This window comes from Panthera leo, chromosome A1 (assembly GCF_018350215.1).
Source record: "Panthera leo isolate Ple1 chromosome A1, P.leo_Ple1_pat1.1, whole genome shotgun sequence".
NCBI classification, from domain to species: Eukaryota; Metazoa; Chordata; class Mammalia; order Carnivora; family Felidae; genus Panthera; species Panthera leo.
Genome location: NC_056679.1, coordinates 83,934,734 through 83,995,681, shown reverse-complemented (window position 1 = coordinate 83,995,681; position 60,948 = coordinate 83,934,734). Strand labels below are relative to the sequence as shown.

At 34.9% G+C, this 60,948-nt stretch overlaps 2 protein-coding genes across 2 annotated transcripts; both read left to right on the top strand.

Annotated features, from left to right (window-relative positions):
- Positions 1–19,036: 19,036 nt before the first annotated feature.
- LOC122199710 (olfactory receptor 2T27) lies at positions 19,037–20,008 on the top strand. The gene has a single exon (XM_042904997.1). The coding sequence runs from the start codon at positions 19,055–19,057 to the stop codon at positions 20,006–20,008; it is 954 nt and encodes a 317-aa protein (XP_042760931.1). The 5' UTR covers positions 19,037–19,054.
- A 10,587-nt stretch (positions 20,009–30,595) lies between these two features.
- Positions 30,596–31,570, top strand: LOC122229547 (olfactory receptor 2T2). Its single transcript, XM_042954777.1, has one exon. The coding sequence runs from the start codon at positions 30,596–30,598 to the stop codon at positions 31,568–31,570; it is 975 nt and encodes a 324-aa protein (XP_042810711.1).
- Positions 31,571–60,948: the final 29,378 nt, after the last annotated feature.

Sequence of the window (60,948 nt, the reverse complement as noted above, 5' to 3'; positions counted from 1 at the left end):
TTAAGAAAGGTGCTGAATTTTGTCAAATGCTTTTTCTGCATCGATTGACAGGATCATATGGTTCTTATCTTTCCTTTCATCAATATGATGGATCACATTGATTGATTTGCAAATGTTGAGCCAGACCTGCAGCCCAGGAATGAATTCCACTTGATTATGGTGAATAATTCTTTATATATGCTGTTAAATTCGATTTGCTAGTATATTGTTGAGAATTTTTATATCCATATTCATCAGGGATATTGGCCTGTAGTTCTTTTTTTTTTTTGCTGGGTCTCTGTCTGGTTTAGGAATCAAAGTAATGCTGGTTTCATAGAATGAGTCTGGAAGTTTTCCTTCTCTTTCTATTTTTTGGAACAGCTTGAATAGGATAGGTATTATCTCTGCCTTAAATGTCTGCTAGAATTCCCCAGGGAAGCCATCTGGTCCTGGACTCTTATTTGTTGGGAGATTTTTGATAACTGATTCAATTTCTTCACTGGTTATGGGTCTGTTCAAGTTATGTATTTCTTCCTGTGTGAGTTTTGGAAATGGGTGGTTGCTTAGGAATTTGTCCGTTCCTCCAGGTTGTCCAGTTTGTTGGCACATAATCGTTCATAGTATTCCCTGATAATTACTTGTGTTTCTGAGGGATTGGTTGTAATAATTCCATTTGCATTCATGATTTTATCTATTTGGGTGATCTCCCTTTTCTTTTTGAGAAGCCTGGCTAGAGGTTTACCAATTTTGTTTATTTTTTTCAAAAAACCTACTCTTGGTTTCATTGATCTGCTCTACAGTTTTTGTTTTTCTTTTTCTTTTCAGATTCTATATTGTGTATTTCTGCTCTGATCTTTATTATTTCTCTTCTTCTGCTGGTTTTGGGGTGTCTTTGCTGTTCTGATTCTATTTTCTTTAGGTGTGCTGTTAGATTTTGTGTTTGGGATTTTTCTTGTTTCTTGAGATAGGCCTTGACTGCAATGTATTTTCCTCTCATGACTGCCTTTGCTGCATCTCAAAGCGTTTGGATTGTGGTATTTTCATTTTCATTTGTTTCCATATATTTTTAAATTTCTCTCTAATTGCCTGGTGGACCCATTCATTCTTTAGTAGGGTGTTCTTTAACCTCCATGTTTTTGGAGGTTTTCCAGACTTTTTCCTGTGGTTGATTTCAAGTTTCCTAGCATTGTTGTCTGGAAGTGTGCATAGTATGACTTCAAGTCTTTTATACTTATTAAGGGCTGTTTTGTGACCCAGTATGTGATCTATCTTGGAGAATGTTTCATGTGCATTCATGAAGAAAGTATATTCTGTTGCTTTGGGATACAGAATTCTAAATATATCTGTCAAATCCATCTGATCCAATGTTTCATTCAGGGCCCGTTTCTTTACTGACCATGTGTCTAAATGATCTATCCATTGTTGTAAGTGAGGTATTAGAGTCTCCTGCAATTACCACATTCTTATCAATAAGATTGCTTATGTTTGTGATTAATTGTTTCATATATTTGGGGGGCTCCAGCGTTTCATGCATAGACATTTGTAATTGTTAGCTCTTCCTGATGGATAGACCCTGTAATTATTATATAATGCCCTTCTTCATCTCTTGTTACAGCCTTTAATTTAAAGTCTAGTGTGTCTGATAGAAGTATGGCTACTCCAGGTGTCTTTTGACTTCCAGTAGCATGGTAGATAGTTCTCCATCCCCTCACTTTCAATCTGAAGGTGTCCTCAGGTCTAAAATGTGTCTCTTGTAGACAGCGGTTAGATGCGTCTTGTTTTTTGTTTTTTGTTTTTTTTTGTTTTTTTTTTCCATTCTGATACCCCATGTGTTTTGGTTGGAGCATTTAGTCCAGTTACATTCAGTGTTATTATAGAAAGATATGGATTTAGAGTCATTGTGATGTCTGTAAGTTTCATGCTTGCAGTGATGTCTCTGGTACTTTGTGGTCCTTGCAACATTTCACTCACAGAGTTCCCCTTAGGATCTCTTGTAGGACTGGTTTAGTAGTGATGAATTCCTTCAGTTTTTGTTTGTTTGGGAAGACCTTTATCTCTCCTTCTATTCTGAATGACAAGACCTTCTGGATAAAGGATTCTCGGCTGCATATTTTTTTCTGTTCCTGACATTGAAGATTTCCTTCCATTCCTTTCTGGCTTGCCAACTTTCAGTAGAAAGGTCTGCCACTAGTCTTACTGGTCACCCTTTATAAGTTAGAGTGTTTATCCCTAGCTGATTTCAGAATTTTCTCTTTATCCTTTTATTTTGCCAGTTTCACTATGATATATTGTGCAGAAGATTGATTCAAGTTATGTCTGAAGGGAGTTCTCTGTGCCTCTTGGATTTCAATGTCTTTTTCCTTCCCCAGATCAGGGAAGTTCTCAGCTATGATTTGTTCAAGTACACCTCCCACACCTTTCTCTCTTTCTTCCTCTTGTGGAATTCCTATTATATAGATATTGTTCCATTTCATTGCATCACTTAGTTCTCTTATTCTCCCCTCATAACCCTGAATTTTTTTATCTCTCTTTTTCTCAGCTTCCTCTTTTTCCATAATTTTATCTTCTAATTCACCTATTCTCTCCTCTGCCTCTTCATTCCATGCTATGGTCACCTCCATTTTATTTTGCATCTCATTTATAGCATTTTTAGCTCCTCATGACTATTTCTTAGTCCCTTGATCTCTGTTGCAATAGATTCTCTGCTGTCCTCTATGCTTTTTTTCAAGCCCAGCAAATAATTTTATGACTATTATTCTACATTCTTCTTCTGTTATATTGCTTAAATCGTTTTTGATCAATTTGTTAGCTGTCGGCACTTCCTGGGGTTTCTTTTGAGGAGAATTATTCTGTTTTGTAATTTTGTGTAGTCCCTGCAGTAACTTCAAACTGCAGGGCTCTGCCCTTTTGCAGTCCTGAGTAACTTGTGTTGGTGGGCAGGGCCACAGTCAGACCTGATGTCTGCCACCAGCCCACCACTGGGGCCACAGTCAGATTGGTGTGTACCTTATCTTCCCTTCTCCCAGGGGCAGAACTCAATGTGGAGTGGTGTGGCTCTTGTCTGGGCTACTTGCACACTCCCAGGGGTGTGGTGCTGCTTTGATGGGATCTGGCCAAGGGCGTATTAACCGGTGTCAATCCTCAAGGTGCACAGGGGTGGGAGGAGCAGGCTTAGTTAGCTTTGCCATCTGTGATGCCCTGGGTAGGGGCCCTGCAGCAGCAGTAAGGAGTCATGGCTGTTGGAGGGATGGATCCACAGAAGCACAGAGTTGGGTGTTTGTGCAGTACAGGCAAGTTTGGTGATGGGAACGGTTCCCTTTGGAATTTCTGCTGGGGGATGGGAGAGGGAAATGCTTTTGCCGGTGCCTTCCCCCCCCACCCCACCCCCTCGATCTGAACTCTCCTTCTGGGGCTCAACAACTTTCCCTCCTGGTGTCCTCTCGCCCTCCCTGCTCTCCGAGAGCAGAGCTGTTGACTTTTAACATTCCAGATGTTAAGTCCAGCTGGCTGTCAGAACTCACAGAGTTCAGCCCCTCTGCTTTTGCAAACAAAACTTCGGGGTATCTGCCTTGCCCCCTACACCACCCTGGCTCCCTTCCACCAGTCCATGTAATGCACACTGCCTCTCCACCCTTCCTACTCTCTTACGTGGGCTTCTTGTCTATGCTTGTCTCCGAAGAATCAGGTCTGCTAGTCTCCTGGTGGTTCTGGGTTATTTAGGCAGATGTGGGTGGAATCTAAGTGATCTGCAGGACGAGGTGAGTCCAGCGTCCTCCTATGCCACCATCTTCCTAGGTCTCCTTTTTTTGGTTTTGTTTTCTGTTTTTGGAGAGAGAGACAGCATGTGTTTTGCAGGGTCAGAGAGGGAGGAAGAGAGAGAGAGAGAGAGAGAGAGAGAGAGAGAATCCCAAGCAGGCTCCATGATGCCAGTTGTGGAGCCCAAAGTGGGACTCAAACTCATGAACTATGAGATCATGACCTGAACCAAAAACAGTTCACTTAGTGAACTGAACCAACCAGGCACTCTGAGGCTGAATAACTTTTCATTGATTTATCATTTACAGATCCTCTATGTGATGTGTCTATTCAAGTCTTTAACTTATTTTTTAAAATATTTTAAATTTATTGTATTTTTTAAATGTTATTTATTTACTTTGAGAAAGAGACAAGAATGAGCAAGCAGGGAAGGAGCACAGAGAGAGAGAAAAAGAGAATTCTAAGCAGTCTCTAGGTTGACAAAACAGAGCCCCATGCTGAGCTTGATCTCACAAACTGTGAGATCATAACCTAAGCCAAGATTGAGAGTTGGATAGTTAACTTTTTCTGTCTTGTTTAAGTAATTCTTTCTATCCTAAATTCATGAATGACTCCTTTAAGTTTTTATATAAATTCCAGTTAGTTAAAATACAGAGTAATATTAGTTTCACAAGTACAATATTTCCATACTATACCTGGTACTCATCACAACAGGTTCACTCCTGAGATCTGAGTTAAGATGTTTACATGTAATGCAATGAACATATTTATAAGCAATGTAATAATGCAATGAACATATTTATATCAACCTTAAAGTCTAGAGTTTTAAAAGTCAGCAGGTAAGGTTTGATAGAGCCCAGCGGGCACTTTGATGCTCCTAGACAGAAGACAGGCAAACAAACTTGAGGCAGACAATGTGGAAGCAGCAATCTTAAAAAACACCTGGAACAAACTATAGGTGACTATTCATTCTTCTTGGTATGCTTCCCTGAGAGGCAGTGTGCATGGTAGTGCCTCTCCTGGAACAAGGGGGCTGGTTGGCACCATTTCCCTCCTCTATCTGTCAGCATATACAGAGCCACCTGTAAGAAGCAGTACAGTGGGTACTCTGGATGCCTAACTTGCTTATACTAAGCTTCAGACCTTCACACTCACTCTTGCCATAGTCCGTGGGAGACAGGCCCATCATCTACAAAATCAGCTAAACTCCTGCCCATGCTACATCTTGTGACCAGTTTTTCAGGTCCTCAGTAGTGGTGGAGGTTGTGACAGATGGATTTCACAAGCATACCAAAGCACGCCTATTTAAAACTTGCCACATTCAGGCTAGAGACCAAACACTGCCCACTACATGCAAAGAGAGCCTCTGCAGACAACTGACTTGAAGGATAGTGTAGGCATAACACAACAGCAGAGCACATGCAACACACACTGGAGGTACTGCCCTAAGCACCAGTCCCTGGGAACTACATGACATCTTCTTCATAAAGACATTACTTTTAGGACAGGATACAATACTGGCTTTTCTATCAGACCCAAGAAGGCAGATATTTAACAAAATGAGAAAACAGAAGAATTTATCCCAAATGAAAGAACAAGATAAGGGCACACCCAGAGATCTAAGCAAAACAGATATAATTAACATTCCTGATGGAAAATTTAGAGCAATGATTAAAGGGCATGCACTGGACTTGAGAAAAGAGAGGAAGACACCAGGATCACCATTACCACAGAGATAAAAGTGTTAACAGAGATTTCCTTAATCTGGAAAATGAAGCAGACATCCAGATCCTGGAGTCACAGAGAACTCCCTTCAAAATCAACAAAGGCAAGCCAACACCAAGGCCCATTGTAATTAAATTTGCAAAATATAGTGATAAAAAAAAATCTTAAAATCAGCAAGAGAAAAAGAAATCTTTAAAGTATGAAGAAAAATCCATTAAGCTAGCTGGAGATTTCTCAACAGTATCTTGACAAGCCAGAAAGGGAGTGGCCTGATACATTCAAAGTACTAAATGGAAAAAAAAAAAGTTGCAGCCAAGAATACTCTATTCAGCAAAGCTATCATTCAGAGTAGAAGGAGAGATAAAGAGCATCCTAGAGAAACAAAAACTAAAGGGCTTTGTGACCACTAAACCAGCCCTGCAAGAGGTATATAAGGAGATTCTTTCAGTGGTAAGCGACCAAAGGTGGGAAATCATTAGAGAAAATATTCAGAAATAACAGCAAAACAACTAATGACTAATAATAAATACATGTCTTTCAATAATTACTGTCAATGTAAATGAACTAAATGCTCAATCAAAAGACATAATGTGTCAGAATGGATTTAAAAAAAGACCATCTTTATGCTGCATACAAGAGACTCGATAAAAAAAAACAATGTTTACTTATTTTTGAAGTGGGGGGGAGGGGCAGAGAGAGAGCCACACACACATGGAACTCGAGGCAGGCTCCAGACTCTGAGCTGTCAACACAGGGACTAACGTGGGGCTCAAACTGACAAACCATGAGATCATGACCTGAGCCAAAGTCAGATGCTTAATTGACTAAGCCACCCAGGTGCCCCAGAAGAGACACATTTTAGACTTAAAGACTCCTGATGATTGAAAATGAAGGGATGGAGAGATATTTATCGTGAAAATGAATGTCAAACGAAGACTGGAGTAGCAATATTTATATCAGAAAAACTAGACTTTAAAACAAAGACTTGAAAAACTGATAAAGAAGTCCACTATATCATAATAAAAGAGAAAATAAAACAAGGATATCTTACAATAATAAATATTTATGGACCCAACATGAAATCACCAAATATATAAAACAATTAATAACAAACACAAAATAACTGATTTATAATATTCCAATAATTTTAGGGGACTTCAACACCATACTTATATCAATGGACAGATTATCTAAACAAAGAAATGAACAAGGAAGCAAAGGCTTTGAAAAACATAACTGACCAGATGGACTTAATGGATATATTAATAACATTCTACAGTAAAACAGCAGAATACAGATTATTTCAAGTGCACATGGGCATTGTCATGAATACATCACGTTAAGTCAGAAATCAGATCTCAACAAATATAAAAATACTGAAATCATACCATGCACCTTTTCTGACCACAACACTATGAAACTAAAAGTTAACCATAAGAAAAAATATTTGGAAAAACCATGAATACATGGAGATTAACCAACATGCTAATATATAACAAAAAGGTCAATGAAGAAATCAAAGAAGAAGTAAGAAATACATGGAAACAAATGAAAATGAAAACACAATGGTCCAAAACCTTTGAGATCAGCAAAAGTGGTCCTAAGAGGAGAGTATATAATAATAAAGCCTTACCTCAAGAAGTAAGAAAAAATCTCAAATTAAATTATCCAACTTCATGGGTGAAGGTTCTAGAAAAAGAACACCAAATAAAACCTAAATCCAACAGTAGGAAGGAAATAATAAAGATTAGAGCATAAGTAAATCATACAGAAACAAAAAAAAAAAAAGAAAGAAAGAAAGAGAAAATGCAACACATCAATGAAACCAAGAGTTTGTTCTTTGAAAAATTTCACAAAATTAATAAACCTCTGTCTAGACTTATTAAAATGAGAAGAGAAATTACCCAAGTGGAAAACAATCACAAATGAGAGAAGAGAAATAACAACCAACACCACAGAGACACACAAAAAAGATTATGAGAACACTATGAAAAACTATGTGTCAACAAATTGGACAACCTGGAAGAAATGGACAAATTTCTATAAATACACAAACTATCAAAACTGAAGCAGGTTGAAATGGAAAAGTTGAACAAATCAATAGCCAGCAAAGGAATTTAGTCAATAATAAACAATCTTCCAACAAACAAAAGTCCAGGACCAGATGGCTTCACAGTGGAATTCTACCAGATAATTAAAAAAGAGATAATACCTAATTTACTAAAGTTATTTAAAAAAATAGAAATGTAAAGAAAACTTCCAAATTCATTCTATGAGGCCCTAATACCAAAACCACATGAAAATGCCACTAAAAAAGAACACTACAGGCCAATAATCCTGATTAATATGGATGCAAAAATTCTCAATAACACACTAGCAAACTGAATCTAAAAATACATTAAAAGGATCATTCATCACCATCAAGTGAAATTTATTCCTGGGTTTCAAGGGTCATTCAATATTTACAAATCACCCAACATTCTATACCACATTAATAAAAGAAAGCATAAGAACAATACGATTCTTTCAATAGATGTAGAAAAAGCATTTAACAAAGTACAGCATCTGCTCATGATAAAAACCCTCAACAAAGTAGACTTAGTTATCTTGTCTTGAAAAACATAGATAAGATGGACTAAATCAAATTAAAAAATTATATTTGTCAAAGGACACTATCAAGAGGAAAAAACCATAATTCACAAAATAGAACAAAATATAAGCATATCTTGGGGCGCCTGGGTGGCTCAGTCGGTTAAGCATCCGACTTCGGCTCAGGTCATGATCTCACGGTTCATGAGTTCGAGCCCTGCATCAGGCTCTGTGCTGACAGCTCAGAGCCTGGAGCCTGTTTCAGATTCTGTGTCTCCCTCTCTCTCTGACCCTCCACCCTTCATGCTGTCTCTCCCTGTCCCAAAAATAAATAAATGTTAAAAAGTATATATATATATAAGCATATCATATATCTGCTAAGGAATTAATATCTAGACTATATAAAGAACTACTAAAATTCAACAAACAACTACAAAATAAATAAATATTATAACCCAATTAAAAAAATGAGACTGATACATTTCTCCGAAGAATATGTAGAAATGGCCAGTAAGCATATGAAAAGATGCTCAACATTACTAGTCTTCAGTAAAATGCACATCAATACCACAACTAGATACTTGTTTGCACTCAGTAGGATGGGGAAAAAAAGAAAAGAATAAATGTTGCCAAAAATGTACAATAATTGAAACCCTTGTGGGTTGCTGGTGGTAATGTAAAATACTGCAGCCACTGTTGACAAGAGTTTGGAAGTTCTTCAAAAAGTTAAACAGAATTGGGGCGCCTGGGTGGCTCAGTCGGTTAAGCGTCCGACTTCAGCCAGGTCACGATCTCGCGGTCTGTGAGTTTGAGCCCCGCGTCAGGCTCTGGGCTGATGGCTGGGAGCCTGGAGCCTGTTTCCCATTCTGTGTCTCCCTCTCTCTCTGCCCCTCCCCCGTTCATGCTCTGTCTCTCTCTGTCCCAAAAATAAATAAAAAACGTTGAAAAAAAAAATTAAAAAAAAAAAAAAAGTTAAACAGAATTAATCTATGATCCAGTAATTCCATTTCTAGGTATATATTCAAAGAAAATGGAAGCAGGGACTCAGATACTTTTAACCAATGTTCATGATGACATTATTAACAATAACAAAAGGTGGAAATAGCCCAAGAGTCCATCAACACACAAAGAGATTTTTTTTAATGTGATTATTTACAAATAATGTGATACTATTCAGCCTTGAAAATGAATACATTTCTGATATAGGCCACAACATGGATGAACATTGAAAACATTATGATAAGTGAAATAAGCATAAAAGATATGTCATGATTGCATTCTAACGAGATGCATAAAATAGGCAAATTCACAGAGACAGAAAATAGATTAGAAATTAGCAGAGTCTTGGAGCAAGCGAATAATAAGTTACTATTTAATGGATATAGAAGTTGTATTTGGGATGATGAAAAGTTCTTCAGGTTGATGGCAACGATAATTACACAACACTGGGAATGTATTAAATATCTCTAAGTTGTACACTTAAAAATTGTTAAAATGATAAATTTTATATTATTTATATTTATCACTATAAAATACTTTAAATTACTTATTTAATAAGAAAATTTAAATACAAATTAATGGATTATTAATTAAAAGTAATTATTGTGAGTTATTAAGTATCCATATAAAATATCCTTCAACTGGGGAAATAATAATAAAATATATTTACAACTTGTCATAAGTGGAAAATACATATTTTAGAAAAAATAAGAAATTATAATTTTATAATTACTTACAGAAGTGACTCATCATATAGTGATATAAATTCATTGGGTGATCATATAAATATAATATACTGCTATGACTTTGTGTGTGTGTGTGTATATATATATATATATATATATACACACACATATATACACATGAATATAACAGCAATATATTTTTTGAAAAAAGTATTTCTACATACCTCTCTGATTTGTTATATACGTAGACAAGATAAAACTCATAATATTGTCAATTTAAGTTTTTAAGTATTTAAAACATGTAACTGCACAAGAGGAGTTGAAATGCCTCAAAATTTTACAGTGTGCATATAGAATATATTTTGCATACCACTGAAATTTCTAAAGAACAATCCTCTTTCTTCTTCTATCACTGATGCAGCAACAGTTTTGTTCTTGGTCAACCAGTTTTAAGCAGGTAAACCAGATGGGGCCCCATCTTTACCAGATATCCCTTCCTGTCCTTTACTATAAAGGAAATACCAAGGCAGATTTTGTTTGTGTGGGCATAGACTGAATGGAAACATAATAAGGACTTGGTAACTGGTGAATGGATCTATTTCTTTTCTTCCTCTTGAAGAAAAGTGCTAAAATGCATTCTGACCTGACTTCTCCAGGGTCTTTGGAGTGAATTTCCATTCAGCCAACGTGGGGGCTGCTATTGTAACAAATTAACTTGGCAGAGACTGTCTTTTTTTTTTTCTTTCCTGTTTTAACCTCCACTCCTCCCTCTTTGGCTTCCTGATCACATTCTTTAAAAAACAAAAACAAAAACAAAAACAAAAACAAAAACAACTTGCATTTTTAGTATTTATTTTCTAAAATCAATTTTTTTTCTGGGAAGCTCAGGCTAAGGCATGTAATTTGTGGAAATAATTTAATAGCAATTATCAAAATTGTACCTCAATCCATAAGAAGTAAGAAAAACTGAAAGAAACATTTTAAAGTATCAAAATAATAATTTAAAAAAACCTCAGCCAGCCATAATAGAAGAATTGAATTATTTTTCTCTTCTTTCTATTGAAAATAACATTGTCTTATAAAGTGAAGTCACAGAATATGAAGCTGAAAATTGTTGGGAAAAATGATTAAAGTGGTGTGTCAAGCAGTTAAATGATACCAAGTTTATGTTAGTGTTTTTCTGGAGTTCTTTGGGTATTTGTTAGATTTTAAAATGTGTAATTTGGAATTATTTGTTTTCTCACTTGAAGAAAATATTTGTATATAGTTATGTAACAAAGATCATTAAACTTTCTTAAGGAGACTCTCCAAATTACATACATTTTAGGGAGAGAAAAGTTAAAATTCAACCTTCATTTATGCACATAACATGGAGAGGTAAATGTGAGTTGCATGATAAAGAAACAAGAGGGAGATAGCAACACAGCAAAGTCCTATGATCTAGGAATTTTTCCCCCAAGAGAGTGAGCACTTGTCAGAATATAGGAAAATAGAGGGAGAATGATCTCATTGTTATTTAGTTAACTCAAAAATTTCTTTATTTGTTATTGTTTCTCCACACATTTTAAATGTTTTTCAATGCGGAAAATTTTGTTATAACTTCTTACAGCTCATTACAACTTATAAGAAACACAGAACCATTACATACCCCTTAGTGACAGTGTGAGCCTAAGATTTATACTATAATAATTCCTTAGGAAGGTTTTTCTTAAACCCTTGAAAGGAGAAAAACATAAGGTTAAGAAATGTTAAACAGGAAAGAAACTTTGAAAATAATTCCATGAAAAAGTGAAATATTCATAATAATAATTAATTTTAGTATATTGTCTCACAGCCTGATTTACATGGGGACAGCTTATTATTGTAATTCTTTGTAAATTGAAAGGTTAGATTTTCATGAATTAAAAAAAGGTGAAAGGGCTTATCACATCTATATTAACTGTATAATTATAGGCTAGGGACAAAGTGCCACAGGGACTTATATTCTGATGTCAATTATTCTTCCAAATGAGAGTATTGGTCTACACTGGTGATTCAAGCTCTTATTTAAGTTGCATGATCTCTTTGTTTTTAGCAGCCTACATAATGCACCTGGTGCCAACTTTCCTTACACCATCTTCATTGAGCATTTAAGGACCCAGGCTGATCCATCTCTAGGTCCTCAATCTATTTACCCATTCTTTCCTATTTTAAAGCATCTCACACTGGTTAGAGACCAACATTTATCTTTATGCCAACAAAATGTAATTCCATGTTCAAGTCACAGAAATATTTAATATTGCCTTCAATTCCTTGTCTCTTCTGTCCTCTTTGCTTTGCTTTCCTTCACAATACAAGCTCTCAGTTTGAAAGATCTGATTCATGCCTCTTAGTTTTTCACACTTGACAGAAACAATAACAATGACAACAACAACAAAAAGAAGCTGAGAAATTCCATTTGTTACTTTAGTTCTGTGAGATTTTTCTCTGGATAGTAGGTATTTGACCTTCAGTTTAGACTATCTGATTTAATGGAGCCTACTGTCAGGTAAGTAACTTTGAGGACTTTCTTATCAATCAATCCTGGGATGTTTGAAATATTTGATTCTAGACTTAGTTACTGGAAAGCTAGTTCAAACAAGGGATATATTAAGGAATACTGAAGTTGATAAGTCAGAATTCTAATTATAGGTATCATGGATCAGTGTTAGTCATGCAAATTTTATAACCTTTGATTTAATTTCTTCTCTTAGCTGATATGATAGATTCAATTTCCTATTATGTATTTCAGAATGTAGGTGGTTTTTCTGCCCAGAAAAAAATCTCCACAGACTTATTTCAATGTAAATATTCAAAAAGTTTTCGCTGTTGGAAAAGTATATCTATTTATATAATTTTGAAGTGTTTATAGAGACAAAAATTGATCTAATTTGTTTATAGTATTCTCTCTTCATGTAATTCATGAATTTCTTTAAAGCCAGGAAGATCCTACCTATCCTGCTCTAAGAAACTGCTTCAACACACTTATTTATTTTATACTTAGAAATTAGAAGGCAGATAATATAAGTGGTTTATCAGATATCCAGAAGCTCGTAAATGATGAAGATACAATGTAAAAACCGGTTTCTGATTCCAAATACTGTTTAATATTAAAAGAATTAAATCCTAAATGCTAAGGAAAATAGGTTTCAATGGTGGAAATAGGGAAAGTCTTCAGTGTAATTGTTCTTGAGATTTAGCTGAGACAATTATCACGCCTTTGGTCTGTTTTTAGAATGAAGGCTGGAACTTTGTTTTTGTCATTTTTTTTTACCCTTTTAAATAAAGATTCTCCAAATTATTCTACTTAATTTTTTAAGTTTTGTATTTAAATTCCAGTTAATTAATTCCAGTTAATTAACATACAGTGTAATATTAGTTTCAGGTGTACAGTTTAGTTATTCCACACATATACAATACCGGGTGCTCATCACAACAAGTGCACTCCTTATCCCTATTACTTATTTAGAAAAAGTTTTTATTCCAAATTTAAATTGAAGCTTTATAATAAAATCTTATGGGAATAAACATAATGGACTAGATTATATATATAGGATTAAATGACTTAAATGTAGGGTCATCTTTTCTCCCCGTTTGCCCAGATTCTTTGCTATTTATTCCAGTTATACTCGTGTCCTGTATGGCTTATCCTTTTAGCACCCTCAAACATCTGAATTAGGTGGTCAGTGAGCATTGTGCCAATCTTCGACACAGAGAAGTGTTTGACAGCAGAGTAACAAAATAAAAAAGACAAGGAAAAAAATCTGGCTACTTACTATTGGATCTGTTATTCTTGTGTAGAATAGATATGGAATGCAAAGCACTGGGTAAGATTCAAAAATTTAATTATCACTGCTATTACAGTTTTTCTTGGGACTTATCTAAGACCTACCTGTTTTTCAGTATCCATTTTTCATATTAACATTTCCACATGCAACATGAGTGACATTTAACTTCACCTATGATGATGTGTCTTTGTCTGTATCAACAGAAAGAAATAGCGGACCTTGGTGAAGTTATCCCTGTTCTTCATTCACCTTTGAATTTGTTTATTTGAGTAAGTATAAACCAAACTCCTAAAGTTTTCAACAAAAAATGCAAAATATATTTCATATTTATTAGAATATTATACATTTAAAATTATAACTGGATTAAAATAGAATTACATGTTAATCACTGACCTGTGATTATGAAATTATGAGGTATAATTTCCAAACAAAACTCAGAGTTCAAAGGGATAAAATAAATGTCTTAACCACAAAATATTTTAAACACTTAGCCTAAAATAAAATAAAATTATAATAAGAGTAATACATTAGGGAAAATTATGGCAATAAATATTATACATAAAACAAAGTCCTTATCCTTATATTATAATGAAAAAAATGCTAATTTGTGGAAAATCACCAAAATAGAAAATAGAAAAGGGCAAGGATATGACAATGAAATCCAAAAATTAGTTCTAGAAATATATATATAGCTCAGATTTCCTAGCATTCGAACACTAGCATTTTAGAACACTAAAAGAGTGTTCTCTTATCATCACTAGTCACTAACTTTGTATATCAAAGTGGTGATGGACTTCAAAAGTCATCTTATAAGCCATCTCCCATGGTCTATCCCATAAAATTATCCCACAGGAGTATACATTGTAAGCAAACTTAGAAGCAATATAAATGTCAACCAATTGAGGAATAAGTAAATGCATGTTACATCATTCAACTATAATGAGATTCTGTATAAAGACTGCACATTTACATAGAAAAGGCATACTTAATAGCATTTAACATTATTACATATATAACAAAATTGAATGTATACTAAGTATAAAAATATGCATAGGCATATAAATAGTTATTATTTGGGGACATGGAGTGTTCCATTTGACTTCTTTTCATTTTCTTATTTTCCCAATACTCGTTAATGTTGTTTTACTGCTTTATAATTTTTTTTTTTTTTAATTCAGGTCACGAGTCAGCACTGACAGAATGAGAGGGAGATGCTTTTAAGATCTGGAGAGTTATAGATTTGCTAAAATCTTTTCCCTTTGTGCAGAATGCTGGAGAGTTCTCTAGGGCCTCATTAGTGAGTTTCAGCACCAGGAATATTCATGGTCAGGGCTGGGGACACCTGTGCCCTGAAGGGGAGATTTTGGGGCCCATTGGTCTCTCATGGCCTCTAATGTTCCCCTTGGACCAATACTAGTCACTATGTTTGGTCGATATTAGCCATCTACTAACCTCTGAATTTATAGTGAAATAATGAGCAGAGCCCTCTAAGGAGCTTGTTCTTATTGAACTTCTGATGAGCAGGGCTGAGTGAGCATCTCTCTCTCTCTCTCTCTCTCTCTCTCTCTCTCTCTCTCTCTCTCTTCATCTTGTGGATTGCCTCTAAGTGTTTGCTTTTAATTTCCCCAGTGTTTTAACACAGTGGAGGAAAAAGAAAGAAACAGAACAAGGACCCACATTAGGAAACAGCTGGTGAAAGTCTTGATGTAAAGCTAACAATATTTCAAGAATGAGAAAGCAAAAAATCTGTAAGGACATAATGTGGATCTCATTAATAAATATCTGGCTGAGAATTTACTTTTCATAGTTACAGATCTATCTGTTGTGACTTAGTTCTGGTGAAATATACAGAGGGGCCCAATATGAAGTTCTCATGAACCAGCCACTTGACTTCGGGTTCCATTGTCCTCTTCTCACTATGTCCTTCTCTTTTCATGCTTTCAATTATACACCAGGCCAGGAGAAAACAAAACCCTAGAGGTTTTAATCAAAATCATTCTTAAAATGCACCTATAGTCATATATATTGCTTCACTTCTAGTGTCCTTGAAGGCAGGGGCCATGTCTTATACATTATTTTAGGTCTTTTCAGAAATTAAAACTTTGGCTCACACAGTGTGACTCAGGAAATATTTTTGGAATGAATAAATTGATCTCTAATAAGCTTATTGAAAAACATCAAAGAGCAATTATTCTGCTACTGGTTAACTAGAGTCCTGTGTTCCTGATAATGTCTCTTAACCTCAAGTCTAATTATTTTTCATCAGTAAAATATATAAAGCAGTGGTGTAGTATTTCTCAGAGTTGTTGAATAGAGTAAATTAAACGATATATACGAATCACTAAGCAGTAAACACTCTGTTGTTAATGTGCTCTTATTACTATTTATAGGTGAATGCACATAGAGGTAACATCATATTTTTTTTTCTAATTTACTGTTACACTTAATTTTTTGCTCAGTTCTTTATAATTTGGGATGTATTCAATTCTGGGTGACTCAATTGGATGGAGATATTTGGAGTCACCCTGCTCTGGGAAAAGGGAAGTTCTCTATGGTGGAAATCTGATAGAAGCCACAGATATATATATATAGATATAGATATAGATATAGATATAGATATAGATATATAGATATATAGATATATAGATATATAGATATAGATATAAATATATATATATATATATATATATATATATATATATATATATACATTTTATGTGAATTCAAGTTAGTTAACATACTGTGTAATATTAGTTTCAGGTGTAGAATACAGTGATTCAACACTTCCATACAACACCCTGTGCTCATCACAAGTGCACTCCTTAATCCCCATCACCTATTATACCCTACTGCACACACCTCCCCTCTAGTAACCATATTTTTTTTCTATAATTAAGAGTCTGTTTATTTGTCCCTCTTTCTCTCTCTCTCTGAATGTCTCTTTCTCTTTTTTTCCTCTGCTCATTTGTTTTGTTTCTTAAATTCCACATGTGAATGAAAATATATGGTATTTATCTTTCTCTGATTGACTTATTTCACTTAGCATAATAGTCTCTAGCACAGAGGTAATTTTAAATTTTCTCCTTTTTAATGTTTTATTTATTTTAGAGAGGAGTGCATGAGCAGGGGAAGGGCAGAGAGAGACAGGGACAGAAGATATGAAGTATGATCCACACTGACAGCCACAAGACCATGGTGGGTTCAAACCCATGGACCCTGAGATCATGACCTGAACCGAAGTCCACTGCTCACCCAACTGAGTCACCAGGCATTCTGGTAATTTTAAACCTTCTATTAGCCACATAAAAAATGTAAAAAGAAATGGGTGAAATAAATTTAGTCTAAGTTAGAGGCACTTGAGTGGCTCAGTCGGTTTAACGTCATGGTTATGACCTCATGGTTTGTGGGTATGAGCCCCGTGTCAGGCTCTGTGCTGACAGCCCAGAACCTGGAGCCTGTGTCAAATTCTGTGCTTCCCTCTCTCTCTGCCTCTCCCACCCCTTGTTGTCTGTCTCTCAAAAATAAATAAATTTTTAAAAATTAAAAAAATTATTCTACATTGTTTAAGTAAATACATCTAAAATATTGTCTTTTCTGCACATAATCAATATAAAAATGTTAATGAGATATTTGCATATCTTTTTTTTTCCTAGATAAGTCTAAAATTCTTTTTTTTTAAATTTTTTTTAACATTTATTTTTGAGACAGAGAGAGACAGAGCATGAACGGGGAAGGGGCAGGGAGAGAGGGAGACACAGAATCGGAAGCAGGCTCCAGGCTCTGAGCCATCAGCCCAGAGCCAGACGCGGGGCTCGAACTCACGGACCGTGAGATCGTGACCTGAGCTGAAGTCGGACGCTTAACCGACTGAGCCACCCAGGCGCCTCATAAGTCTAAAATTCTTAATGTAATTTGTGCTTTCAGCACATCTCCATTCAGAACACCCATGTTTCAGGTCCTCAATAGCCTCATGCGGCTTATGACTACTACATTGGACAGGGAAATTCTATATGTTGCTGATAGAAACTGTCCCAACAACCTACCTGTTCATAAGTGTGATGAACTATTGTTTAACTGAAATATATATATAAAATTAAACTTCAGGTTTAAGCAGAAAAGTCCTTTTTTTGGGAGACAATGATCTCTAGTATTATTTAAAATATTTAGAGTTTTCTTATTACTTTTTCTATTAAAAAAGTCACCCTGTGGTTATTGCTCTCATCTCACTAATCATGTTAAAGAGTTATAGAATATTAATCAGTAGCTTTATACTAAAAGAAGTAAAATGATCACCACTTGACCTTAAACAATTTCCCCTTGATTTTCTTCTTTCTAATAATTCTTAGATTGTTTCTCAGAACTCAGAAGTCTTGTTTTTTTTTATTCATCATACAATCATTATTTGTAAATATCTAAGACCTAATTAATATCAGCTAACACACTAAATTTATAATGTACAGATGTGTCAAGACTAGTATAAATTAGTGTTTATAAGTATAATGCTAAGGGAAATAAGTCAGTCAGAGAATGACATATCATATGATTTCACTCATATGTGGAATTTAAGAAAGCAAATGATTCAAAAGGAAAAAAAAAAAAAAGGTAGAGGGAGGGTCAAATAAAGTAACAGACTCTTAATTATGGAGAAGAATCTTGATGATCACCAGAGTGGAAGTTGGTGGAGTAATGACTGAAATAAGTGATGTGGATTCAGGAGTGCACTTGTGATGATCAACAAGTGATATATAGAATTGTTGAATTATTATATTGTACACCTGAAAGTAATATAACACTGTATGCTCACTATATTGAAATTATAATAAAAAATAGTGCAAATTAGGTAAAAGGTCAACATGGTTATCCTTTCATAAGTAAAATATATTCTCTTGATGAATGGCTTTCAGAGTGAATTTTGATTGTAAGAGCTAGAGCCTGATGTAGAGACAGAAATATAAAGTGGGGATTTTGTCCCTTCTTTACCCAACACTCCTATCTCTATTTAATCGGACAAGTTCAAATATTTCTCTTTTATGTGTATCTTTCTCTATGTAAAATTATGTTTGAGCAAAAATAAACACAAAGTAAATGAGTAAATAAATAAATAAATAAATACATATTTTTAAGTAAAAGGACATAAAATTGTCTCACCATGACGTCTAACTTTAAAAGTAATAGTCAGCAAATCAAGTATATCATACTTGAGTGAGTGATTATATGGTGCTGCATATATAAATCTTCTGAGGTTGTTCTTCCAGGAAGTTGGAATTTTTGAGCTTTATGCATAGGGTGGATCATCCTTAGGGCCCAAAGTTAAAAATACATTTCTCAAAGCAACACATCAGAATCAATCCCAGGAATTATTAGAAAAGGGAGAGAATTACACACTGAGATTGATTGATTTGTCTTGATTTTGTCCATGACTGCATTATAATATTTTAAACAAACTAAATATTTATCTTTTGTGCCCAACTTTACCTATCGTATTCATGTCTTTTTAGTGTAACCTACAGAGCTATGGAGTGGGGCAATTATTCCATGTATGCCGACTTTCTTCTCCTGGGCTTGTTCAGCGACAATGATTTTCCCTGGCTTCTCTTTGCCCTCATCCTCTTCGTTTTTGTCATCTCCATAGCCAGCAACACCATCATGATCATTCTGATCCACATAGACTCCCGCCTCCACACCCCCATGTACTACTTGCTCAGTCAACTCTCCCTCATGGACATCTTGTACATTTCTACCATTGTGCCAAAAATGCTGGTTGACCAGATCTTGGGCCAGAGGGCCATATCCTTTGCAGGATGCACTGCCCAGCACTTCCTTTACCTGACATTGGCAGGGGCTGAGTTTTTTCTCCTAGGACTCATGTCTTATGACCGCTATGTAGCCATCTGCAACCCTTTACGCTATCCTGTCCTCATGAGCCGAAAGGTCTGCATGTTGATTGTACTGGCAGCCTGGCTGGGAGGGTCCATAGATGGCTTCCTGCTTACCCCAGTCACCATGCAGTTCCCGTTCTGTGCCTCTCGAGAGATCAACCACTTCTTCTGTGAGGTCCCTGCCCTTCTGAAGCTCTCCTGTACTGACACATCAACTTACGAGACAGCCATGTATGTCTGCTGCATCATGATGCTCCTCATCCCTTTCTCTGTCATCTCAGCCTCTTATACAAGGATTCTCATCACTGTTTATAGAATGAGTGAAGCAGAGGGGAGACGAAAGGCAGTGGCCACTTGCTCCTCACACATGGTGGTTGTCAGCCTTTTCTATGGGGCTGCCATGTACACCTATGTGCTGCCTCACTCTTACCATACCCCTGAGAAGGACAAGGCTGTGTCTGCCTTCTACACTATCCTCACTCCCTTGCTCAACCCACTCATCTATAGCCTCAGGAACAAGGATGTTACAGGGTCTCTACAGAAAGCTCTGGGCAAGTGTTTGTCCTCAGGAAGTGTATCCACGTTCTAAAGAAATTGCATTTGCTTCTAGATATTTGAAAAAATATATGTACAAAACTTTATCATTATCTTAGGATTTACATATTCTCTGCCTGCAAACTTAACAAAGACATTCACATGCCATCAAGCAATGGTGGGTTATTCTTAGGATTTAAAAAGTTGACTCGGATTTTGAGAATTTGGCCATTTTTTGAAAAGTATAGGTTTCTGAACATGGATGGTTTTGGATGTGTGGCAATAAAGTAGGAGTCACCTGTTTGCTTTCCATAAAGTATGCATGCCACTGGAAACCATGCAGTTGTCCATTTCTTGCAATGGTCAGTCATGGCAAAAGAAATGCTCATCTTCAGCTATTCCTCTGACTTCTTACCACAGTCTCTTAGAAACTTTACACATTGACTACTTCAAAGAAATCAACTTGCCAAATATTTTGATTGTATTTCAAATGTTATTTCAATCTCTACAAGTGATTTTTTTTTTGTATTCTATCTTTAATTCAATCAAGCCAATATTGGCATCATTATTTGTTTAAAAAAAATGGTTTGACTCCATGTAACTAATTTTCTCAACTAAATCTCATCAAAATGGTCTGTAGACACAACAGTACACGTCAATTTTTATAAGAGTCCAGAAACTTTTTTTTTTTGCCTTAAAGTTTTACTAAAAATGGGCACCAGGGTGTCTCAGTCAGTCAAATGTCGAACTCTTGGTTTCAGCTCAGATCATGATCTCATGGGTTCATGAGATTAAGCCCCGTGTCAGGCTCTGTACTGACAGTGCAGAGGCTGTTTGAGATTCTCTCTCTCCCTCTGCCCCTCTCTGCTCATGCTCTAAATAAATGAATAAATAAATAAATAAATACTTAAAAAAATATAAAGGTTTTACTAAAATCATTCCAGAACAATGAATTCAATGTTTAGAAAGTTTGGTGTTGATGCATTGTTAAACATGGATGGCTCCTACGTTTTCTATCCGTCCTTATCCCAAATTCTTAATGATATCATTTAAAAGGAACAACCAGGGCACTTTGAAATGCATCTTTTTCACTGTACTTAACTTGTCTGATGGCCTAACATATTTTATTTTTAACAATTATTATGCAAAAGAACAGGATTCTTTTGAGAGTTAAAGGTTGATTTCTTCTTTTGGAAATGAATATACTTATTATTCAATTATTGATATTCACTTTTTGTATTTTTTATAATATTTTAATATAGCTTAATATATTTAATTATTTTAATAATCGTATGTTAACCAGTATTCTTCTGAGGTAGAGAAAGTTATTTTTATCTCTTCTCTTTTTCATGCTTGACAAAACTTATTCTATTTTAAGTCCTCTGTCTTTCCAACTTCCTGCTTTCATATCTTAGGGTTTACTTATCTTATATTTCATTATTCATGGATAAAATATTTTGCAATACAAAGAAAAACATGTGGTTATATAAAATCTCATTTTAAAATTCTCCTACTATTGGAGTGGTTTAAATGTGTATAGACAAATCAACAGGCAGTTGATATATGCTTCCAAAAATCCAATGCTTTTACATTCTGAAAAAGAAAAGGAGAAATATATCATTATAGAGCTTTCAAAGACACCTTATTGTTCTATCTTGCATTCCCACATAAAACAAATGGTGATGATATTGTTTCTTATCCCTAAATGTAGACATCTGTCCTATTTTTTCCTCAATAACATTCAAGTTAGAACCAGAAGTTGGAGTTACCTTTTAGGTTTCACCACTCTATTTTGATGTCGCAGGATTCTTCAACCCAGTCTTTCATTCTCTTTGAACTTATGTTTTCTAACACCTCTGCCATGGAGACAGTGACTTTGACCAGGATTAGTCAGTTTTGGACATTCCCTGGTTTGGTAATAGTGGATATGCCTTAAAGGTGGATTCTTGTATGAAAGAAATAGATTAGAAAATTACATTCTCATTATATAAAAAAATCTTGCCATTGTAACACTTGTAAAATTCTAATTATAAATAAGTTTACTATGTAAAATTGAAGAAAGTAATTTCTTGAACTCCTGTTCCTAAATTATTAAATTAGGATAGTCTAACCTACTTCTTACCTCAGAAAGATAATTTTAAGAGGATATGAGATTACCGGTGCAAAGCAACTTTAGCTTTGAAAGGTGCTGTATACCATGCGGTATTATTAAAATTAACTCATCACTATAAGGCACAGGCAGTGAAATCTGCTTCCCTCGTTCACTTCTATTCTAGTCTTTTCTGTTGACATTGCATTTAAAGTAATTCTTTCTTGCAGAAATGACATTACAGAGGTCACCAATGCCTTCTAACTCTAACATAAGGCCTCTAATAAAACAAACAGAAAATGTTTAAGGCTGTTAGTCTACCTGGCCATTATACATCCTTCTGATAGAATGTCTCTATGGTATCATGAGGGGCTGGGTGGTATAATGACCCTTAACATCGACTTTCACCTAACTTCAGAAATTAAAGAACATAAGCAAAAACTCCTCAACATGAAGATGTTTTTTTGTTGGAAGGAAACTGCTCAACCACCTATATAGTGCTTGACTCCTTACTTTCTCAACCCAGTGAATCAAAAAGGGTCTCATGCTTCTAGGCATATTTGTCATGTATGTTTGCTTTTATTTTTCTGTTTAGTTTTAACATATAATCGGCACTTAAATAATATAAATTGAAAGAATGAAATAAACGTCAAATTTTCTATAATATAGTTCTTTTCAATATCAGCCCATTCTCTCCTTTCTAGAGTAGTGTTAGCAAACTCATGGCATTTTTGACATTAGTGGGCTCTGCCTTTCCCCAATTTAAGCGTTTTTCCCCTCCCTCTTTCTTATACCTCTTCTTTTTCTCTTTCCTGATTTATATCCCTCTGTCTTCCATTCCTAACAATCTTTACCTCCTAACATTTTTTCACTTTTATTTTTCTCACCGCGCTCTTGCACTTTGTCCATTTCTACTTTTTCTGCTATTTTGACTATACTCCAGCACTCACTGCTATCTGAGGTGATGCTGCACTTCCCTAGTGGTGGATGAAGTTTGAATTAGCCTAGATTAGCAGCATATCCAAAGAAAAGGAAAATCCATGTGTTTTTTTTTAAATGGTCTTCTGAAGTGTATTGGGAATTATATGAGGGAGAAAGGAGATGTGGCTACTGTAGCGGAATTTGTAATGGAAACTTATTTAACACAGATGTGTTTGTCTTGGTTATATGCACTTAGTTGTAGCCAGAAAGTTTATATGAAAGAAAACGTAGGCAAATCTATACCCACTTTTATAGTATGCTAAGTAGTCTTCTTTGGTTCTGATGTATAAATATAAATAATCTTTACTCTAAAATAAGTGAAAACCCGCCAACATTACAGATTCTATTGTTCCAGAGTAAGGCGGATAACTGAAGAAAAAAAAATTCCTACTCTGGGAAGAAAGCTGATTCTCAACTTGTGACTGTACATTCTCTCTGTCTTGGGTGTCACATTCTTCATGAGTGCTCTGGTCAGGTTCTTTCATCACTTTATGACTGCTACTTTGGTGTTTACATCAACACATTTTGCCTTAGAGTGTAGACTTTGATTTTAGTGATTCCTAGTGTTTGTTTATAGATATCCCAGAGTTTCTTCAATAATTTTGGGAGAAATGCTCTGAACATGATTGTCTTCACCTAGCTATTATTTGTAGGAATTAAATACATTATGTTCACTTTGGTAATAGTTATAGGATTACTAGAGATGAAGTAAACATAATAAGACAAGAATTAAAACAGAAAATAAGGAAATATTGAAATACTGTATCATGGAACATTGGAACTTGAAGCAATCTTGGTTATGACTGTGCCAAAATAGGGAAAAAAATAAAAAATAAAATAAAATAATAAAATAAAATAAAACTTATGAGAATGGAATTCCATGCCAAACAGGAAATGTCAGAACTTTAGCTGCAGCCCTGATATCCTCATCCCAAGTCCAGGAATTTTTAGCATTTCTTCTGAGCCCTTTAATTTAATCATCCCTCAAAGGGTAAAAGGTTGAATTATATAAATTCTGAGTCATTGTTAAGACCCAATATTTTACCAGCTGTGAAATTTTCCTTATTCCAGTTATCTGAGTGTCTTCATGCTTGATTCTTTCTTGTCTGAATCCCCATTTAGAAAACTTTGATATGTGTGTCTTTCTGGGACAAATCTTTGGAAATTTAGAAAGAACATTCTAAAAACATATAGATGTAGATATTATCATAATAAATAACAGAGTCTTAATCAAATATAGTTCACTATAAATGCCAAGTAGCACTTTGTAATGGTGTGGGTGGACAAAATTATTTGAACTCAAACAAAACACTGGGAATGTAAACATCCAGACTTTGAGAATTGCTGTTTTGAATATAGGGACATGCTTATTTACACCTGTATGCAAGGCATATTACTGGAAAGGCCTGAAAGAGTGGAAGAATAGGAGGAGGAGGGCTAAAAAAAAACAAAGATTAAGGAAGAACATGAAAAGCAAGACTGTGAAGGCACAACATATCTATCATATGTAAATATTTTGAACTCTTGTATTTTTAAACGATACCTAAATTCAACACTAAATGAAAAGTGATGTTCACAGGCTGTGCTACTTTCCTTAGCATGTTAGATAATAATAATAGAAGTTTGAATTAATTGTTATATCAGAACTTCTCAATCATTTTCATGACATGGATATCAAAATAAATTGTAGTCATATGGCAAACTGGGGTAAGCTGAGGTGGCTGTTGACAAAAGATCAACTCCCTGCTGGCTGTAGTCAGTTCAGGAAGTGTAGACCAATCCAGGACTGAGAAGGTCAATATCTGGTTGTAACCCATTTGTGGCCCTTCACATCATAATGAAGGGTAGATTCTATTAAAATCCACTGCACATCTAATTGAGGATACTTTATATTTATTAGAGACATAGAAAATATTCTTCAATAATAGTTTTTAAATAGTATTCTAAGTGGCTGAAAGTGTGTATGTGTTTTCATCTGTAATTTAGAGGCTATGAAATTTAAGGTCTAAAATCTAATAAATTTGTAAGGATTAGAAATCATGTGAGTAATGTGCCCATCACCAGATGTAGTCCTGAAATGCATTCTAACATGATATTTATTTTTATTGTTGTTGTTGTTATTATTATTATTACTATTATTATTTTAGTAGCAGTAGTTAAGTTGCTCATCTCCCCAGACAGGACCACTTTTTTAAAATTTACCTCTTTAGAGAAATACAATTAATTTCATTTTTAGTAGTAACTTTTAGAAAATGTATGACTTCTGTTTTATTTTATCTCCTATTTATTTGTCTTTGCTTCCCCTTTCCCCCTCCCTCTTTGCTTCTTTTAATACTTTCTTCTCTTCTATTTTCTCTTTATCATGTGTCCTTCATTTCATACTGAATTTGAATTCCAACTAATCATTAGACAATTATTAAAAACACTTAAACTCTGTGTCAAATGCATATATTTATTTATTTGTTTCTTTATTTAATTATTTTTTTCAGAAGAGAGAGAGAGCATGCAAGCAGGGAAGTGGCAGGAGGAGAGAGAGAGAAAGAGAGAGAGAAAGAATCTTAAGCAGGCTCCATGCTCAGTGCAGAGCCTGACACAGAGCCCCGTCTTACTACCATGAGGTACCTGAGCCAAAATCAAGAGTTGGATGCTTAACCAACTGAATCACCTAGGTGACCCTGCATAATTTTAATATCATTTTATTCAAACAAAATAGGCCAATCCCATGGGAGAAGGAAATTTCCAGTTTTGCATAACTTCTTTTAGAATTATTGTTTTAATTTTAAATTTAAGTGACCCTTACTGTCACCCCTAGACCACATTTCTTTTGAACTACTTTAGAATGATGCCAGGATTAGATAAGTAGTTCTATGATGAAATTTCCAGGAATAATTACAATCTTTTACTTGGGAAAATAATGCACACTCCACTAAAAGGGATGGGCTTTGATTGAGTTTCCTATAGTGCACAAGGTAAATCTTGTAAATTTAGACTAATTGCTAACCTGGGAATTCCTTCTGCAAGATGCTGAAACCCATTATTAATGAAAAATATTTTGGGCCAATGCCACCTCCATATTCAAGTAGTTAAGAAGTCCTCTCTTCCACTGTTGCCTTACCTAAGGCTTGGACTCAGCTGCTTTGAGGTAGGATCTTAGATTTTCATGGAAGCTAGATAATACATTCCCCAGTGAGTGGGATGTTTTCTTCAGGCACCACTCTGGAACTTTAGAAAGTCTCTTCAAGATTAAGAAGGATGAATTTATACATTCACTTTTTGGCAACTAGATTATTGGAAAAGGGATACTTTAGCTTAAAATATGGGAGATTGAGGAGAATCTGGTATAGTTTGGAAGGGCATGAATGGGTTCACTGAAGAAGAAACAGGCTTTTAAGAGCTGATTGATTGAAAGAGAGTGCCTAGTATTCATTATGAGTAGTTTTCAAACATTAGTGGGTAGGTGCCAAATATAAGTTACTAAGGGAGAAGCATGGATTTTCCTCTGAATATTTTTGAGGCAAGGATTACCTCCTTCATACGCAGTTGGGTATTGTTGAAGGTTTTTTTGTATGCTTGGGAAGGAATTGAGATATGTTAAATGTCAGCCCTGAACAAACACAGGAGAGACAGAGACCAAGCTTAGTAAAAACAAACAAACAACAAAAACCTTCATTATACTTACTGTTCTGTTCTTAGAGAAAGAAATCATGTCACAACACAGAGGGCCAAATTACTGGGATGGTCAGAGGCAAAAGGCAGGAATGAGGACACAGTTTTTATTGGGGTTTCTGCTGGAAATATAAGGCCAGACAGGGGAAACTGTTTAGGATTGGCTAGTTTAGGTAATGTTGTCTGACTTTAGTGGTCTCTAGTTGCCTGGTACCTAATTCTGAAATATTTAAGGCAGAGAAATATTTTCTGTAAGGGTGCACATACCAGATAGAGGAGGTCTGAGCCTAGATTGGTTAGTTTTCATATCAAAGGCATGCTTGTAGCTAAGCCCTTTGCTATCTTTTAAAGATTTGGCTAGTCCTGGAAGGGCCAGCCCTTCCATAGTTAGATTTTTTAAGATACCAGAACATGGTAATATACAGAAAACTTAAAATATCTACATACAGATTATCAGAAAGGATTGGTCCAAGACCTCAACTTCTTGGACAGCACTTTATAAAATATTGCCTTATCTTACTTGGAAGTCTCTCCTTACAAGAAGCCATGAGGGTCACAAACTGCCTGGACTTCTGTGGCTTCTCCCCAAACAACTCCCCATTGTCTTGAAATGTGCCATATCTACCAGCCAGTACCTTGCACAGAACTTCTCCTACATCTCTTTACTTCTCTTCATATGGAGACCACAAGGAGGATCAACACCTCTTACAAAACTTACTCTTCCTTTTTTTTTTTTTTTTTCACTGCAGAGATCCAAAGCTTCTGTCCACAGTGCTCTCCACACCTTGGCTGATCTTCCACCACTCCCATGTCCTAACTAACAAGGCTGGGTAATACTGAACCCAGTCTGTGGGTCAGAGTATTTTCTGAATTGAACAGCAGAAAGGCCTGAGTCTCATGCAGATAAAATGTTTGTTTGTTTATTTGTTTGTTTCTTTGTTTGTTTGTTTTCTCCTTTCTCTTAAAAAAAAAAAACAAAAAACTAGGGGCGCCTGGGTGGCTCAGTCAGTTAAGTGGCCGACTTCAGCTCAGGTCACGATCTCACGGTCCGTGAGTTCGAGCCCCGCGTCTGGCTCTGGGCTGATGGCTCAGAGCCTGGAGCCTGCTTCCGATTCTGTGTCTCCCTCTCTCTCTGCTCCTCCCCCGTTCATGCTCTGTCTCTCTCTGTCTCAAAAATAAATAAAAAACGTTAAAAAAACAACAACAAAAAAAACCACTCTTGTTTGGAAAGGAAACGGAAAAAAACCTAGACCTTTGAATAGCAGAAAATGATAGTAGAGGAAAGGTTACTTTGTGGTGAATGGAATCTGGGATCTTGTAGTGTGAATTAGTCAAATAACACATTACTTTCAGCAATAGTGTGAACACTGATGTTAAATTTATATATTAGGAGCTGATGTAAACATTAGTTTACATCATATCAGTTAACATATATTAATCATAAAATATCATTGTATTCATAATGTATATATTGTCATGGCTTAATTACCATTCCAAATATCCTACAATAGTGATTATGTATTTTGACCATGTGTCACATTATTTTTTTTATATATTCGATTCATTGACAAAGTAAAATATGCTTCTTTGTGTTAAGCCTTTAATGTGCTACTCCTTTAGCATGCTCTGTTCCCAATATACATTCTTTCTTCTTTCTCTCTCTCTTTCTGACACACACACACAAACACAAACACACACAGACACACACACACACACACACACACAGGCTAGATCCATTTTTTTTTAACACAATGAGTCTATGGTTATTTTTGGAATAAAGGATTTGGTTTAAAATTATATCTTTCCTTCAACTTTCATAACCTATTATTATAGGATAAACACTAAAAAAGGATCCAGAAGTTAGAAAAATTTCATTCCTTAATCAAAGATATTTGAGGCAATAAGAGTGATTTACTCCTGTGAACACTATGTAGAGTCCAGTATGAGTGTTTGTATAAGATAAAATTATGTAGTCTGTATTTTGATTAAAAAGTAATTGGTTATCAGGCAGTTTTCAGATTGGTAATTTTCTTTGCTATTTAAGTTTTTCATTGTATTTTTAAAGGGATTGTTATTATTGGGAGTTGATTTGGTACTATTAGTAAATGAAATATAAAATCCACAATGTATCTAAGTGGAAAAAATATGGCTGGTCAAGATAAAATTACTGCCTGCCTGGATGAATATTTTAATATTCAACCAGTTATTGTGAAGAGCTATAAACACAATTTCACTTGTAAATCTTAAATTCTGCCTTTTTGTATATGAGTCAGATCTGGATCTCTCTCATAAAAAATTCTTTCATATATTAAAGAAGACAGAAGTAGCTGATGCTCATCAAATTTGTTGAGAGTTACAGTTGATATTCAGATATGGTTTGTTAATTATCCAGACATTTGTTTTTGTCCTGCTTAGCTAATAAGGTGTGATAAACTTAAGTTAACACAAAACTGATTTTACTTCCCCCTCCAGATTTTACTTATTTCTTTAGAGTATTACTCATAATGTAAATTCATCTTTGATGAATATTTAGAAAGGAAAATAAATCTGTCTGTTGCTGTGATTAGTTTTGGTTCCACATAAAGATATAATTATTCCTTTTTAATGCTTCAGAGACTACATATTTCTCTCCAAAAAATATGGGTATATTTATGGTGGCCAATACATTTTATAGAAATAAACTTCTTTAGTAATTCTGTCACTGAAATAGGAGAAGAGGAACACTACAATAGGATGATGATGATGATAATAAACAACTCATTCCTCAATATCCATGAACATATCTAAAAGATGCACACTTTTATTCTTCAAGAATAAAAGGTATGACAATTGATTCTATTTAGTTCATGGGAGTTGTAATAATACTATTGTATATTTTTCCGTCTAAATTCAGAAATCATTTTCCCATCTGGAGTTATCTTTACTTATAAACATGAAGGACCAGTATTACACAGTACAAAAATAAATGTTAAAGAATAAAACAACAACAACAACAAAGTAATGGATTATTAGGAGTCCGTTAATAGAATCAGAATGCCACCCTATCAGAAAAATTATGTTAATGTTTTGTTTGACCAATAATTTAAGAAAAGTTTAGGTCACCATAGAGTAATATGAGCCAGTGTTAAGTCCTAAAATTTCAACCTACTCCATTATGGCGACCAAAGACTGCCACGAAGATGAACCCAAACCCCTTATTGTGGAATAGAGTTCATGGCTATCCTTATTAGAGATTTATCACTCCAAATTATCCCATGAGAACAAAGAGACCTGACTTCTTAAAGTTACCTATGCCTAAAACATTAACTTTTTGGCAGCACATCTGCCTATAGCTCACTTGACCCTGATCCAGCAGCCCCAAATGCTAAATTTATCTAGATTTATTGGGCCCATGCTTATTTTCTGTCGATTTATTACATCACAAATGTATGTCTATGTACAATCTTAACAGTGTAATCATCTAAATGGCAGAGAACAACTCAAATTCAATCAACTCATGGATATTGGTTGCGAGGCACTATACCAACCTCAGGAAATATTTAGCCTAAAGTAATATGATTATAAAGACTATAAAGAAGATCAAAATAAAATAAAAATAAATCAACTTTTAAAAGTGGTTCTGTATGAACTATTATATTTACATCTCACATCCAGCCTAAAGAGATATAGACTTATGATAAACTTTCATAGATAATGAAAGTATTAACTTATAGATTAATATATCTGTTCAATGTCACAAAGACCATTAATATTAAGACTAGAATTCAAAATGATTTGAAGTCTATATTCTTTCCTCTATCCCATACTGCTTCTGATATATTACACATGGTGTGCTCTGTGTAAATATTGATTATTAATTAACCCACCAAAATTTTGCCTTTGAAGACCTAAGAACCACCATGTGAGATGATCATGGAAGCCACTCTCCAGAACTCCACTGATTTCATCCTCTTGGGCCTCATCACCCACCCTGAATTCCCTGGGCTTATCTTTGCAGTAGTCTTCTCCATTTTTCTGGTGTCTGTAACAGCCAATGTGGTCATGATTCTGCTCATCCATGTGGACTCTCGCCTGAATACACCCATGTACTTTTTACTCAGCCAGCTCTCCATTATGGACACAGTTTACATCTGTATCACTGTTCCCAAGATGCTGCAAGACCTTCTGTCCAAGGAAAAGATCATCTCTTTCTTTGGATGCACACTTCAGATCTTTCTCTACCTGACACTAATTGGAGGTGAATTTTTCCTGCTAGGTCTCATGGCTTATGACCGGTATGTGGCTGTGTGCAAACCCCTTCGGTACCCTCTCCTCATGAATCGCAGGATTTGCTTGTTCATGGTGGTGGGTTCCTGGGTTGGTGGCTCCTTAGATGGGTTCATGCTGACCCCCTTCACTATGAGTTTCCCCTACTGTGGCTCCCGAGAAATCAATCACTTTTTCTGTGAGATCCCAGCTGTACTGAAACTGTCATGTGTTGACACGTCTCTCTATGAGACTCTGATGTACGCCTGCTGCGTGCTAATGCTGCTCATTCCTATATCTGTAATCTCTGTTTCCTACACACGCATCCTGCTCACTGTCCATCACATGAATTCTGCTGAGGGCCGGCGCAAAGCCTTAGCTACCTGTTCTTCCCATATAATGGTAGTAAGCATTTTCTATGGGGCAGCCTTCTACACCAATGTGTTGCCACATTCCTACCACACACCAGAGAAAGACAAAATTGTATCTGCTTTCTACACCATCCTCACTCCAATGCTCAATCCACTCATCTACAGCTTGAGGAATAAAGATGTGGCTACAGCTCTAAGAAAAGTGCTGAGTAGATGCCCCTCCTCCCAGAAAACCAGAGTGGTGGATATGTCCAGGAAATACTAGACACGGCCAGGTACAAATATCATTGGTGCTATGGCCACTGGCACACCTTCATATAAGAAACTATGTTTTTGATTATGAAAAAAAATTCACTACCATTTTAATAATCCTGAGTTATCAACAGGCAAAATCGTCTCTTTGCAAGCATCATTTAGAAACAATAGCTGTAGCCCACAAGCATCAGAATTAGCCCATTGGCTAGTCTGGATTCACTGAAAAACATTTTCCAGAGAGCATTTTCTTCAAGTAACACTATAAACAATACAAAATAGGCCAAATGCCCCTTTGAAGAGTACTGGATAAATATTTTTAGGTTACACATGTTCATGTGTCTGTGTCTATATTATTGACCAACTTTTGAATAGAAGTTGCAAGGACCAGTCACCATGTCCTCGAGGATTTAATATCAAACATTCAGTGTCAATTAAATATTTTCTAGTAATAATAATGTAGAAACTTTATCTAGGAAAATTTTATGAAGACAATTTAATTATATTTTGGGTTCTACATTCTTGTTCACCTTTTATGAATACTTGTATTCTCTAACCACCAAAATTAAACTGTAGGTAGTTATCATACTTTTATTCACATAGAGTTTAATATGTGCCTGGAAATCAACATTTACTAGTTAATTAAAAGCTTACTTCTATACTTAAGGTAACAACATTGATATGTGCCGGAGACCAGCTCCAGCAACCAGGGGTTCCCAAAGGAAGAACGGGGTCAGTGAAAATAAAACAAAACTAAAATAAAAAATTGGAAAATAAAAAACTAAAATAAAAAACTAAAACTAAAATAAAAATAGACACAGACAATAACAGTGTGTTGAACTGGCCGATTTATTGTAGTAAACGTGGCTTTATATATGCTAGTGATTTCCTTGTAACATACGTCATCTATGTTTTTCTAACATTACCTAATTTTGAAAATGTTCCTATGTGTAAACAACCTTTAAAAAATAACATGGTGATTTTCCCCTAATTTTCCCACATACCCTTTGATTATAGATTAATTTCTTACATTATTCCATTATGCACCTGCGTTTATCTATAATATACAAAGCATTTGATTTGCTGTTCTCGTGAAAGGCCCTCCATTTCTCAACACCTGAGATGGAACAGTTACAGGGACATGGTAATCACATGAGACCAGAAGAACAATGTGTTTGCCTCAGTCCGAGGTGCCAGAAAGGGGCTGAAAAAGCCTTAGAAACCCATGCCTCATACATTCTCAGAGAGACAATTCACCTAGGAACCAATGAACCATTCTGTAGCTTAACCGACTAGGTTTACTCATCATCTGGAATGCCTCCCGGGGGCCAGGTGGGCCTAGGGGTTGAAGTCACCTGTGCCCAGAGATACACTCCTTAGTTGCCGGAGTGAGGCTTTCAAATCCATATGTCTCTTCTTTACAGGCCCTCTTTGCTGGCAAATGTATGAGGCTATCCTTCCTGTAAGTAGAGGAGTCTCCATAGGGGATGGCAAGGGCTAAAAGTAAGGCTGCACAATTTCTTGAGGAATCTTATTTTCTTCCTAATGGTTCTTTTCCCAGGGGGCCTGCGGAGGGCAATTCCCCAACAGACAATACCCCAGGTAGTTTTAAGGCCAAATTACCTAAAAGCGGGAGTACAAGAAGCTTCACTGTCGGCGGGCCGCCCTGCAGTCACCAATCCGTCCACAGCCCAGGCCCTGCCACTCAGGCTGGGATAGCTCTGCTTCTAGCAGATACGATGTTTCAAAAACTTGCATTCATGCCTTAAAATATAGTATAGATAAACATAGAATGAATAAATCAAGACATTTCATTAGCTAACTTAGCTCTCATGGTCAATTCTCCTTTTTCTCAACTTCTTGAGGTGTTATACTAGTAGACAAATATTTCTTCTTTTAATTAGCTTTTGGTTAAGTGTGGTGTCTTGATATATTCCAGACTTTGGTAGACTATTAACTAAACAAAAACCACCCTGACTGAACTGTGTTCATTGATTTACCTAATTTTAACTTCCTACTGAATGTATGGTTCTGAAATATCACAAATAAAAAAGAACTTTTGATTCATCTGGTGCTTATTTTGCTTAGAAAATGTTGGACGCATGTTGTAGTGGTTTCGCAATTAACAAAGAATAATAAATGGTTACTTAGCCTTAAGTTAATCTAATATCAACATAGAGGAGAAAATGTTTTCTTCAACAATGTTGATGCAAGTAAAACATTCTCACCCATATGCTTTTTTTTAATTCTTATTTATTTTTGAGAGAGAGACAAAGAATAGGTGGAGGAGGGGCAGAGAGAGAGAGGGAGACACAGAATCCAAGGCGGGCTCCAGGCTCTCAGCTGTCAACACAGAGCCCAATGTGGGGCTTAAACTCATGAACTGTGAGATCATGCAGGCACCCCCATCATCAATATGCTTTTCAAGGTTATGTTTGCTTTAGAAGGTTCCTAATAACCTGATCATACCCTGATATCAAACAATGGAAGAATTTCTGGGACATATTAAATCTCTTCAAGTGGAGAAATTGACTAAGATTCATCTATGAAATACACTCAATGTGTTTCAATTCAGTTTAATTCCCTTTAGTCTTTGCACTGATACTTTCTATTTTCTCCTTCTTCCTGCCTTTGTTAGCATCTCTCCTGGTTTTTCCTTTCTCAAAATCTTTCATTTCACAGTTTCCATTCCCCCTCTACTTTGGACATTTGTGTCATTTACTCAGAGTCCTGCCTGGAACTGTGTTCTTTATATTAATATCTAATAGAGCTTTTGTTTTCACATTTACAAGATGAATCTTTTGCACCTTTAAGAAAGGTATTTAACACAGATTTTGATAAATATTTCAAAATTATTTAAAAACAACTTGTAAGGGAGGTGTCATAAAAGTTCATGTCTGGGTTGGGAAGGAAGGGACCTCTCTGATATTGTTAAGAGTTATTGGGGCTCTGCGTGGCTCTGTCGGTTAAGTTTCTGACTTCAGCTCAGGTCATGATCTCACGGTTTGTGAGTTGGAGCCCCACATCGGGCTCTGTGCTGACTGCTCAGAGCCTGGAGCCTGCTTCAGATTCTGTGTCTCCCTCTCTCTCTGCTCCTTCCCGGCTCACACTCTGTCTCTCTCTCAAAAACAAATAAACATTTTTTTTAAATGTTTTTCCACCTTACTGGTGGTTGCATGGGTGTGTTCACTTTGTGATAATTTATCAGTCTCACCATATAAGATTTATGCACTTCTCTTTTATATGATATACTTTAATACAATTTTTAAATTTTTAAAAAATCACACAATATGTATCATGGGTATCCTCTCTTCTCACTCACAGAACTAGTTCTATTTTACAAGGGATGATCAAGGGTTTTTCCCCAATAATCATACCAAATTTTTATATATGATAATTTGTGGTCATCAGTGTTTCCTGTTTCTTAAAATATAACTTGGAAATGACAATTATAATTTTTAATTATTAACAACATATAAATTGAATTCTCACAAAATATCAGGTACTATTTTTTTAAGTCTACTTATTTATTTTGAGAGAGAGAGAGAGAGAGCGGGAGAGAGAGAATCCAAAGAAGGCTCAGCACTATCAGTGTGGAGCCTGATGCAGGGCTCAAACTCACTAACTGTGAGATCATGACCTGAGCCAAAATCAAGAGTCAGACACTTAGCTGACTGAGCCACCCAGGCACCCCAGTCAGGTACTATTCTAAATTGTGAAGAAAGATGAGGGCGGAGTGGGGAGGGGAACAAAAATGAACAACAACAACAACAACAACAACAAAAACTGTCCCTATTTTTCAAAGGATATTCGCTGAATTATCTGATTTTGATCCTCACAAAATTCTAAGAAATATTTAGAGAAAGAATTAACTCATGGGAGATGGAGAAGCTGATATTCAGAGAAAATCATTGCTTCTTTCAAGCAGGAGGCAAATGGGAGCTTCAGAACCATGTCTTCTGTTTTTGGTCTTGTGTTTTTATGCCAAATCTTATTAATTGATAGAAAAGAAAGAAACATGTAGCACAACATACAGCTGCCAGCTTGTTAATCTTGAGAGTGACCTGCAGAAAAAATGTTCTTCTGGGGTGACATGCTAATAAAATATATGTTAATTTTGTGTTGGATACCATCTCTCCTGGCCCAACTAGGACATGATGATCCTTGTTGAAAGGCAGTAGGACTCCTGTGGGATCTTTCTACAGGAGAGGTTTGGACAGGGAATTAACTGAACCCTTGGTTCTGCATATTTAATTGATATAGTAAATTTTAAAAATTATATTTACAAAACATAAAAATTATAATGGTTAATACTATAAAGTCTACATCGTGCATACTTTATTAAATACTTTATTGAATGAATGTCCAAAAAACATATTGGACATTAAAGAGTGATTGAGAGGGGTGCCTGGGTGGCTCAGTCAATTGAGCATCTGACTCTTGATTTCAGCTTGGTCATGATCTCATGGTTCGTGGGTTCGAGCCCTGCACGAGCTCTGTGCTGACCTCAGGGAGCCTGCTTGGGATTCTCTGTTTTCTTCTTTCTCTGCCCTTTCTCTCTCCATGATTCCTCTCTTTCTCTCTCTAAAATAAATAAAATGAAATACAAATTTAAAATAGAGTGATCGAGAAAGTGAAAATATGTAGACAATTATTTATTTAGAGAAGAGAATTCAGACCTCTATTGCCTAGAAGGTGACAAAGTTAGATTATATTGGATGAAGTGAAGTCCTGGTAAGTGAAGTCTGATAACAACGTGAATACAAGGTATCTGAAATATGAAATCCTTACTATACAGAAATGATTTACATGAGACAGTAATAATAGTTAATTTTATGATATTGAAAGGTTATTTAACTAATACAACAGTTGGACTCATAAGTATATAATACCTAAAACTAGATGCCTTTATAATTTTTTTTTCCACTTGGGATTGTGCTGGCTACTATGTTTTGTTAAACCAACATGCCTACTATGCCCTTGTCACAGTTACCTAACATCCCAATGAGTGCTTCCTTCAAGAGCCCAGAGATTCAAAGTTCAAGAAAATATTTAAAATTTCTGTTTCTGCTATAATACTTTGGTTTGCACAATTAGCTAAGAATGTAGAGGTGGTAAATACCTAGAGCATCAATTCTGATTATTCCACATTGTTTAGTTCATTTTTTTATTGCTTATCCATTATATTGGATTTTATGCATAATACAAACAGGGACACAAATCTTGATTTTGTTCCCTGATGCATCTCAAGCACAAAAAAGCTTCCTGATATAGAATATGTGTTAAAAAATTATTAGTTGGGGGCATGTGTGGCTCAGTGGGTTAAGCGTCTGACTCTTCGGCTCAGGTCATGATCTCATGGTTTGAGACTTTGAATCCCACATTGAGCTCTGCACTTTTTGAGTGTAGAGTGCTTGTGATTCTCTCCCTCTATCTCCACCCCTCCCTCATTTGCACTCCCACGTTCTAGGGGTCTCTCTCTCTCTCTCTGTCTCAGAATAAATAAATTAACTTAAAAAAAGAAATTATTAGTTGAATGAATGAACAAAGGTCATTTCATTTTAAAAGGTTTAACACATGAAAATACAAATTTAGGGGCACCTGGGTGGCTCAGGCGGTTAAGCGTCCGACTTTGGCTCAGGTCATGATCTCACGGTCCGTGGGTTCGAGCCCCACATTGGGCTCTGTGCTGACAGCTCAGAGCCTGAGCCTGTTTCAAATTCTGTGTCTGCCTCTCTCTCTGACCCTCCCCCACTTGCACTGTGTCTCTCTCTGTCTCAAAAATAAATAAGCATTAAAAAATTAAAAAAAGAAAAAAGAAAATACAAATTTAATGTTTATGTAATTATTTTTCTGTTTTTCCTGTGAAACCTATGTTTGAAGAGTTACAGTGGAGGGGTGGCTAATTCAGTTGGGCTTCTGACTTCAGCTTATGTCATGATCTCATGGTTCATGAGTTTGAGCCCATGTCAGGCTCTGTGCTGACAACTCAGAGCCTGGAGCCTGCTTCTGATTCTGTGTCTCCTTCTCCTTGCCCTTCCCCCATTCTCTCTCTCTCTCTCTCTCAAAAATAAATAAATATTAATTTTTTTTTAAAAGTTTTAAAAAATGAAGACTTGTGGTGGAGACTGTTAAATATTTTTGTGTGTGTGACTATAAATGTTGAACATAGCCCCTGCTCTTTTCGTCCACAGTTGATAACATAAGAAATATTTTAATATTGTAAAGGCCTACTTACTTTTATTAAAAATAATGATGCTTTGGTAGAAGAATTCACAGCGTGCTCCTGAGAGATAAAAAACTTACACATCACAAGTTACAACCTTGGGACTTCATCTGGTTAAAAAAAAATGCCTCAAGAAACTCTTTTCAATCCCATTAGGAAAAACTATCAGGTACAGTTAACCCAACCTTTTTGGAGTCCAAATTCCATGAAATAGATGCTTGAATTCACATATCATATCTAAAGAAAACACCAAACCCCTACTGAACCTACACACCAACTAACTGGTGACCCAAAAGGAAAGATTTCCAGGAAATAAAGCAGATGACAGCTAAAGGAGACAGCTTTCTCAAGATGACAGGAGCAGGCCTGTATACCCTTATCTTACTGCTTCTTACATTGTTTTTTTTTCCCCCTCTCTCTCTTAGAGAGATAGTGCTCTTATTTACATCTTTCAGTCTATCACAAGAGGGAAAATCTCACGAAAAACTCTTACCTGTTCACAATGTCAGAGACTGCTTGATCTTTCCTAATCTCTCTTTGGTCCCAAATGCCACTCTCAGTTATATCCCTTAGCCTACAGATATTACCAATTGGGTGAAGTTATTATAACCAGGAGTCCCCATATCTTGTTTCAACTTTTCCTCAGTCTTAACCATATTAGCTCAACTAAGCATTTTATTAAAAAATTGTCAGAGCACCTGGATGGCTCAGTTGGTTGTGTCCAACTTCGGCTCAGGTCTTGAACCCATGGCTCTTGAGCTTGAGCCCTGCCTGCATCAAGCTCTGTGCTGACAGCTCAGAGCCTGGAACCTGCTTCAGATTCTGTGTTTCCCTCTCTCTCTGCCCTTCCCCTCTTTGCACTCTCTCTTTCTCTCAAAATACATAAGCATTAATTTTTTTAATACTTAAAAAATTATCAACAATGACTGCATTTTGTACTGTATACTCCATCTTGTTAAAAATATAACAGTATTGGGGCATCTGGGTGGCTCAGTTGGTTAAGCGTTGGACTTCGGCTCAGGTCATGATCTCCGAGCTTGTGAGTTCGAGCCCCCTGTCGGGCTCTGTGCTGACTGTTCAGAGCCTGGAACGTGCTGCAGATTCTGTGTCTCCCTCTCTCTCTGCACCTCCCCCACTCACACTCTGTTTCTCTCTCCTTCAAAAATAAATAAACATTAAAAAAATCATATATATATATATATATATATATATATATATAAAATCAGTATTGAACTTGTTGACCTGTCCAAAAAACCTAAACAAATTATTTGCTAAAAAAGCATTTTTTGAAGGCAGTACAAAGCCTTTCATGATAATAGATAAAATCTCCTTGATCAACCAATAAACTGTAGGAGATAAATTTACCCCCAATCTAAATTCTTGGTAAACAACTGTTATAAAGTTTGTTTACCTCCTTATATCTGTTTTATTGTACTGATACATTTATCGAGAACCTTATAGACTTAATAATTCAACATTCTTAAGTATTTCCTAATTACCTAGATTGGTATGCTTATTGTCCATGAAATTTTTGAGATATTGGTACTGCTTATGTTCATCACCTTTCTGAGAAAACTCTACTTAATTAGCTGATAGTTTTGGATCTAGAACCTCTACAACCACCAAGATTATGGTCACACAATATGTTGAGATAATAAATATAACATATTCATCTGAAATCCAGAGGGTGTCCTAAAGTTCCCAGATGAGGAAACTGCCTAGAAGTTATTTCCTGACAGCCTCCTTGTTACTGAAGAATGGCCTAACCATGGGGTGCCTCTGTGGCTCAGTGGGGAGCCTGGAGGCTGCTTTGGATTCTGTGTCTCCTTCTCTCTCTCCCCCTCTCCTGCTTACGCTCTGTCTCTTTCTGTCTTTCAAAAATAAACAAATGTGAAAAAAATTTTAAAAAAAAAGTGTGGCCTAACCCTAGTAACAGTGACTCTTTAAAATGACAGAGAGATTAAAACTCCCCCCAACATGTGACATGACTTTCTGAGGCAGGTCTAACCAGGGACACAGGACTAAATAAATCTATAGTTGATCAGCAATAATTTTAGAGAACAATCTTGATCAAAAGGGGAAATGTGAAAGGTAAAATGAAATGCAAACACATATGTCAGGAGCTTTTAAAATTGAGACACTAGGGGCCCTACTGTTGGTTAAGCGTCTGACTTTGGCTCAGGTCATGATCTCACAGTTAGTGAGTTCAAGCCCCACATCAAGCTCTGTGCTGACAGCTGGAGCCTGCCTCGGATTCTGTGTCTTCCTCTCTCTCTCTTTGCCCCTCCTTTTCTTGCTATTTCTCTCTCTCTTGAAAATAAATAAACATAAATAAAATAAAATAAAATAAAATAAAATAAAATAAAATAAAATAAAATAAAATAAAATAAAATGGAGACATGAAGTCATTAAGGAAGTGGTCCTTGGTGCATCCTCATTGGATAAAACTAAACTAACTGGGCCAAACTGCAAATATTATGAGGACTCTGACTAAACACCTGCAACTCCTTGCGGTAAGAGACTTTGCTTAGTGATAAGCAAACAATTATGTTCAGCCAAGATTAGTTTTCTGACACCAACACCAATCACAATTCTTTATAAATAATGCACACAAACATTCCCTTTTGTCTTTTAAAACCCTTAACTTTTGTTCCCTAGAGGGACACAATTTGGGTTGCTACCTAAATCTTTGCTTCCCTAATTGCAATTCTGAGACCCCAAATGCATATACCTATTTATTTCAGCTCTGCCTCTTTTCTCAATCAACAGCAATAAAGTATTTTTGAAGGTGTGCAAGTTTTTAGATATATTGCTATTGAACACTTAAAAGACTACGACATAAAGTAAGCATAACTTTTATGTATATTGGGAAACAAAAAACATATTGGACTCACTTTTTTGGGTAATATTTGTTTTTTTGAAGTGGTGTAGAACTGAACTTGAAATATCTCTAAGGTATGCCTGCAAAACTCAATTGACGTTTTAACTGTGGCTTTGTTATTTTTGGTTTCAGTAGCCTTCAGTATGTTTCCTAACTTCTCAGTACCAGTCTCAACAAGAGAAAGAAGTTAATAAAAAATCGAGGGGAAGGGAGTTTTAGAATAGAGATTTTCTGAGTATACTGTTCCTTGAGGTAAATAAAATTTGGCCTTTGTCATTTGTATACTTAGCATTCTTCTGTGTATTCTCAGGGCACAGACCTCAACATGAGTCTCCCTTGGTTCATTAAGTAGCTTATGGCTTAGGTGCTAAATGCATAGCCATTTGCAATTATATCTGAGACTTCTATATGTCTCCCCTTTATGCTTTGGCTTGCTGATCTGATTCACAGAAGAAATCTATGAATAAATAAAAATTCCCAAAAGATTATTTTCAAATCTATGTCTCCAATAGGTATTACTATGGACCAACTTGGCATTAGCCTTTAGCCATTCACCTTGTAGGTTAATTAATAGCAATACATTATCCTCAAACACTCTATGTCCTTGGTGCATTACTTAAATCAGTGTGTATCATGAGGGAAATAAAATAAAAACAATGAAAAACAACAGAATGGTATTATAGGTGACTTTGAAGGATTAATGTTGATTTTCTTTTTCTTTTGTCATTAAACATTTTCTTCCTTGAGAAGATGTTTATCATTATCTTCAGAGGTATTTTGTGTTGTGCAGATAGGCCGAGTCACAACCTGTTACACCACTTACAACCTTGGACAAATTACTTAACCTCTTTGTGCCTTATTTTCTTTTTGTGTGTAGGCGTCAGGTATGTTCATATGAGTGGGATTCTTTCCTGGCTCATAACTTTTGTGTTAGTTATTATCAGCAGCACCTTTACCATCATTTTTGTCCCCAGCACCCAGGATACATTCTGGATCAAGGGTTCAGTCTTGAGAGTCAGGTACCTAAATGAGAGTCTTATGGTATAAGGGAAGTTTACTATCTTCAGGTCCCTGGACTTTTCATAGATAAAAACTGGCTTACCATTAAACCTGCCTCGTTATATGGAGGTAGGTTTGGTGGGAACATTGATAATCTTAGTTACCTCTCAGTTAACAGTCCTGAGGTGTGAACTATCATAGCCCATTGCAGTTTTGTCTGCTGCTGCTGTCTCTACCAGACACTGGGCTTACCTGTCCTGTCTCATTTGTATACTGTATTACTATAAAAACAATTAAGAAGATAAAATAAAATGTTGTATTTCTTATTTTCATCGATGCATATTTCTATAATTATGAATTTAATAGTGGTTTATTGTTTTAAATATTTTTTTCTAAGGCAATTTCTCTCCCTTTATTTTGTGAAACTAAAAGGAAGCTAGTTACCCAAAGTTTCAGAACATAGAGGAAGAAATTCTTTGTTTGATAAATTTATTTGTAACTATTTTATATAAAATTTTCTTTGAATGCTTAATATGCTTTTATCTGCTTACCATTCTAGCATATGCACTTAAGATATTGTTGAACATTCCTTATAATTTAAAAATGAATGCACATTATCTTATTCCATGACAGAGGTTACCTCATTAAGCTGTCACTAAGGGGTTTCTCTTGTAATATGAACATTCAAAATTGAAAATAATTTGCCTTAGACTAATATGTTTTACTTAAGCACAATGTTTGTTACCACCAGCATCCTGCTGAAGAACTACAGTGGGTGGCAATGAGGTCTGTGAGGTGCACATGCACAGATATTACATACTGTACTAGGGGCTAGATTATAGCATAGTGGAGAAAAAAAAAAGATTTTCCTTCACATGGCTTATAATGCAGTATGGTTGCAGTCTGTGAGTTTTACTCCTTGCAGTACAGGAAGTCCTACCTTTGTCATCTAGTTCGTTAGCACTGTTTTCAGAGTCCATAGGGACATAAAAGTGTAAGTTTCACAACCAGTGATGTAGATTTAGCTCCTTTCCCTTCTTCTGGACTCTGTACACATACGCACTTATTCACCCATCAGCCTAAGAAAGTTATAACTCCACTGACTTTGTCAAACTAAAATTCAGCGTTTATATTATTAACATAGTATACATGTTGACAAGTGAGTCATTAGCACTGTGGCTGCATTTCCTTAAAGACACGCTTTTTTTTTTTTTTTCTTCCTAGAATTCATTAGATCTTATTTTGGTTAGTTAATTTTAATTTGCTTCACTGCCATAGGTATACATTTCCTCTTGGTAATTATTCTCTAGAAATTGTGAATACTTCAAAGTTCTCCCCAATTTTTTCTACAACCTCTGTGTTCCTGCTCTCACTCAGACCACCTTTCTACAATCTTGGTCTTCCTGCCCCCACTCAGACCACTTGACCTAGCTTACCTGCACAGAGCTCCTTCTTCATTCTCACCACCTACCCACTTCCCTGGATTCCTTGTTCTCTCAGTCTTATGTTTTCCTCTTTCTTGATTTTCTCCCTCATTTTATTGGAGCAATTTTTTCCTATTCTTTTTCTTCTTAAGTTCCTATTATTTGCCTTTTTTTCTCAAAATGAACCTCTAATTTTATTTCCGATGTTCACCCTGTCTTTATATTTGCCTTTTAGTTCTGCATTGTTGTCTCCACTGCCATAATTTAAATATTATGTTATGATATTTTATAATTATATTATTTTATTCCTCTAATTTTGTTTTTATAACATCAGGTTCTAGCTAATACCTATTATCTTTATGAGCATATTAATCACTGTTCCTTCTTTGATTTATTTTGAGTGACTTTGTTCACTGCATTCTCCATGTCCTTTTTTCTCCTACTTATTTGTTTTGATTTCTGTTTTTTTTTTTTTTTTTTTTATTTTAGAAAATCTTCTGAAAAGACTAGTGGTCACTGGCTCTCTGCTGATGCAAAGGTGTCTGGGCCAAAGTAAGTCTCAATAACCGGAAGCTTCACTAAACTATGATTCAGTAATACAATGAGTTGGAAACCCCAAATGCCAGTATCTCTGGGTTTTGTCTGTATGTTTGTTTGTTTATTTGTTTTGCAGTGATTTGTTTCTCCTGGGAGGTGTCTCTCTTAGGACTTCCAGCATCTGCAGAACTAAAAAGAGCTAGTTTCTCACAATCTGGTATGTCAGTGTTCCATTATACATCTATATCATGCGTATTTTTTCCAAAACCAGATCCCTTGGGTTTCACATCACATTAAGTAAAGTTCTAGTGCTGTGCTAAGTAGGGATGGAACAGTTTTCCAACTTGATGATGTAAGAATATTTGGATGCGAACAGGTTTTTATCCAAGCCTCTGTTTCAGTTTTACCTATAGTGTTTAGACATTACTGGTCACTCCAAATTCAAGCCACTGGAGGTGTTCTTCTGGCAGGCTTTAACTTGTTTCTGAATTTTCCTGATTGCCAGCGTAGCTTTTGGCATTCTAGATGTAATAGTTAAATATCAGCCGTTCTGCTTTCCAGCTTCTAAAACTTGACTGTGTCTTCACTCCCAATCCCTTGCTCCTTGTATATATGTTTTAAACATAATTGTTCTTTCAATGAGTGGCAAAGAATCATGCATTCATTTTTGTTTCTGAAAATGACTTCTTGTAATTTAATTTTGCTTTTATTTTAAAATATTTAAAAATAAATAAATAAATAAATAAAATATTTTTAAAACAATAACTATGTAGTAGCGTGTAGACATGATTTTATATGCATTAAAATGGTAAAATGATCACTATAGCCAAAATAATTAAAATCCCCTATCCTAATAAAGTTTATTTTTTTTTATTGGTGATCAGATCATCTGAAATTTCACTTGGCAAATGTATGGTATTCAATACAGTATTGTTATATACTCATAATCATAACCATAATTCAGACAATTAGATTTCTAGGCTTTTGAAACATCAAAACCAGAATGTTTTACTCTTGACCAACATATCTCCAATTTTCCCCAGTTCTGCACCTCTCATAACCACTGTTCTATTCTCTGATTCCATGTATTTGACCTTTAAATTATACAAATAAGTTAGAATGTGCAGATTTTCCCTTCTGTGTCTGGCTTAGAACAATCTCCTCATGTCGTTGCAAATGACATGATATCTTTCACTTTTAAGGCTGAATGATATTTTGTATATATAGAGAGAGATACGTATATCTCTCTATATATATATCATAATTTATTCATTTATCTGTCAATGGATATTACACCATTTCCTTATATTGGCTATTGTGAATAATGCTATGTAGAATTATATCTGGACTCTTTAGTTAGTTCCATTGAGTATGTGTCTTTTTTTGTGCCATTTCCATTGTATTTTGATTACTTAAACTTTGTAATATATCTTGTGATATATTATATCTTGTGATTCTTCCAGCTTTTTTCCTTTTTTTAATGTTTTTTTTTTTTTTTTTTTTTTTTTTTTAAGATTGCTTTCACTATTCAGGGTTCTCTGTGGTTCCATACAAATTTTAGGATTGTTTGTTCTAGCTCTGTGAAAAATGCTATTGGTATTTTGATTGGAATTACATTATATGTGTAGATTGCTTTGGGTCTATACTACATTTTAACAACATGTGTTCTTTTAATTCATGAGTATGGAATATGTTTCCATTTCTTTGTGTCCTCTTCAATTGTTTCATGGATGTTTTACAGTTTCAGAGCATAAGTCTTTCACCTCTTTGGTTAGGTTTATTCTTAGTTATCTTATTGTTTTGGACACTACTGTAAATGGTATTGCTTTCTTAATTTTTTCTCCTGCTTCATTAGTGTATAGAAATGCAACAGATCTCTCCACATTGATTTTATATCCTAATACTTTACTGAATTCATTTATCAATTCTAGTAGGGTTTTTTTTGTTTTGTTTTGTTTTTTTGGAGGACGAGTTTTCAGGTTTTCTACATATAGTATCATGTCATCTGTAAATAGTGAAAGTTTTATTTCTTTCTTACCAATTGGATACCTTTGTCTTTTTCTTGTCTGATGGTTATGGCTAGGACTTCTGATACTATGTTGAATAAAAGTGCTGATTTGGACATCCTACTCTTATCTGTGATCTTAGAAGGAAAGTTCTGTTTTTCACCATTGAGTATGATGTTAGCTGTGGGCTTTTCATATATAGCCTTTATTATACTGAGATATGTTCCCTCTAAACTACTTTGTTGAGAGTTTTTATCATGAATGGATGCTTACTTTGCCAAATGTTTTTTTTTTCTGCATAAATTGAGATAATTTCATTATTTTAATCATTTCTTTTGTTAATGTGATATATTGTATTGATTAATTGGCAAATATTGAACTGTTGCATCCCTGTAGTAAATCCTGCATGATTGTGTTTAACGATTTTTTTAAAGGTATTGTTGGATTTAGTTTGCTAATATTTTGTTAAGAATTGTTTCACCTATATCTAACAGACATATTGGCCTGTAGTTTTCTTTTTTCATAGTGTCTTTATCTGGTTTTGGTACTAAGGTAATGCCAGCCTGTAAAACATTTTTGCAAGCATTCCTTCCTCTTCTTTTTTTTTTTTTTTTTTTTTTTGTTGTTGTTGTTGTTATTGCAATAGTTTGAAAAGAATAAGTATTAACACTTCTTTAAAAATGTGTTAAAATTCAGGGGCACCTTGGTGGCTCAGTCTAAGCATCCAACTTTGGCTCAGGGCATCATCTCACAGTTTGTGAGTTCAAGCCCTGCATTGGTCAACATGAAGCCCACTTCAGATCCTCTGCCCCCCTCTCTCTCAGCCACTCCCAAGCTTGTGCTCTCTTATTCTCTCTCTAAAATAAATAAACATTCAAAAAATTTAAATATTTGTTAAAATTCACCTGTGAAGCCATCTAGTTGAGGGTTCTCCATGCCTCCTGTATATGAAAGTCTATTTCATTCCCCAGATTAGGAACATTTTCAGCTCTTATTTCTTCAAATACGTTTTATGCACACCCCTCCCCCCACTTACCCATCTCTGATACCTATAATGCCAATGATATTACAGTAGATGATCTTGCTGAGTTCTCTTAACATCTTCTCATGTTTTATTATTCCTTTTTCTTTTTGTTGTTAAGCTTGTTTTCTTCCCATTATCCTGTTTTCCAGGCCCCTGATCTTGTCTTCTGCCTCCTCTAATCTGTTATTCATTCTCTCTGGTGTATTTTCTATTTCAGTTATTCAATTTTTTTCTCCTTTGGCTCTTCTTTATATTTTCTGTCTCTTCGCTGAAGGTATCAGTGAGATCCTCTACTATTTTCTTAAGGCTGCTGAATATCTTTATGTCCATTAATTTAAATTATTTATCAGGCATATTGCCTTTCTGGTTTCATTTAGCTCTTTTGTTATCTTTTTGTGCTGTTCTTTCATTTGGATCCAACTCTTCTGTCTCCTCATTTTGTCTAGCTCTCTGTGTTTGTTTCTATAAATGAGGATAACCAGCTATTTCTCCTGATCTTGGGTCATTTTAAGAGTTACTGTATTGATATGGCTCTTATCTTGGTGTGTCCATGGGATGTAAGCTCAGGCTCTAACTTCTGACCATATGATTCTTTTTTTATTTCTGGAAACATTCATTGTAACATCACCTCTTTCAATTCTAAATTTGTTTTAGTCTCTTCTCTTTTTTCATAGTTTCAATAAAGGTTTGCTTATTTTATTCTTTCAATAAAACAATTCTTAATTTTAATTTTAATTTTTTTGCTATTCTGTATTTTATTTTTTCATTTATTTAATATTTATTCCCCTCTAAGAAGTTTATGTTTAGTTTGTCTTCTTTTTTTTTTTCCTACTTATTGAAGGTGTAAATTGTTTTTTTTTTAATTTTTCTCATTTTTTATTTAATTTATTTATTTTTTTTACATTTTATTTATTTTTAAGAGACAGAAAGAGACAGAGCATGAGCAGGGGAAGGGCAGGAAGAGAGGGAGACACAGAATCCGAAGCAGGCTCCAGACTCTGAGTTGTCAGCACAGAACCTGATGCGGGGCTAAAACTCACAAAGTGTGAATTCATCACCTGAGCTGAAGTTGAACACTCAACCAACTGAGCCACCCAGGTGCCCCTAAATTTTTCTCTTTTTATCAGAGGCATTAATACAACTTTTGCTGCATATGATAAGTTTTGGTAACTGTTGTCTTTGTTTTTATCTCAAAATAATTTAAAACTCCTTTCTGATTTTTTCTTGACCCAATTATTTTTAAAGAGCATTACTTTATTTTCACATATTTTGAATTTGTCTATTGTGTTACTTTTACTGATTCCTAGTTTCATTCCATTACTGTCAGAAAAGACACCTGGTAAAGGGCACCTGAGTGGCTCAGTCAGTTAAGCATCTGACTTTGGCTCAGGTCATGATCTCACGTTTTGTGAGTTTGAGCTTTGCATCGGGCTATGTGCTGACAGCTCAGAGCCTGGAGCCTGCTTCAGGTAATGTGTCTCCCTCTCTCTCTGCCCCTTCCCTGTCACTCTCTCTCTCTCTCAATAATAAATAAAATATTTTTTTAAGATATTTAAAAATAGAAGACACTTGGTAAGATTTTGATTTTCTTACATTTTAAAAATCCATTTTGTGATGTTAAGATCTAAAGAAGAGTGGAAATAGCTAAAAGTGATTAAGAACTTAAAAGGAGACATAAAATTTCTGAAGGAAATAAATCAGGAAAAAAAAAGTAGAGAATCAAAAATCTATTGATAGTTTTGAAAACCAACCAAAAGTGTCAAGTAAATCATATGTATGATGTTTGAAAAATATAACTATAAATGAATAAAATGAAAACAATACTCTGATGTGTTTTTCAAAATATTATATTGCATTTTCTATAACAAATCATAATGTATCCTGAAAAAAATATGGAACTGTAACTATACATGTGAGAATTCTTGGGAAATTCTTGGGAAAAAACAATGTCCCATGTATATTTATATATAGACATATTAAAGTGACCTCTGAAATTCCATTAAGAATATAAAATGATAAGGACATCTGGGGGCTCAGTTGGTTGAGCATACGACTCCTAATTTCAGCTCAGGTCACTATCTTATGGTTCATGAAATCTGTTCGTGAAGATCCTGCTTGGGACTCTCTCTCTCCCTCTCTCTCTGCCCCTCCACTGCTCATGCTCTCTCTCTCTCTCTCTCTCTCTCTCTCTCTCAAAATAAAGAAATAAATATTACAAAAAAGAACATAAAATGATAGAAAAAAACAAAGCAATATTTATCAAAATATTAGTGGGCTGTTTTAATATAAGCAAAGTCATTTTTCAAGTTTGGGAAGAGAAATAGAAAAGAAGAGAAACTTCAAGTATGTGATGCTTTAGGAAACAGATTGTCAATATTCCTTTTATGATAAAATTGATTTAGAACAAATCTCAGTCCACCAAGTGATGAGTGAGGAAATTATAGTAACAAAGTTTGTGATGAGGCTCCCAATCATTTATTTATTTATTTAAAAGATTATATTTTTAAATAATCTCTACATCCCATGTGGGGCTTAAACTCACAACCCCAAGTTCAAAATTCACATGATTCACATGCTTTACCGAGTGAGCCAGCAGAGGGTCCTGAGAATTCAAATCATTTAATAATAGCACATGAGGAAATTAATTCACATATGACTACATCAATAAAAGTATTGCTTCCATACTTAACCTATCGTAAATAATGCTGCAGTAAACAAAAGAGGGCATGAATCTTTTCAATTACTTTTTTTTTCATTTCTTTGGGTAAAACACCCAGTACTGGAATTATTATATAATATGGTTTTTCTATTTTTAATTTTTTGAGGAACATCCTTATGTTTTTCCACAGTGGCTGTACAAATTTACATTCCCACCAGCAGTGTATGAGGTTTCCATCTTCTTCACATTTTTCCCACAGTTGTTATTTTTTTCTGTTTCTGATTTTAGCCATCCTGATATGTATAAGGTAATATTTGATTGTGTATTTGATTTTCTTTTCCCTGATGATTAGTGTTTATTGCAGAATTACTTATAATAACCAAGATATGGAAGCAAACTAAGTACCCATTAATAGACAACTGGGTAAGAAAGATGTAAGATATAGTTATAATATAGATGATATAGATATAGATATATATCTTTCTCAGAATGAGAAAGACAAATACCATATGATTTCACTCATATATTGAATTTTTTTAAAAAAAGGATTGAATAAACAAACAAAAGCAGAATAGATATATACAGAGAAGAAAATGATGGTTGCCAGAGGAGAAATGGGTGGGGGTGGTAGGCAAAATGTGTAAAGGGTAGTAGGAGTTATAGGTTTACAGTTATGCAGTGAATAAATCATAGGAATTAAGGCACAGCAGGTTGTCTGGGTGGCTCAGTTGGTTAAGCCTCTGATTCTTGATTTTGGCTTAGGTCATGATTTCTCGGTTCATGAATTCAAGCCCTATGTCAGGCTCTGCACTGACAGCGTGTAGCCTGCTTGGTATTCTCCTCTCTCTCTCCCTACTTCTCTCTCTTAAAGTAAATAAATACACATTTTTTTAAAGCCACAGCATAAAGAATATAGGCAATGATATTGTAATATCATCATATATTGGCAGATAGTAGCTATACTTGTGGTGGACATAGAATAATGTATAAACTTGTGAAATCACTATGTTGTACACCTAAAATTAATGTAACAGTGTGTTTCAACTATATTCAAGAAAAAAAATAAGTTCATTTATTTATTTTGAGAGAAAGAAAAAGCACGAGGTGGGGGGTGGTCAGAGAGAGAAAGAGAGTGAGAATCCCAAGCAGTCTCCACACTGTCAGCACAGAGCCCAATGTGAGGCTCAAACCCACGAACTGCGAGATTATGACCCAGGCTGAAGTCACATACTTAACTGACAGAGACACCCAGGTGCCCCAAGGGGAAAAAAAGGAAATAAATGAGATGCTGAAAGTAAAACTAGTACAGCATTCACCTACTATTTACAGAGCAAAATATTACTATTAATTATGTTAAAAATTTAAGCACATATACCAAAATGGGATATCAATACTATAGGTATGTACATACTTGGAGAACCTATAACAACACATTATTTTAAAGTATTTAGATATTTTTAGGGGCGTCTGGGTGGCTCAGTCGGTTAAGCGGCCCACTTCGGCTCAGGTCACGATTTCGCGGTCTGTGGGTTCGAGCCCCGCATCAGGCTCTGTGCTGACAGCTCAGAGCCTGGAGCCTGTTTCAGATTCTGTGTCCCCCTCTCTCTGACCCTCCCCCGTTCATGCTCTGTCTCTCTCTGTCTCAAAAATAAATAAACGTTAAAAAAAATTTTTTTTAAAAATAAAGTATTTAGATATTTTAAAAAGAGACTTACAGAGAATATATTATTGCAATGTGCTGAACATAAACTAAGAATCAGCTTGGTTTACCTACAAATTACACATTACATATTCTGAACATTTAAAAAAAAATCGAAAGTTTTGAGTACCTGGATAAGAATATCCATGCATAACTGACTGAGGGATTTTTTAAAAGTATAATTTATTGTTAAATTCGTTTCCATACAACACCCAGTGCTCATTCCAACTAGCAGAGAATATAGAGAGTAAAAACCTAGGGTGAATGTATGATCATAATTTTATAACTATTTAATTGTGCTTCCTCCAAGAAGTCTTGATCAAGGCAACACTTAGGATAAAAAGAGTTATTTTCTGATGAATACCAGCTACGATCCAGACATATTACTAAACACTTTATGCATAAATTACATTAATTCTCAGAAAAAAAAAAAAAACACAATGTCAGATGTGGAATCCATAGTCAGAGAATTTAATGAATTTTGCCAAATTCACAATGATGATGATAAGTACTCAGATATGACTAACTCCAATATACTTTTTTAAATTTTGTAATTCTAAAATACATTCTTTGGTAATTTTTAAGTATGACAAAATAATGGAATAAAGATATCACAAATCCTGAAAACAAGGATATAATTATATAACCAAGAAGATTTAGAGGTGAGATAGAAGAGGGGGTATGGAAGAGAACCAGTCACCACAAAAATATTTACAAGAATTTCTCGCTTTTACATTAATTAATATTAATATTAATATTAATATAATAATTTCCTTGGCAGAGCAACCCTCTCACACTTAAATCTGGGGAATCAGTTGATTGAAACACAGTTATAGGGGCGCTTGGGTGGCTCAGTCGGTTAAGCGTCCGACTTCAGCTCAGGTCACGATCTCACGGTCCGTGAGTTAGAGCCCCGCGTCGGGCTCTGTGCTGATGGCCCAGAGCCTGGAGCCTGCTTCCGATTCTGTGTTTCCCTCTCTCTCTGCCCCTCCCCCGTTCATGCTGTGTCTCTCTCTGTCTCAAAAATAAATAAAAACATTAAAAAAATTAAAAAAAAAGAAACACAGTTATAAGTATATGATTAAAATAATTATGTATAAAATATTCTAAAATATCAATATAAATATAATAACTAAAATAACAAATATGGTGAATTTCAGAGAAGGGTAAAATTTTTAATTTCACAAGTTTTTCTTTCTTTTACAATAAATAGTACATACTTTGTCTTTTATTTTTCTGTGCTATTTTTCCACACTTTTTATGTTGACCCTTTAAAGATTTTATTTACAGATTTCACAAATATATGTTAAAAATTCTTTTTCATTTGTTAAAGAGGCTGTCTTTTTTCCATTGGATATTCTTTCCTGCTTTGTCAAAGATTAGTTGGCCATACTTCTGTGGGTCCAATTCTTCAGTCTCTATTCTATTCCATTGGTCTATGTCTCTGTTTTTATGCCAATACCACGCTGTCTTGATGATTACAGCTTTGTACAAATGTTGCTGGGAGAACTGGACAGCAACATGCAGAAGATTGAAACTAGACCACTTTCTTACACCAGTCACAAAAATAAACTCAAAATGGATGAAGGACCTGGATGTGAGACAGGAAACCATCAAAACCCTAGAAGAGAAAGCAGGGAAAAACCTCTCAGACCTCAGCCAGAGCAATTTCTTACTTGACACATCTCCAAAGGCAAGGGAATTAAAAGCAAAAATGAACTATTGGGACCTCATGAAGATAAAAAGCTTCTGCACTTCAAAGGAAACAATCAACAAAACTGAAAGGCAACCAACGGAATGGGAAAAGATATCTGCAAATGACATATCGGACAAAGGGCTAGTATCCAAAATCTATAAAGAGCTCACCAAACTCCGCACCTTAAAAACAAACAATCCAGTGAAGAAATAGGCAGAAGACATGAATAGACACTTCTCTAAAGAAGACATCCAGGTGGCCAACAGGCACATGAAAACATGTTCAATGTTGCTCCTCATCAGGGAAATACAAATCAAAACCACACTCAGATATCACCTCACGCCAGTCAGAGTGGCCAAAATGAACAAATCAGGAGACTCTAGATGCTGGTGAGGGTGTGGAGAAATGGGGACCCTCTTGCACTGTTGGTGGGAATGCAAACTGGTGAAGCCGCTCTGGAAAACAGTGTGAAGGTTCCTCAAAAAATTGAAAATAGATCTACCCTGTGACCCAGCAATAGCACTGCTAGGAATTTCCCAAGGGATACAGGAGTGCTGATGCATAGGGGCACTTGTACCCCAATGTTTATAGCAGCACTTTCAACAATAGCCAAATTATGCAAAGAACCTAAATGTCCATCAACTCATGAATGTAGAAATTGTGGTTTATATACACAATGGAATACTATGTGACAATGAGAAAGAATGAAATATGGCCTTTTGTGGCAACATGGATGGAACTGGAGAGTGTTATGCTAAGTGAAATAAGTGATACAGAGAAAGACAGATACCATATGTTTTCACTCTTATGTGGATCCTGAGAAACTTAACAGGAACCCATGGGGGAGGGGAAGGAAAAAATAAAAAGTTAGAAAAAAGATATTTTTCAGCTTTAACAAGCTGTAATTGACAGATTGTATTTATTTAAATTGTGAAATGTGATGATTTAACTTATGTTTACTTTTTCTCCCTCCAAATTTTTATTTAAATTCCAATTAGATAACAAACAGTGTTATATTAATTTTAGTGTACAATTTAGTGATTCATCACTTACATGCAACAGCCAGTTCTCATCACAAGTGCCCTCCTTAATACCCATCACCTATTTAACCCATCCCCCTTCCTACCTCCCACTTCGAGTAGCCCTCAGTTTGTTCTCTATAGTTAAGTCTATTCCAAAATGGATTAAAGACCTAAATTTGAGACAGGAAATCACTAAAATCTTAGAGGAGAATACAGGCAGCAATATCTTTGACATTGGTCATAGCAACTTCTTTCTAGATATGTCTCTTGAGGCAAGGGAAACAAAAGCAAAAATGAACTATTAGGACTTCAACAAAAGAAAAACCTTCTGCGCAGTGAAGGAAGCAATCATAAAACTAAATCATGACCTATGGAATGAGAGAAGACATTTCCAAATGACATATCTGATAAAGATTAGTATCCAAATTATACAAAGAATTTATAAAACTCAACAGCCAAACAATGAATAATACAATTAACAATGGGCATAAGACATGAATGGACAGTTTTCCACAGAAGACATACAGATAGCTAATGACACAATAAAATATGTTTACTTTGCAAAATAAATACTACAATCATGTTAATCCATCATCTCACAACTGCTATGTATGGGTGTGTGTGTGTGTACGTACGTGTGTGTATGATGAAAATACATAAGGTCTACATGTTTAACAAGTTTTAATTGCACAACGTTTATTATTTAAAGTCACCAGTCTTTACATTAGAACTCAGAGTTTGTTCATCTTATAATGAAGACTTGTACCTTTTCGCCAGCATCTGCCCATCTCCTCCACCCCACCCTCAGTGACTGATAACTGTCCTTCTACTGTTTCTGAGTTGAACAATTATTTAGATTTCACATAAAAGTGAAATCACATACTATTTGTCTTTTTCCATCTGGCTAATGTAAATCAACATAAAATCCTTTTAGGTTCATCCATGTTTCTGGAAATGGTAGAATTTCCATTATTCTTACGTGTAGCTGCACACTGAAGAAAAAGTTCTCAGACACTTAGACTGAGCAGACATGCAGGGCTGCCTCTGCCAATGAAACACCAGAAGCAGCAGCAACACACATAGTTGTTTATTTCATGTTCGCCAGATATAAACATCAAAGAAGGCTAAAGCCTAGGAGGAAAACAGAAAGAGCCACCAGACACAAACCAAACACACATCTGGTGTTTACATGAAAGCACACAGGAAGTACGTGCAATTTCAAGGTCTGCTAGACAATTATAGTGGGTCTGTTACCTAACTGGCTACTAGGAGTTCATGGGTCTCTGTTCTCATGTTATCAGGTTTGACAGCCTTGAGACCAGAACATCGCTGACGTTTCAGAAATTACCCCCATTCACTTTCCCAGGGCATACAATACACTCTCTAGAAATAACTCCACACTTATGGTTGATATATATTCTATAGTCATATGTACATAAAATATCTACTATATATAATATCTATACATTATATATATGTAACATCTATTTTATCCATTAATGTATAGAAAAATTCATAGGTTGTTTAACTTGGCTATTGTGAATAATGATGTAATGAACATGGACATGCAAATATTTCTTCAAGACAATGACTTGGATTTCTTTGGATGTATACCCAGAAGAGGGATTACTGATTCATGTGGTAGTTCTATTTTTTGAGGAAATTTCATACCATTTTCCATAAAGGTTACCAATTTACATTCCAACACACATGGGTTTCCTTTTCTCAACAAACTTGTCAACATTTATCTGTTGATTTTTTGATAAAAGTCATCTTATAAATAAGGCTGAGTACTTTTTCATTTATCTGTTGGTCACTTGTATTTCTTCTGTGGAAAAAAAATTTCTATTCACATCTTTGCCCAAATTTATTATTATTATTATTATTTTACTATTGAGTTGCATGAGTACAAACATATTGGAGGTTTCTCAAAAAGATAAAAATAGAACTACTGTACAGTTCAGCAATTGTATTACTAGGTATTTACCCAAAGAATGCAAAACATACTAATTCAAGGGGATACAGGCATGCTGATATTTATAGCAACATTATCAATGATAGCTAAATTATGGAAAGAGCCCAAGTATGGACATTTAAAAACCATTAACTCATCTAACTCATGAACATGGGTATCTTTCCATTTAGTTGCCTCTTCACTTTCTTTCATCAATGTATTATAGTTTTTTTTTCAGATTTTATTTTTAAGTAATCTCTACACCCAATGTGGGGCTTGAAATTACAACTCTAAGATCAAGAAAGAGTCCCATGCTCTATAGACTGAGCCAGCAAGACATCCCGATGTCTTATCGTTTTGAAGTATGTACATCTTTCAAGTCCTTGGTTAGATTTATTTATAATTTATTTATTTTTCAATGGTATAGTAAATGTGATTGTTTTATTTTTGTTTTGAAATATAATTGGCATATGACATTGTGCAGCTTAAAAGGAACCATGTATTGATTTGATGCTTTTACATTGTGATATTCCCGTTATAAAATTAGCTAACACCCCTGTGGCATCACATAGCTATTTCTTCTAGTAGTGGAAACAATATGTATTCTCTTAAGTTCAAAGTTTATAATATAGTCTGTTATTTATAATCACTGTACCATGTATTAAATATCCAAAATTTATTTATTTACTAGTTGCAAGTTAATACCCTTAAGGATCTCTTATATTCTCTACCCCTCCACCACCACACATAGCCTCTGATAATCATCATTCCATTCTATTTCTTCCTTTTGTTGTTGTTGTTTTTGTTGTTTGTTTTATTTTGTTTTGTTTTGTTTTTGGTCTTTCAACATGTGACAGATATCTTACAATATTTGTCTTTCTGTAGCAGCCTTATCTCATTAGTATAATGTTCTTAAAGTCATTCATGTTGTTGCAAATGGCAGGATTTCCTTTATTCTGATATCTGAATAGTATTCCATTAATTACATATGCCACATCCTCTTCACCCATTCATCTGTTGGCTGAAATTTAGCATGTTTTCACTTTGGTTATTGGGGATAATGATGCAATAAACATGGGAGTACATCTATCTCTTTGATAACCTGTTTTCATTAACTTTGTATATATACCCAGAAGTGGGGTTACTGAATTGTATGGTAAATGGGAACTAGATACAATCCCACCAACAGCGCAGTTGTTTTGATTGCATTTTGGTGATGACTGGTGATGTTGAGTGTCTTTTCATGAACCTGAGGGCCATTTGGATACTTTCTTTGGAAAACAAAAATTTCTATTTAATTCCTTTCCCCATTCTTAATCAGATTGGGGGGGGGTTGTTATTAAGTTGTATGACATCTTTATTAATTTTGGATATTAGACCATTATCTAATATATATTTTGTAAATATTTTCTCCCATGTTTTAGATTGCCTTTTTTTGTTGTTGTTGATCATTTATTTTATAGTATAGAAGCTTTATGTTTGATGGGGTCCCACTTGTTAATTTATTATTGTGGTTGTTTTGCTTTAGGTTTTATGTTTTAAAAAGGTCATTGCCAAGACAAAGGCCAAGGATCTTCTTCCTTATTTCTTCTTCCAGACGTTTTACAATTTCAGGCCTTATGTTTAAGTCTTTCATAATTTTCAAGTAATTTTTGTGAGTGGTATAAGATATAGGTCCAATTTTATTTTTCTGTAAATGGTTATCCACTTTTCCCAACACCTATGTTAGAGAGACTATATTTTTCCCATTGAATATTCTTGGCCACTTGTACAATACTAATTAAAAAATTATTTGTGGGGTTTAATTCTGGGCTCTCTATTATGTTCCCTTGGTGTGTGTGTTTATTTTATGACAGTGCCATACTACTTAAATTACTACAGATTTGTAATATATTTTGAAATAAGAAAGTGTGATGCCTCCAGTTTTGCTATTCTTATTCATGATTGCTTCTGCTATTCAGGGTGTTTTGTAGTTCCATATAATTTTGACATTTTTTTTTCTATGCAATTATGATTTTCATAGGAATTTTGTTGAATCTATAGGTGGGTTTATGTAGCATGGACATTTTAGCAATATTACCTTTCCTATTCCACGAACATATGATGTCTTCTTCAATGCCTTTTAGCAAAGTCTTCTAGTTTTCATCAGACATAAAATTCATTTCCTTGGTTAAATACATTTCCTGGTATTTTATTTTAATTTGGTGCAACTGTGAATGGGAACTGTAAAATTTTTGTTTCCATATGTTTTGTTAGTTATAGTAATGCAATTGATTCCTTGTATTGATTTTATATCCTGAAAACTTACTGAATATGTTAATTATGTCCAATTGTTTTAGTGAATCTTTTATTTTCAATATGAAGATTATATTATCACTAAATAGTGAAAATTTACTTTGTCCCTTCCAATTTTGATTGATTGATTGATTGCTTTGATAGCTCTAGCTGTCTTCCATTACAACGTTTAATAAGAGTAGTCAAAGTGGATACACTGCTCTCGTTTCTAATCTTTTAAATCTTCTCCATGAAGTATATTGTTAGCAGGGGTTTGTAGTGTATCCCCCTTATTATTTTGAGGTATGTTCCTTTTATGCTCAATCTATCAGGGATTTTTATCATGCAATTATGGTTTTTTGTCAAACGTTGTGTTTCTTTGTATCCATTGAGATGATTATATTACTTTCATATTTCATTTAATAATGTGGCCTATCACATTTACTTATATGGATATTTTGAACAATTATTGCAGCACAGGCATAAGCCCCATTTGATTACAATGTATATCATTTTAATAAATTCTTGAATTATGTTTCATAGTATTTTGTAGAGAATTTTTGCATCTATGTTCGTTAGGGATATCAGCCTATATTGTCTATAGTATGTTCATCCAGATTTGGAATTAGGGTTATGCTGGTGAAGCAGAATAAATTTGGCAGTGTTCCTTCTTTTTTAAATTTGTGGGGCATGTATTTATTTGAGAAAGATTGACATTAATTCTTCTTTAAATGTTTTATGTAATTTACCAGTGAAGCCAACTACTCCGGTGTATCTGTGTTTTGTTTTTTTTTTAATGATTTAACTAATCTCCTTGATATTTTTCTGTTCATAATTTATATTTATTTCTGGTTTAGTCTTGAGAGGTTGTATGATTCTTTGAACTTATCCATTTCTTCTAGATTTTTTAATTATTGGCATATAACTGTTTATGGTAGTCTCTTTATCCTATTTATTTTGAAGTATCAGTTGTAATTGTTTCTCTTTTGTTTCTGATTTTATTATTTCAGATTTCCCTCTGTTTTCTTAGTTTTTCTCATTTAAATTTTCCAGTTTGTATGCCACTTTTAAAAAGAGAGCGTTTAATTTTGTTGATATTTTCTATTGTGTGTCAGTTCCTTATTTATCTATTTCTGTTATGGGCACTTTGGTTATTTCCCTGTTTTGACTATTGTAAATAATCCCGCTATAAACATAGGGGTACAGGTATTTCTTTGACATAGTGTATTTCCTTTGAATATATTACCAGAAGTGGGATTGCCAGATTACACGGTAGTTCTATTTTCAATTTATTGTTTTCCATAGTGGCAATATCAATTTGCAATCTCATGAAAGGTGAATACGGTTCCCTTTTCTGCACATCCTTGCCCGTAGGCTTTCTTTTTTTAATCTATTATCTTTTTGATAATAGCTATTCTAGGGGTGCAAGGTGATATCTCATTGTGGGTTGATTTTCATTTTATTTCCGTAATGATTAGTGATGTTGAGCACTTTGTCATGTACCTGTTGTTCATTCATATACCTTTCTAAGAAAAGAAAAAAAAAACTATTCACATGTCTGTTCATTTTTTTATCATATTATGTTTCATACTATTACATTTTATGCTTTATTTATATATTTTGTATATTAAGCCTTGTCAGAAAAATGATTTGCAAATAGTCTTTCCCATACTGTTAGTTGTCTTTTCACTTTGTTAACCATTTGTCTTTTTTTTGTTTAAAATTTTATTTCCGTTTAGTTCCCATACAGTGCTATATTCATTTCAGGTGTGCAATATAGTAATTCAGCAATTCCATATATTACTCATTGCTCGTTGAGATAAGTGTACTCTTAACCCCCTTTACCAATTTCACCCCAACTCCCAGAATCTCCCCATCTATTAGGTAACCATGTATTAGTTCTCAAAAGTTAAGTGTCTGTTTTTTGGTTTGCCTCTTTGTTTGTTGTTTTAATTTTATTTTTTATTTTTTAAAATTTACATCCAAATTAGCTAGCATATAGTGCAACAATGATTTTAGGGGTAGATTCCTTCGTGCCCTTACCCATTTAGCGTGTGTTTTTAAATTCCACATGTGAGGAAAACAATATGGTATCTGTCTTTCCCTGACTGACTTATTTTGCTTAGCATTATACTGTCTAGATCCACACATGCTGTTGCAGATTTCAAGATTTTAATTCTTTTTATGGCTGAATTATATTCCATTGTATAAATATATACCACATTTTCGTTATTCATTCATCTATCAATGGGCACTTAAGCTGCTCCCACAATTTGGTTATTGTAAATAATGCTTCAATAAACATAAGGCTGCATATATCCTTTAGAATTAGAGTTTTAGTGTTCTTTGAGTAAATACCCAGAAATGTGATTATTGGATCATGTGGTAGTTCTTGTTTCTTTTTAATTAAAGTTCGTTAGTGTACAGTTTAGTATCGGTTTCAGGAGTAGAAAACTGATTCATTTTTTACATTCAACCCCCAGTGTTCATCCTAATGAGTGTCCTCTTTAATACCCATCACCAATTTAGCACATCCCCCAACCGCCTCCCCTCCAGCAACCTTCAGTTTTTTCTCTGTATTTAAGAGTCTCTTATGGTTTGCCCCCCTCTCTGCTTTTATATTATTTTCCCTTCCCTTTCCATAATCATCTGTTGTGTTCCTTAAATTCTACATATGAGTGAAATCGTATGATATTTGTCATTCTCTGACAGACTAATTTTACTTAGCATAATACACCCTAGTTCTATCCACGCTGTTGCAAATGACAAGATTTCATTCTTTTTGATTGTGAAGTAGTATTTCATTATATCAATATCTATATCTGCATCTATATCTTCTACATTTATATCTATGTCTGTATCTATATCATCTATATCTATCTATATCTATATCACCTATATCTGTATTTATATATCTTCTTTATCCATTAATCAGTTGATAGACATTTGGGCTCTTTCCATGATTTGACTATTGTTAATACCGCTGGTAT

Bases quoted from the DNA above. Each gene is read 5' to 3' on its own strand.
- LOC122199710 (XM_042904997.1), top strand. From the start codon at position 19,055: ATGGAGTGGGGCAATTATTCCATGTATGCCGACTTTCTTCTCCTGGGC.
- LOC122229547 (XM_042954777.1), top strand. From the start codon at position 30,596: ATGATCATGGAAGCCACTCTCCAGAACTCCACTGATTTCATCCTCTTG.